At 66.5% G+C, this 64629-nt stretch overlaps 9 protein-coding genes across 13 annotated transcripts in view; 3 read left to right on the top strand and 6 right to left on the bottom strand.

The window, feature by feature from the left end:
* KCNH2 (potassium voltage-gated channel subfamily H member 2) overlaps positions 1–18453 on the top strand; it is a 27870-nt gene extending 9417 nt beyond the window's left edge. Inside the window, exons 6-16 of one of the 2 annotated variants that reach the window (XM_039390378.1) lie at positions 7237–7662; positions 8408–8562; positions 8710–8795; positions 11777–11976; positions 13131–13383; positions 14438–14631; positions 15004–15103; positions 15222–15467; positions 15842–16019; positions 16476–16638; positions 17025–18453. In XM_039390378.1, the coding sequence (XP_039246312.1) occupies positions 7237–7662; positions 8408–8562; positions 8710–8795; positions 11777–11976; positions 13131–13383; positions 14438–14631; positions 15004–15103; positions 15222–15467; positions 15842–16019; positions 16476–16638; positions 17025–17186 (2163 nt within the window). In that variant the 3' untranslated portion in view covers positions 17187–18453. Of the gene's footprint in view, positions 1–7236; positions 7663–8407; positions 8796–11776; positions 11977–13130; positions 13384–14437; positions 14632–15003; positions 15104–15221; positions 15468–15841; positions 16020–16475; positions 16639–17024 lie in introns of both variants that reach the window. The other variant, XM_039390379.1, reaches the window with a different exon arrangement.
* Positions 18454–18587: 134 nt separating this feature from the next.
* On the bottom strand, positions 18588–24023 carry AOC1 (amine oxidase copper containing 1). The gene is made up of 5 exons (XM_027728212.2): positions 23699–24023; positions 21288–22831; positions 20456–20744; positions 19665–19797; positions 18588–19382 (listed from the first exon to the last, which is right to left on the bottom strand). Exons 1-5 carry the CDS (start codon positions 23716–23718, stop codon positions 19104–19106), a joined length of 2265 nt encoding a protein of 754 aa, XP_027584013.2. The 5' UTR covers positions 23719–24023; the 3' UTR covers positions 18588–19103.
* Positions 24024–33450: 9427 nt separating this feature from the next.
* Positions 33451–34766, bottom strand: LOC120325073 (cuticle collagen 1-like). Its single transcript, XM_039390386.1, has 2 exons — positions 34309–34766; positions 33451–34266 (listed from the first exon to the last, which is right to left on the bottom strand). The coding sequence occupies exons 1-2, from the start codon at positions 34752–34754 to the stop codon at positions 33732–33734; spliced, it is 981 nt and encodes a 326-aa protein (XP_039246320.1). The 5' UTR covers positions 34755–34766; the 3' UTR covers positions 33451–33731.
* Positions 34767–35501: 735 nt separating this feature from the next.
* On the bottom strand, positions 35502–38128 carry LOC113991688 (zinc finger protein 316-like). Its single transcript, XM_039390377.1, has 5 exons — positions 37930–38128; positions 37170–37529; positions 36489–36584; positions 35832–36293; positions 35502–35599 (listed from the first exon to the last, which is right to left on the bottom strand). Exons 1-5 carry the CDS (start codon positions 38126–38128, stop codon positions 35502–35504), a joined length of 1215 nt encoding a protein of 404 aa, XP_039246311.1.
* Positions 38129–38844: 716 nt separating this feature from the next.
* Positions 38845–46402, bottom strand: LOC120322470 (zinc finger protein 135-like). 3 transcript variants are annotated; one of them, XM_039390382.1, is made up of 5 exons: positions 46332–46402; positions 45233–45413; positions 44243–44351; positions 43758–43871; positions 38845–42974 (listed from the first exon to the last, which is right to left on the bottom strand). In XM_039390382.1, the coding sequence occupies exons 2-5, from the start codon at positions 45254–45256 to the stop codon at positions 40000–40002; spliced, it is 3222 nt and encodes a 1073-aa protein (XP_039246316.1). In that variant the 5' UTR covers positions 45257–45413; positions 46332–46402; the 3' UTR covers positions 38845–39999. The 3 variants fall into 3 exon arrangements, with proteins under 3 accessions (XP_039246316.1, XP_039246315.1, XP_039246314.1); XM_039390381.1 differs by having other exon boundaries at positions 46327–46377; XM_039390380.1 differs by lacking the exon at positions 46332–46402 and having other exon boundaries at positions 44243–44516; positions 45233–45252.
* Positions 46403–48092: 1690 nt separating this feature from the next.
* RARRES2 (retinoic acid receptor responder 2) lies at positions 48093–51437 on the top strand. The gene is made up of 5 exons (XM_027728215.2): positions 48093–48455; positions 50014–50115; positions 50584–50688; positions 50770–50883; positions 51293–51437. Exons 1-4 carry the CDS (start codon positions 48282–48284, stop codon positions 50881–50883), a joined length of 495 nt encoding a protein of 164 aa, XP_027584016.1. The 5' UTR covers positions 48093–48281; the 3' UTR covers positions 51293–51437.
* Positions 51438–52270: 833 nt separating this feature from the next.
* LRRC61 (leucine rich repeat containing 61) lies at positions 52271–54339 on the bottom strand. Its single transcript, XM_027728214.2, is given in 3 exon segments — positions 52271–53223; positions 53226–53690; positions 53693–54339. Coding segments are annotated over 3 exon segments (858 nt in total). The 5' UTR covers positions 53837–54339; the 3' UTR covers positions 52271–52974.
* A 799-nt stretch (positions 54340–55138) lies between these two features.
* Positions 55139–58152, bottom strand: LOC113991687 (zinc finger protein 467-like). 2 transcript variants are annotated; one of them, XM_039390385.1, is made up of 5 exons: positions 58017–58152; positions 57843–57902; positions 57652–57732; positions 56290–57332; positions 55139–56196 (listed from the first exon to the last, which is right to left on the bottom strand). In XM_039390385.1, exons 1-5 carry the CDS (start codon positions 58048–58050, stop codon positions 55642–55644), a joined length of 1773 nt encoding a protein of 590 aa, XP_039246319.1. In that variant the 5' UTR covers positions 58051–58152; the 3' UTR covers positions 55139–55641. The 2 variants fall into 2 exon arrangements, with proteins under 2 accessions (XP_039246319.1, XP_039246317.1); XM_039390383.1 differs by having other exon boundaries at positions 55139–57332; positions 58017–58150.
* A 4430-nt stretch (positions 58153–62582) lies between these two features.
* Positions 62583–64272, top strand: LOC120325074 (SCO-spondin-like; the record flags this gene model as incomplete). The annotated part of the gene is made up of 6 exons (XM_039390387.1): positions 62583–62676; positions 62826–62984; positions 63072–63157; positions 63247–63363; positions 63724–63955; positions 64032–64272. Coding segments are annotated over exons 1-6 (929 nt in total), but the record flags the coding sequence as incomplete, so codon positions are not given.
* Positions 64273–64629: the final 357 nt, after the last annotated feature.

The following is a 64629-nucleotide window of genomic DNA, read 5'->3' as shown; positions in this document are numbered from 1 at the left end:
CACCGGCGGCGTGCGGACATGGGGACACCAGGAGCCGTGAATCAGCCGAGGCTGCCACGGCCAGCTCAGCACCGCCGTCCCCGTCCCCGCCGTCCCCGTCCCCACCGTCCCCGTCCCCGTCCCCACCGTCCCCGTCCCCACCGTCCCCGTCCCCGCGCCACCGCTGACGGGGCGCGCGGGTCACGCGCTGGGGGATCCCTTGGGACGCGCGGGGCTGCAGGTGACATCTGGCAGTGGGGCAGGGGCTGGCCCTGGGGCAGGCAGGGGGCACAGCGGTTCCGGGCTACCCCCGTGCCCCGCCTCGCCCGGGCCAACCCCCGTCGTGCCTCAGTTTCCCCGCGGGGCCGTTCCCGGTCGCTCCCGGTCCCTCCCCCGGGGAGTGGCGGCGGCTGGAGCCGGGGAGGGGAGATCGGGGGGGGCCCGGCGGGGGCGGGCGGCGGGGAGGGCTCGGGGGGTCCCGCCCCGCTCCATCTGCCGCGCGCGGGGCCGGGGGCGGCGGGGGGGGGGCGCGGGGACCCCCGAGCGCGGCCATGGCCCCGGCGCGGCGAGACAGCGGCGACCGCTCCGACGGGGAGCGGCGGGACCGGGTCCGCAGGGCCGTCCGGGTGTCCAGCCTGGTGGCACAGGAGGTACGGGGGGATCCCGGGAGAAGGGCACCCGCGGTTCGTCGCGTTGCGCGTGGGCGCGGGGTCCCAGGGGTGTCCCCATGCCAGGATTGCAGGGATGGAGCAGGGGAGGCACCGGGGGTCGCGGCGGGCGGCTCTGGGGGTGCCGGGGGTTCCTGGGGGGTCTCTCTTGAGGGGGAAATGGGCTCCTGCGATTTGTCCTGCAGTGCGTGGGCGTGGGGTGCCGGGATTGTCCCTGTGGTGTCCCCACACTGGGATATGGGACACAAAGAGAGGGGGCACCGGGGTTTGTGGCAGGGGTGTTTTGGAGAGTTTGGGGGTCTCCCCCCGGCGGGAAAAGGGACCTGCATGCCACTCGTCCTGCCACGCGTGGGTGCCGGGGCTCAGGGATGTCGTCGGGCTGGGAGGGGGGACACTGAGCAGGGGGTGGCACCAGGAGTTGCAGCAGACGTCTCTGGAAGGCTGCGAGGGCATCTGGGGAGCCCGGGGGCTCCAGGGGGTCCCCACTGCTTGAGGAAGGGGGTCCCGTGGCTTGTCCTGCTGTGAGTGGGTGTGGGGTCCCAGGGATGCCCCCACACTAAGGGGGGGGGGGGCATCAGGGGTTGTGGTGAGTGTCTCTGGGGGTCTGGCAGGGTTTGGGGCTCTCCCAATGCCCCCCGGGGTTGGGGGGGCATCACCCACCCTGGGCCCCCCATGACCAGGGCTGGGGGGCATCACCCACTCGGAGCCCCCGTGTCCACCCAGTGCCACGACTGGGCCCAGTGCTGTGTCCAGCTGTGCCATGGTGGCCGTGGCTGTGGCGTGGGGAGGGCTGATGGCACGTGGCTGTTGTGGTCCCCACTATGTGCCCAGGTGGTCCCTTACATACCCAGGTGGTCCATGCCATGTCCCAGGTGATCCTCACTGTCTCCCTAGGTGGTCCCCACCGTGTCCCAGGTGGTCTCTGCCATGTCCCAGGTGGTCCTCGCTGTGTCCCAGGTGGTCCCATGGCCGTCCCCTCGCCAGTGGCCCGTGGCCGTGGGGCGGGTGTGGGTCAGTGCCAGCGTCACGGGGTGGGGGTCGGTGCTGGGGCGGGTGCACCGCCCTCTGGGACGTCACCCCCTCTCCTGGGGACGTCACCCCGTCAGAGGGCTCGTCCCCCACCCTGCCACGGGTGCCACCAGCAGCGGTGCCGCTGTCGCCGCCTGCCCAGGGCGGCCGCGTGTCCCCCGCGCCCATGTCGGGGGGTCCCGAGGGCACCGCGACGCCCCAGCTCAGCGACGTGAGTACCCCCAGAGCCACCCCCGGGGGACAGCGGGGCGGGGGGTCACCACAGTTGGGATGTCCCCAGTGTCAGAGGGTCCCCACAGCATTAGGGTGTCTGCACTGTTGGGGTGTCCCCTACACTGGGGTGTCCTTGGCATTTGGGTGTCCCCTGCATTGGGGTGTCCTCACCAGGGCCAGGTGTCACTGCAGCCAGGTGTCACCTGACCAGTGGTCAGTGCCAGTGGTGACCACGTTGGGTGGCACCTGCGGGGTCACGAGGTGTCGTGGGGGTCGGTGTCTGTCTGGCCGTGGGTGTCCCCAGGGTCTCCCCTGGCCCCCCCAGGGTCGGTGATGCAGGTGGGTGTTGGTGTTCGGGTGTGTGGGGTCCAGAGGGTCTGGGAACCTGCTGGGGCGGCTGGGTGGGTGCAAGGGCCTGTGTCAGTGCTGCTGTGGGGCACCTGGGCAGGTGTGGGGCACCTGCCAGGGCGAGTGTTGGGTGCCCATGTGGGTGTCGGGGGTCTCTGAATATTGGGTACCTGCTGGTGCAGGAGTTGGGGGGCTGTGGCTGTCGGGGACCTGCAGGTGCTGCTGTGGGGCACCTGGGCAGGTGTGGGGCACCTGGGCAGGTGGGGCACCTGCCAGTGCAGGTGTAGGTGTGGATGTTGAGGGTCCATGGGGCAAGTGTCAGGTACCGGGGCAGGTGTTGGGGGTCTGGTTTGGGGTCACCTGGCACAGTGGGTGTTGGGGGGTCCAGGGGGTCCCCACTGCGTCAGGGCCGGGCGGTTCTGCCGTGGGGGTGCCGGGGGGTGCTGGGGGGTGCCGGGGGTTGTTGGTGCCCTCGGGAGTGCCCCAGGAGGTGACAGGGGTGTGTCGTGCCCCGGGGGGGTAAATCAGGGTGCCGGGGGGGGTATGGCTGCCCCAGGGGGTGTCGGTGCCCCCCGTCCCCGCGCGGGGTGTGGGGGGTATTTGGGGTGCCCCGTGGGCGCGGGTGTCTGGGTCGCGGCAGGTGCGGTGCCGAGTGTCCCGGGGGGCGGGGGGTGTCGGTGCCACCGCAGGTGTCGGGGACGCGTCACCGGGGCGGGACGTGTCACCGCGTGTCGCCGAACGTGTCACCGGCGCCGCCGCATCTGTGTCACCGTGAGTGACGGGTGTCGGGGCGGGGGGAGCGCCGGGGGGGGGGAGTCAGGATGTCTCCGCGGATCGGCCCCGTCGTGACCCACGCACTGAGGGGGGGGTCCCACTTGTGTGGAGGGGTCCCCAGCCCCTCATCACGCACCCCTGAGCCCTGCGTGGCACGGGGGGGGCTGTCCCCGTGGCTGGGGACACGGGGGAGCTGGGGGCTGTCCCCAGACTAGGGGGGCTGGGGGCTGTCCCCACCTTGGTGGGCTGGGGGCTCCCCGGCTGGGGCTCGTGGGACGCTCAAGGGGTCCCCGGCTGTGTGTGCAGGGGGGTTGGCTCGGGGAGGGGTTACCAGGACTGTGCCCCCCCGGCTGTGCCCCCCGGGGGTGGCATGGGCCTGCCCTGAGGGGGTTAACCAAGTGCTGGGGTCGGGGGTGTGTTTGGGGGGCTGTGACTGGGTCGGGGTCCTGGTCCTTCTGCCCCCCCATCCAGCTGCCTGCAGGGCCAGAGGGTCCCCAAATGGGGGTCCCGGGGGGGTGTCCAGGTGGGATGTGGGCACCACCCCCCCACCTCACCCGCGGGGGCCCCATGGTTCAGGGAAGGGGCCGGTGGTGCACAGTGGGGGGGTCCCAGCTGGTCCGGGGTCTCCCTTGGTGCACGGCAGGACCCCCCCCACACCTCGAGGGCTTCTGCAGGCCCCGGGCCCCCCACTGTCGCCCCCCCGCCCTCCCCTTTGCCGCGGGCCGGGATTTGTCCCACTTTGCCGTGGCAGCTGCGATAAATTTAGCGGCAGGAGCGGCTGGTGGCTGGAGCCGCCCCCCGGCCCCCCCTCCCCGCTGTCCCCCCTGTCCCCCCCCGGCCCCCCTGCCCCCACTCACACCGCAGCCACCCGGCACAGCCACGGCCAAAGGGGCCCGGCGGCTCCGGGGTCGGGGTGTCCCCCCCCCTCCCCTTCCCTGCTGCCCCCCGGCACCCCACCCACACTCACACCATAGTTGGGGGGGCCACGAGGAGCTCTGGAGTTGGGGTGTCCCCCCGGCCCCCCGCGACACCCTCCCCTGCTGTCCCCCCTTCCCTCCCTGTCCCCACTCACGTGGCAGCCAAAGGGGCCATCTGGGGCTCCGGGATTGGGGTTTCTTCTGCAGGACACTCCCAGGGACTCCCCCAGCCCCCCCAGGGCCCCCCCTGCCATCTGGAGCCCGAGGGGCTGTGGCCCACGGTACCTGTTACCCCCCGTGTCCCCAGGGTCCCCTGACCTCACGTGACCCCGTGACACCTGCCACCCCCCTGGGGGGACATATTTGGGACACGTGGTGGGTGTTGGTGCTCAGCACCTCAGGAAAGGATGTGGGAACTGGGGCCACCCCCCAGACAGGCCACGCGTGGCCTCGTCCCTGCGTCACACGGCGCGTGGGACACGGTGGCAGCGGGGATCCCCCGCCTGGGGGGAGCGGGTGACGCAGGAGCTGCTGCGTGTCCCCGAGCTGTCACCCTGTGTCCCAGTGCTGTCATCACGTGTCACCGCATGTCCCAGCACCCTCACTGTGTGTCCCGGTGCCATCACCGCGTGTCCCTGGCACTGTGTGTCACTGTGTGTCCCAGTGCCATCACTGCATGTCACCGCGTGTCCCGGTGCCATCACCGCGTGTCCCTGGCACCGTGTGTCACTGTGTGTCCCGGTGCCATCACTGCATGTCACCGCATGTCCCGGTGCCATCACCACGTGTCCCTGGCACTGTGTGTCACTGTGTGTCCCGGTGCCATCACTGCATGTCACCGCGTGTCCCGGTGCCATCACCGCGTGTCCCTGGCACTGTGTGTCACTGCACACCCCGGTGCCATCACCTTTTGCCCCACTGCTGTCACCACATGTCCCGTTGTCACGCGGCTGTCCCCGCAGTGGCACGGCTGTACCCACTGCCCCCTGAGGCCACCGAGGCTCCTGGGGATGGAAGTGACACCCCCAGGGACATCCCCTGGCCCTGTGACCCAGGGAAGGGTGGTGGCAGCAGGGGACACGTTTGGGCTGAGCTGGCAGGACAGGAAGCGTGTCCTGACCCGTGGGCACCACGCAGGTGGGACATTTTCCTGGCATGTTCCTGGTGTGTTCCCGGCGTGTTCATAGCATGTTCGTGCCCCATGGCACCTGCTCCCCACCACGGGGCTGATCGTATCCCCTCCATGCCAGGCAGAGGTGTGGGCCGTTCCTGGCGTGTTCCTGGCGTGTTCCTGGTGTGGGTGTGCCCCGTGACACTGCTCCCTGCAGGGCTGGCTGTGTGCCCCCACCCTGGCGCAGGTGTGGGATGTCCCTGGCGCGTTCCTGACGTGTTCCCGCGATGTTTGTGGCGTGTGTGTGCCCCGTCACACCCTGCTCGCTGCCACGGGGCTGGCCTTGTCCCCCTCCGTGCCATTGGGGTGCCGGGGGGGGTTGTGACATGTCCCACCTCGAGCCACATCGCCCGTGGGCACCCCCAGCCTCGCCGGTGTCGCCGCCGTGTCACCGCCGCACGCTGACCCCTCCGGCGTGTCACCGCGTGTCACCGCGTGTCACCGCGTGTCACCGTGTGCCAGGGGGCCGACGGGGGGGCTGACGGGGGGGCCAGGGGGGGCAGCCCTGGCCGTGGCCGTGGCGGCGGCAGCGGAGCAGCCTGGGAAAAATTTCCGCCCCAATAATTCCTGTCGGCTCCGGCGGAGCGTGGCCGACGCGCGCCACACTGGGGTCCCTGCCACACCGGGGCCCTGCCACACTGGGGTCCCTGCCACACCGGGGTCCCTGCCACACCGGGGCCCTGCCACGCTGGGGGGCCCTGCCATGCCGTGGGACCCCACTGCCACTGAGGGCCCCCCCTGCCCCTGAGGGTCCCCGCTGCTGCCGGGGGTCCCTGGGCACTGCGATGGGCACAGGGCCGGGGCACGGGGGTCCCCGGTGCCCACGGGCCGGCGGGAGCTGACTCCCACTGCCCCCCGCCCCGAGGATGCTGCCCGCGCTCCTGCAGCTGCTCCAGGAGTTCCCGGGCACCCCCCCCGCGCCCCCCCGGTCCGGGCCCCCCCCCGGCCCCAGCTCCATGCCCGGGGTCCCCCTCTGTGGCACCTGCCTGGGGCTGCGCCGCGATGGCACCGGGCACGGACAGGAGGAGAAGGTACCGGTACCGCACCCCGGGGTCTGGCGTTGGGGGTGGGTGGTGCTGCACGGGGGGCACTGTGCCCACCGTGACCCGGCCGTGGCCACGCGAGGCTCGGGCTGCGTCCCCGGCGCTGGTCTGGGGAGGTTTGGGGCTTGCATAAAGCTCTGGCCCTGCATGACTGGGGATCCCCAGGAGACCCCCCCAGCTCCCCAGAGGTGCCCCCGGGGCTGGGGGGCCGATGGGGTGCAGGGTGACGGTGCCCGTTCCCTTCCCTGCAGTGCCACAGTGGGTGGGAGCCCCGTGGTGGGCGTGGGCGGGGGGGGGCAGAAGTGGGGTGAGGGGACCCCAGTGGGGAGCAGGGGACTGTGACCGCTGTGGGGCACAGGGCAGGGGGGCTGTGGGTCACCCCCTGTCATCTCTGCCCTGAGCCGTGGGGCTGCACATGGTGACAGTCTCTGTGGTGGCAGGGAGGGGAGGGACCCCCCCAGGGACCCCCCAGAATGCCCAGGGACCCCTGGGGTCACACCCAAAGGCTGTGCCAGGTGTCCTGCACAGGGAATGGGAGGCACAGGGGGTCTGTGCCCTCCAGTGGAGATGATGAGGGTGGCTGGGGGGGGATTTATGCTCTCCTGATGGAGATGCTGGGGGGGGTCTGTGCCCCCCCCCAGATGGAGATGTTGGGCATGGGGCAGGTTGAGGGGCACGGGGGGGGGCACAGGGTGAGGGGCACAGGACAGCGTCGTGTCTGTGGGTGTTTGGGGTGGGAAGTGCCCCGAAAGTGCCCCGACGGTGTCTGTGGGGCAGAAGGGGTTTGTGGGGTGACTCGGTGTTGGGGGGCCTTTGTCCCAGCTGTGCCCTCCAGCCATTCCCCTTCACCCCACATCACCCCTGTCAGGGCCCCCGTGCACCCCTTGTGACTCACACGGGGGTCCCTCTGCACTGGGGTCCCTCTGCGCCCCAGAGTTACAAAACTGTTCATTTTAACACCACCGTGCCCAATGTTGACCCAGCGTGGCCAAGGCCACCCCTGACCCACGTCTCCGAGTGCCACCTGTGCCTGGGCCGGGGAGCCGAGCCCTGTGGGGTGCCGGGGTGCAGCACTGACCCCCCGTGCCCCCCAGGTGCTGTCGCTGGGCGCCGACGTGCTCCCCGAGTACAAGCTGCAGGCGCCGCGCATCCACCGCTGGACCATCCTGCACTACAGCCCCTTCAAGGCGGTGTGGGACTGGCTGATCCTGCTGCTCGTCATCTACACGGCCATCTTCACGCCCTACTCGGCCGCCTTCCTGCTCAGCGACTCCGAGGAGGCCCAGCGGCACCACTGCGGCTACTCCTGCAGCCCCCTCAACGTGGTCGACCTCATCGTGGACATCATGTTCATCATCGACATCCTCATCAACTTCCGCACCACCTACGTCAACTCCAACGAGGAGGTGGTCAGCCACCCCGCCAAGATCGCCATCCACTACTTCAAGGGCTGGTTCCTCATCGACATGGTGGCCGCCATCCCCTTCGACCTGCTCATCTTCGGCTCCGGCTCCGAGGAGGTGACGGACGTGGGGACGTGGTGGCTCTGGCTGGGCCGTGCCCCGGCTGGGTGGTGCTGTTTTGGTGCTGGGGGTTGCGTTTGGAGGTCCTACCTGTGCCCCCAGGCCGGGGATGGGTGCCAGGTCCTCTGAGGGGCTGGTGCTTGGGGGTCCCACGTGTGCCCCCAGCCCAGGACACCCACACGACCCCTGTCCTGCTCTGCAAACCACCTTTGCTCTGGGCTGGGACACTGGGGGCACCTGCGGTTCTTGTGGAGAGGGGGGACAGGGATCCTGCTCTGGGGCAGGGACCCAGGGCACCCTTTGGCCTTCCAGGGATCTCTGGGGGTTCTTTGCCACCACTGTCCCCTTTCCTCCCTCTCCAGACCACCTTTGCCCTGGGGGGCACCTGAGGCTCCCTCTGTTGGAGAGAGACTTATAGAATGGAGGTGCCTGGCTGGGGCAGAGACCCCCGGTCTTTTGGTGGTTCTGTGGGGTGTCTCTCCACTGTTGTCCCCCCGGATGACGACACTGATGGGGCTGCTGGTGCAGATGGGATGGGCCCCCCTTCTGGGTGCCCATGGAGTATCTCTGCCCCACTAACCCCCTTTCCCCCCACACCCCTGAGATGGCGACTCTGATCGGGCTGCTGATGTGGGGAGAGGGGATGGGGGGCCGGAGGTGCCTGGCTTAGGTCAGGGACCCCCCTCGCCCTTCCGGGTGCCCGTGGGGTCTCTCCCCCCGCCGACCCCCCGTGCCCCCCCAGACGACGACGCTGATCGGGCTGCTGAAGACGGCGCGGCTGCTGCGGCTGGTGCGGGTGGCGCGGAAGCTGGACCGGTACTCGGAGTACGGGGCGGCCGTGCTCTTCCTGCTCATGTGCACCTTCGCCCTCATCGCCCACTGGCTCGCCTGCATCTGGTACGCCATCGGCAACGTGGAGGGGCAGAGCACGGGCTGGCTGCACGCCCTGGGCCAGCAGATCGGCAAGCCCCTCAACAGCAGCGACCCCCGGCGAGGGCCCTCCATCAAGGACAAGTACGTCACCGCCCTCTACTTCACCTTCAGCAGCCTCACCAGCGTCGGCTTCGGCAACGTGTCCCCCAACACCAACTCCGAGAAGATCTTCTCCATCTGCGTCATGTTGATTGGATGTGAGTGACCGGGGGGGTGACAGCACCTCTGGGGGGTGTGAGAGCACACCTGTACATGTGTGTGTGCACACCTGTGTGTGTGTGAGAGCACACCTGTACATGTGTGTGTGTGCACACCTGTGTGTGTGTGTGTGAGAGCACCTCTGGGGGGGTGTGAGAGCACACCTGTACATGTGTGTGTGCACACCTGTGTGTGTGTGTGTGACAGCACCTCTGAGGGGTGTGAGAGCACACCTGTACATGTGTGTGTGTGTGAGAGCACACCTGTACATGTGTGTGTGCACACCTGTGTGTGTGTGTGTGAGAGCACACCTGTACATGTGTGTGTGTGTGTGAGAGCACACCTGTACATGTGTGTGTGTGTGAGAGCACACCTGTACATGTGTGTGTGTGTGTGAGAGCACACCTGTACATGTGTGTGTGTGTGAGAGCACACCTGTACATGTGTGTGTGCACACCTGTGTGTGTGTGAGAGCACACCTGTACATGTGTGTGTGCACACCTGTGTGTGTGTGTGTGAGAGCACCTCTGGGGGGGTGTGAGAGCACACCTGCACGTGTGTATGTGTGCACCTCTGGGTGAGTGTGAGAGCACCTCTGGGTGTGTGTGTGTGAGAGAGCACACCTGTACATGTGTGTGTGCACACCTGTGTGTGTGTGTGTGTGTGAGAGCACACCTGTACATGTGTGTGTGCACACCTGTGTGTGTGAGAGCATCTCTGTGTGGGTGTCCAAACACAGCTGTACGTGTGTATGTGTGTGTGAGAGAGCACACCTGTATGTGTGTATGTACACACCTGTGTGTGTGTGTGTGTGTGAGAGCACACCTGTATGTGTGTATGTGCACACCTGTGTGTATGTGTGTGTGAGAGAGCACACCTGTATGTGTGTATGTACACACCTGTGTGTATGTGTGTGTGAGAGAGCACACCTGTATGTGTGTATGTGCACACCTGTGTGTGTGTGAGAGCACACCTGTGTGTGTGTGCATACCTGTACACGTGTGCACACCTGTGTGTGTGTGTGTGTGTGTGTGAGAGAGCACACCTGTGTGTGTGTGCATACCTGTACACGTGTGCACACCTGTGTGTGTGTGTGTGTGTGTGTGTGAGAGCACACCTGTGTGTGTGTGCATACCTGTACACGTGTGCACACCTGTGTGTGTGTGTGTGTGTGAGAGCACACCTGTGTGTGTGTGCATACCTGTACACGTGTGCACACCTGTGTGCGTGTGACACCTTCCCCGATGCTCCATCCGAGGGGACCGGGGCACCTCGGCCCGTCCACAGGTGACACACGTGGGTAGGATGTGGCTCTGCTGGGGCAGGAGGCTCCACAGAGGGATCTGGACAGGTGGGATCCCTGGGCTGGGGGCACCTGCATGAGGATCAGGCAGGCCAAGTGCCAGGTCCTGCTCTGGGGTCACACCAGCCCCATGGAACACTCCAGATGTGGGGCAGAGTGGCTGGAAAGGTGGAAAAACCCTGGAGGTGCTGGTGACAGAGGCTGGACATGAGCCCAGGTGGGCAAGAGTGGGCACCTGGCTTGTGTCACCATGGTGTGACCAGGACAGTGACCATCTCCTGTGCTGGGCACCACCTGGAATCCTGGGGGCAGCTCTGGGCCCCTCACAACAGGACACTGAGGGGCTGGAGCGTGTGCAGGGAAGGGAAGGGAGCTGGGAAGGGGCTGGAGCAGCAGGAGCGGCTGAGGGAGCTGGGGGGGCTCAGCCTGGAGAAAAGGAGGCTCAGGGAGGACCTTCTGGCTCTGCAACCCCTGACAGGAGGGGGGAGCCGGGGGGGTCGGGCTCTGCTGCCAGGGAACAAGGGACAGGAGGAGAGGGAACGGCCTCAGGCTGTGCCAGGGGAGGGTCAGGTTGGATATTGGGGAAATTTCTTCCCTGAAACAGCTGCCCAGCCCTGGCACAGCTGCCCAGGGCAGGGGTGGAGTCCCATCCCTGGAGGGATTTCAAAGCCCTGTGGATGTGGCACTTGGGGACATGGTCAGTGCTGGTGGGTGGGTGGGCTCGGGGGTCTGAGAAGTCCTTTGGTGACGGGGACCCCGGTGACTCTGAGCAACCCCCACGACAATGGGGACCCCCGTGGTGATGAGGAGTCCCATGACAATGTGGACCCCAGTGACAGTGGGCACCCTGGTGATGATGGGGACCCTCACAGTGATGGGGACCCTCACAATGATGGGGATCCCGTGATGGTGGGGAGCCCTGTGGTGATGGGGACCACTGTGACGATGGGCACCCCCCTGTGCTGATGGGCACTCCTGTGACAAAGGGGACTCTGTGATGGTGGCACCCCCCATGATGATGGGGATCCCCAATGGCAATGGGCACCCCGTGCTGATAGAGACCCCTATGACATTGGGCACCCCCCATGATGATGAGCATCCTGTGGTGACAATGGGGATCCCGTGGTGACAATGGGGATCCCGTGGTGACAATGGGGATCCTGTGGTGACAATGGGGATCCTGTGGTGACAATGGGGATCCTGTGGTGATGGGAGCCCTGGGTGACAATGGGGATCCCGTGGTGACAATGGGGATCCCGTGGTGATGGGAGCCCTGGGTGACAATGGGGATCCCGTGGTGACAATGGGGATCCCGTGGTGATGGGAGCCCTGGGTGACAATGGGGATCCCGTGGTGACAATGGGGATCCCGTGGTGATGGGAGCCCTGGGTGACAATGGGCCTCCCCATGACAATGGGCACCCCTGCGATGATGAAGACCCCCATGCCAACAGGTACCCCGAGCCTCAGCCCTGGCAGCAGTGAGGGGGGGGCGGTTTGGAGGCGTTTGGGGGTGCAGAGCCCCCCCAACCTGCCCCTTCCCCAGCACTGATGTAATCCAGGGTCTTTGGGAACGTGTCTGCATCATCCAGCGCCCGGGGACACGGGGACCCCGGGGGTGGCAGTGGAGGGTGGGGGGCGTTGGGGCACGGCCCCCCCTGACGTGCCCCCTCCCCAGCGCTGATGTACGCCAGCATCTTCGGGAACGTGTCGGCCATCATCCAGCGGCTGTACTCGGGCACGGCGCGGTACCACACGCAGATGCTGCGCGTCCGCGAGTTCATCCGCTTCCACCAGATCCCCAACCCGCTGCGCCAGCGCCTCGAGGAGTATTTCCAGCACGCCTGGTCCTACACCAACGGCATCGACATGAACGCGGTGAGACCCCCGGGACCCCAAAACCCGCCACGGACCCCTGGAACCCACCGCAGCCCCCCCAAACCCCCACGGCCCTCCAGGACCCCCAAAACCCGCCACGGACCCCTGGAACCCACCACAGCCCCCCCAAACCCCCACGGCCCTCCAGGACCCCCAAAACCTACCACGGACCCCCATAACCCACCTCAGCCCCCCCAAACCCCCACGGCCCTCCAGGACCCCCAAAACCTGCCACGGACCCTGGAACCCACCTCAGCCCCCCAACCCCCCACGGCCCTCCAGGACCCCCAAAACCTGCCACGGACCCCCATAACCCACCTCAGCCCCCCAAACCCCCACGGTCCTCCAGGACCCCCAAAACCTGCCCTGGACTCCCGTAACCTATTGCACCCCCTCCAAGCCCCCATGGCTCCCCAGGACCCCCAGATCCCACCGTGGACCCCCATAACCCACTGCATCCCCCCCAAACTCCCATGGCCTCCCAACCCCCCCACTCCTCGACAAGTATTTCCAGCACTTCTGGTCCTACACCAGCAGCTTCAATGTGAACGTGGTGAGACCCCCGGGACCCCTTGGGACCCCCAAAAGGACCCCTAAACCCCCCCATGGTGCCCTGGCCCCCCACTCCTCAAGGAGTATTTCCAGCACACCTGGTCCTGCACTAACGACATTGACATGAATGCAGTGAGACCCCTCAAAACCCACAGGCCCCCAAAACCTCCATGGGACCCCTAAAACCCCCCATGGCCCTCAGACCCCCACTCCTCAGGGAGTGCTTCCAGCAGTCCTGGTCCTGCAGCCATGGCATCAACATGAACATGGTGAGACCCCTGGGACCCCCCAAACCCAGCAGGGCCCCCCAGCACCCCCCGCAGTCCCCTGGCCCCTCGCTCCTCGAGCTCTCCAGCACGCCCGGCCCTACAGCAGTGGTCCTGTCATGAATGCAGTGAACCCCCCCCGGACACCCCTGCAGACCCCCAAAACTTCCTGGGGACCCCTAAAATCCCCCATGACCCTCAGCCCCCCATTGCTCGGGAAGTGCTTCCAGCAGTCCTGGTCCTGGACCAACAGCATCCCCATGAACGTGGTGACCTCCTCTCCAAACCCTCTGTGCCCCTGACCCCTGTGCCCCCCCGACCCCTGTGCCCCCCCAGGTGCTGAAGGGGTTCCCCGAGTGCCTGCAGGCCGACATCTGCCTGCACCTGAACCGCAGCCTGCTGCAGAACTGTGCCCCGTTCCGGGGGGCCACCAAGGGCTGCCTGCGGGCGCTGGCCATGAAGTTCAAGACCACTCACGCGCCCCCCGGGGACACGCTGGTGCACGCGGGGGACGTGCTCACCGCGCTCTACTTCATCTCCCGCGGCTCCATCGAGATCCTGCGCGGGGACGTCGTCGTCGCCATCCTGGGTGAGACCCCGACGCGGCCCGGGGGTCCCGCGGTGTCCCCTGGGTGTCCCCGGGGCAGCCACTGTGTTCAGGGGCCCCCAGTGCTGGGTGCCCCCAGGGTGAGCCCCCACCTCCCGGGCACCTCACAGTGCCCCGTGGGGGACCCTCTGTGGCCTGGGGTCCCCCAGTGCCCCATGAGGCATTTGCCCAATCCTGGAGAACCCCCAGTGCCCCTCGGGGAACCCCCTTGCGTTGTGGGGTCCCACAGTGCCCCGTGGGTGACACCCCCGCCTCCCAAGGACTCCCCCAGTACCCCGTGGGATGGCCCCCTGCCTCCCCAAATGCTTCCTAGGGTCCCCCCAGCCCTTAGTGCCCCTTGTGTGACACCCCACCTCCTGGGGACCCCCCACTGCCCCCCATAGCCCCCCGGTCCTGTGCACAGCCCGAGTGTCCCCATGGTGACACCTAGGCTGCCAGGGACCCCCTGTGCTGGAGGCACCCCAGGGTGACCTCCCGCCTCTGGGGACCCCCCAGTACCTCTGAGATAACCCCTCACCTCCTGGGGTCCCCCCAGCCCGGGGTACAGCCCCAGTGACCCCCCAGTGCTGGACACAACCCCGGTGCCCCCCGGGTGACCCACAGTGCTGGGGGCAACCCATGTTGACCCTGCTCGTCCTGGTGAACCCCCATTGTCCTGGGGTGACCCTCCACCTCCCAGGGTGTCCCCCCTCTCGGGGACCCCCCAGTGCCCCTCCTGCCCCCCCAGGTAAGACCAACAGCCGGGGCAGTGCCGGGACCTGCTGAACCCCCGAGCCCCTGGGATCCCCCCCAGCACCCACTAGGTGCTCCTCCAGTGACCACCCCTTCTCGGGGACCCCAGAGTCACCCCTGCCCTTCTCGGGACCCCCCAGAGACCCCCCCCTTTCCCGGGGTGCCCCGCCAGGCCCAAACCCCTTTGGGGAGCTGCTGCACCCGCGTGTGTGGCTGGGACAGCCCGAGCACCCCCTGAGCCCCCGGGACCCCCCAGCCCCGCGGACCCCCCCAGTCACTTCCCGGGCCCTCCCCCCGCCCCCAGGTAAGAACGACACCTTCGGGGAGCCGCTGCACCTCCACGCGCGCCCGGGGAAGTCCCGGGCGGACGTGCGGGCACTCACCTACTGCGACCTGCACAAGATCCTGCGCGAGGACCTGCTCGAGGTGCTCGACATGTACCCCGAGTTCTCCGACCGCTTCTGGGGCACCCTCGAGATCACCTTCAACCTGCGCGACGTGAGGGGGGCCCGGGGGGGCGGGGGGGGCAGGTGGGGGGGTCCTGAGCAAGTCATGGGGTCCTGAGCCGGCTGGAGTGTCCAAGTAAACTGGGGGTTCCTGAGAAAGTTGGGGGGTCCTGAACAAAGAAGGGGGCTCCAAGGAAGCTGGTGGGGGTCCTGAGCAAACCAGGAGGTCCTGAGCAAGTGTGGGGGGGGGGTCCTGAGCAAGTTAGAGGGGGCTGAGCAATCTGGGGGATCTCGGGTGATCTGGGGGTCCTGAGCAAGCCTGAGGACTCTGAGCAACCCCTGGGGGGTCCTGAGCAAACTGGGGGGCTCCTGACAAAGCGGGGGGGTCCCGCAGCCCCCCGACGGTGCCCCCTTGTCCCCGCAGACCAACATGATCCCCGGCTCCCCGGGCAGTGACGAGCTGGACGGCGGCTTCTCCCGGCTCCGGCGCCGCAAACTGTCCTTCCGCCGGCGCCCCGACAAAGGTGGGGGGTCGGGGGGGCCGGGCGGGCGCCGGGACCCCAGGGGTGACCCCAGGGGTGACCCCAGGGGTGACCCCAGGGTCACCGGGCCCCCGGCCCTGACCCCACCTGTCCCCCGCAGACGCCCCCAGTCCCGAGAAGCCCCGGGCGCTGCGGGAGGGCAATGGGGGGGGTCAGGCCCCCGGCGCCCCCCGAGGCCCGGCCGATTGGGACCCCCCCAGCCCCTCCAGCTGCGGCTCCAGCGATGAGGAGGAGCCCCCCGCGCCCCCCCCGGGGGCCACCGCGCTGTCCCCTTTCCGCAGTGCCCCCCCGGCCCCCCCCGAGCCCGAGGAGCGCGAGGGCAGCGACATGTGCAACCCCCTCTCAGGTGGGTCGGGGGGCTCGGGGTGGGGCGGAGGGTCCCCCGTTCCTTCCCTCCCTGCTCGGGGTCCTGCAGGCTCCACACAGACCCCGGCACCCCCGGGGGTGGGGGTCCCGCATTCCTCCCCTCCTCACTGGGGGTTCTGCAGACACTCCCCAAAATCCCAAACCCGCCCTCCCCCAGCACCTGCCCCTGCACCCCCTCAGAAGGGCATGGGGGGGCCCATGGGGGGGAGGGGGGCAATCCTCCCCTCCCTCTTTAAGGCTCTACAGCCCCTCCCAAAAGCCCCCACACCCTCTCCCCACCTCCCCATCCTTCTCCCAGTCCCCCTTAAGCGTCCCACCCCATTCACCCCAAACCACCCCCCCCACCTTTTCCAGGCGCCTTCTCGGGGGTCTCCAACATCTTCAGTTTTTGGGGTGACACCCGGGCCCGCCAGTACCAGGAGCTCCCCCGTTGTTCCCACGGGGCCCCCCCAAATCCCAGCCCGTCTCTGACCCGCCGCCAGCGCTCCGACCTGGAATCCCGCTTGGATCTGCTCCAAAAACAGCTCAACAGGTAATTTTGGGGGTTCAGGTGTGACCTGAGGGGGGTTTTAGGGCAGTGAGACCCCAAGGGAGCCCCCCGACCATCCCCAAAGGGGTCTGGGGAACCCCGAGTGCAAGGGGAGGAATGAGGGACCCCCACCCCTACCCGAGCCCTCTGACACACCTTGAGGGGGTACAGGGGTGCAGGGGGAGGTGCTGCGGGTCCGGGGGGCTGGGGGAGGGATGGGGTTGGGGGGGCTGGAGTTTTGGGGGGTCTGTAGAGCCCTGAGTGAGGAGGGGGGGAATGGGGGATCCCCACCCCGTCCTGAGGTGCCTAAACCACCTGGTGGGACGGAGGGTGCCCCCCCCAGGGGTGCAGGGGCAGGTGCTGGGCAGGTCTGGGGATTCTGGGGGGCTGGGGGAGGGCTGGGGTTGGGGGTCCCACGTCTCGTCCCGGCCTGGCCACGCTCCCCCATGGCCATTCCAGGCTGGAATCCAGGCTGAGCACGGACATCTCGTCCATCGTGCACCTGCTGCAGCGCCAGGTGTTGGTGCCCCCCGCCTACAGCACCGTGACCTCCCCCCACCAGCCCCCCCCGGGGCCGCTGCAGCCCCCCCTGCCCATCACCCCCCTCCGGCCGCTCGCTCAGGTGAGGGACCCCGGGTTGGGGGGCACCTGCTTTGGGGGGATCCCACTGTCCCAGTCTCTGTGGGTTGGGGTCACCCCTGAGCCCCCACAGATTTGGGGTGTACCCCTTCCTGTGCCCCACCACTCCGATCCCCACTGCTGTGGGTGGGCCCTGTGCTGGGTTGGGGGGACGCCCTAAATCCCTGGTGCTGAGTGGGGAACACCCCAAGTCCCCAGACTTGGGACAAACCCCCTCCTGTGCCCATCACCGTGTTTCCAGCCCTTCTGTGGGTTGGGGTCACCCACCGGGGGGCCCGGTGCTGGGGGGGGGATATCCGGAGTTCCTGGTGCCGGGTGTGGGTCCCCCGATCGAACCCCCCCTACTCTCCCCCTCCCCGGTGCCGGCAGGTCCCGCCCCCCCCGCGTGCCCCGGACCCCCCCGACGTGGTGCTGCTGCTGGAGCCGCCCCCCCCTCGGCGCCGTTCGCTGCCCGGGGCGCTGCCCCCCCCCGCGGGGACCCCCCCGGGGACCCCCCCGCTCCAGAGACACTGCTCCGACCCCGGCAGCTAATGGGAGCGCCGGGGCACGGCGGGACCCCGGAGCCACGGGACCCCCGACCCCGGAAAGTGGCACCCCCGGAGCCCTCGGACCCCAGGACCTGGGACCCCTGGAATCCTCGGGCCCCGGCACGTGAGACCCCCAAAGCCCAGGACGTGGGACCCCCGGAGCCACGGGACCCCCAGATTCCGGAATGTGGGACCCCCAGCCCCGGCACCCCTGGACACCATGGCCTGGGACCCCTGGAGTCACAGGATCCCTGCCCCTGGAACGTGGGACCCCCGGAGCCCCGGAGCCCTGGGACCCCCGACCCTGGAACATTGGGACCTCCACAGTCCTCAGACCCCCACACCCTGGGACCTGGGACCCCTGGAAGTCCCGGCCCCCGGCGTGTGGGATCCATGGAGCCGCAGGACCCCTGAGCCCAGCATGTGGGACCCCCAACGCCCAGGACGTGGGACCTCCAGAGCCCTGGGACCCCCGACCCTGGAACGTGGGACCCCCACACCCTGGGACGTGGAACTCCCCTGTCCCGGGAGCTGGGACCCCCGGAGCCGTGGAGCCGTGGGACTTCTGGAGCCAAGGGACCCCCGGAGCCCCCACCCCTGGGCCCTGACCTGCCGGGGGGCTCCGGCCACTGCCCCCCACGGACACTGCCCCAGTGCCGGCGGGGGGGTTCGCACCCCGGGGACCCCCCGCTCTCCGGCCCCCCCGGGGTCCCCCTGCCCCGGACTGCCGGACTCTGCTGCTCTTCCTGCTCCTCCTTCCAGACCCCCCGGGCCGGGGGGTGGGGGGTGTGCACAGCTGTGTCCCCGTGTCCTGTCCCCAGGACCTCACGTGTGTGTCGGGGGGTCCCGCCGTGCCGGGACACGTGTGTCGCCCCCCCATCCGTGTGTCTGTGTGTCCCTGCCATGTGCCCCCCCGTGCCCCCCTGCCGGGCCCCCCGCACATGTGTGTGAGCACCGGCAGGCTCGGGGGGGTCCGTGTGTGTCCCCCCGCGTGTCCCCCCCGCGTGTCCCCGTCCGTGTCCCGGCTGGGGGGGTGGGGGCACGCGTGTGCCCTCCCCGCCTGGCTGCGTGTCCCCTTGGAGCCCCCTGGGACCCCCCGAGCCCCCCGGGCGCTCCCCCCGCACAGCCGGGTGTCACATCGTGGGCACCCCACGCACAGGGAGGGGGACACGGGGCGGGGGGGCTGCCACCCCATAGCGTGTGCCGTGTTTGTCCCGTGTCACCCCTGCATGTCACCCCCGCCGTAGGTGTCCCCAATAAATGGACAGAGACCCCCGGGCTCTGTGTGTCACCGGGGGAGGGGACAGAACCGCGGGGGGGACACAATGACCTCGAGTGTCACTGCTCAAACACGGTGACAGCCAGGGACGGGGCGGGGCGTCCCGGTGGTGGCAGAGACAGGACAGAGGAGGTGACATCGCCTTTACTGGGCACCGTGTGACACATCCCAGTGGCACTGGTGTCCCACATGGCGATGGAGGGGGTGGCATCACCTTTACTGAGCCCAACAGGTGCAGTATGGCACCGTGAGGCACCGGGTGACATGTCCCGTGCCACGGTGTCCCAGAGGCACTGGTGTCCCAGGGGCACTGGTGTCCCACACGGTGTCCCAGAGGCACTGGTGTCCCAGAGGCACTGGTGTCCCACACGGTGCCAGCGTGGGGGTCAGATGAGGTGACATCACCGTTACCGAGCCCGGCACGGCGCGCGTGGCACCAAGTGACACGTGTGTGACACGTTACCGTGGCACCGTGGCACCATGTGATGGTCTGGCACACGGCACCGTGTGCCATGGAGTGACACGTCCCACGTCCCACACCCTGGTGTCCCCGGTGTCCCCGTGGTGCCGGTGCCGGGCTCGGAGGGGGTGGTGGCCCGTGGCCCGTCCCAGGGCTGGCGTCAGGGTGTCCCCGTGCCCGGGTCACACCGGGCGGTAGGTGCCGTTGTAGGTGAAGGGCTCGGGGTGGACGCAGGCGCCGGGGCTGGGGGGGGTCCAGCGCTGGATGTGCAGGCGGGAGCAGGTCGGGGGGTCCAGCGGGCGCACGATGACGGGGGCACGCGAGGCCACCGACGGGTCCTCGTCGAAGAAGTTGAAGGGGCGCAGGAAGAAGCCGACGGCGTTGCCGGGGGTGGCCGTGTTGGGGACGTCCTCGGAGTGGGGCACGTGCAGGAAGCCCACAGTCACCCAGGCCACCAGGTCCTGGGGGGACACCGCGGAGTCAGCGGGGCCCGTGGCACCGTGGACCCCCCACGGGAGCTGGGGACACCAGTGGGAAATGGGGAGACCCCCCCCCAGAGATGGGGAGCCCCCGAGACCTGGGAATCCCCTCGGGAGCTGGGGATACGCTGGAGCTGGGGAACCCCATGGGAGTGGGGGAGACCCTGGAGCTGGGAAGCCCCCTGGAACTGGGAGCCCCCAAAGCTGGGCCCCCCCAGGAGATGGGACCCCCCCGTGCCCCCAGCGCTGTGTCCCCGGTGTCACCTGGTCCTCGATGGTCTCGTTGTCACGGATGAAGCTCTCGAAGGTGACCGGGGGGTCCCAGGGGTTGTTCTGGCTGTAGATGCTGCTGCTGCTCGGCTCGTTCTCGTGGCGCCGCGTCACGGCCAGGTGGTACCTGCACAGGTGAGGGGGTGGAGTCGGCCTGGGCGTGGCACCCACCCGTGCTGGGGGGGTCCCAGCCGGGGGGTCCCTCTCCCACCCCTGCCTGGGCCCCCCTGCTGTGCCACCCCCTGCCCAGTCACATTATGGGGACATGGGGTTGGCAAGGGGGCTGGGGGGTTCCCCGGCTTTGAGTGCTCCCCAGCTTCAAGGGTCCACCCAGCCCTGGGGGACACCCCACTTCCAGGGGGGTTCCCCGACTCCCGAGGGGCTCTCAAGCTTGGGGGTGTCACTGGACACGTCCCCACTGCAGCAGGCTGGGGTCCCCCTCAGCCAGGGCACTCACGGCTGGGACCACAGAGCCCACGGGCGAGGCCACCGCCTGCTCTGGGGGCCACGGCAGGAACGGGGGGGCTCCGGGGGTCGGGTGCCACCAGGGGAAGGTGCCACCAGGGGACTGTGGCAGTGAGGCAAGGTGCCATCGAGGTCTGGTGCTACCAGGGGTAGGCACCACTAAGGGAAGGTGTCACCAAGGGGGAAGTGCCACCAGAGGAAGGTGTGACCGGGGAAAGGCACCGTGCCCACAGCACGGGGTGACGCCGGTGACTCGGCACAGAGCCGGGTGCCAGAGCCCACGGGGCAGCCACGTCCCCCCACGGGCCCCCCGCGCCCACCTGGCCCAGGTGACGCCGCGCTCCTCGCGCCAGCCGCGGGGCAGGACGGGCCCGGCGTGGGAGCTGAGCTGCAGGCGGTAGGTGCGGCGGTGGCCCCAGCGGTTGCGCCGGCGCGGGTTGGTGAAGAGCAGGTACCGCGGCGGGGCCCGGCCCAGCGGCAGCGCGGCCTCGCGCTCCCGGCGCCGCGGCTCCCGGTGCAGCCACGGCTGCACCACGCGGGCCCCCGCGCTCCAGGGGTTCGAGATGTTCTCGAAGCGAATGTCCATCGTCTCGAAGCTGTTCCCGGTGCCTGTGGGGACGGGGGTCGGTGGGGGGGACACGGCGGAACAGACCCCCCGGGCGGGGACGGGACCCCGCGGAGGTGTCACCGCACAGGGGTGGGACCCTACGGACGTGCTGCATGGAGGGGTGGGACGCTGTGGGGATGACACCAAGGATGTGGACTGGGACCCCCTGGAGATGCCACCACCACGGAGGGGGGGACACAGTGGAGATGCCACCAGGGAGGACTGGAAAACCAGGGAGATGCCACCATCATGGGGGGCTGGGACCCTCCAGAGATGCCACCAGCATGGAGGGTTGGGGCCCCAGGAGATGCCACCACCATGGAAGACTGAGACTCTGCAGAGATGTTCCCATTGGAGGGGTGGGACCCCATGGAGATGTCACCATTGAGGGTGGTCATCACCAGAGGGTCCAGGTGATGTCCAGGTGGCACCACCCCCCTCAGAGACAAGGCCTCCTGGTCCCTGGAACGCCCCTTGGGTCCAGCTCCCCCTCCCAGTGCCCTCCCCACGGCCGGGGCGTGTCGAGAGCTGTCGGGGCCCTTCACCTGCGACATCCAGGTCCACCTTGTAGTGCACGAGGTGCGTGTGGAGGTTGCCCAGGACGTGGCTGTGCACGCGGCTGCCGTAGCGCCGGCCCTGGGGCGTGTAGAAGGTGGCGTGGATGTAGCCGGTGGCGTGGACCTTGGCCTCCAGGACGCCGTTGGGGTAGAGCAGGAAGTCCCAGATGTAGTCGTAGTTGTAGACGGTGGAGGTGGTCCTGAGCACCAGCGCCCGCCCCTCCAGCCCCGCGTAGAAGTGGAAGCCGCCCTGGAAGTCGTTGTCGAAGTGGCGGCGCAGGGGGACCCCCGTGGGCAGCTCGAAGACGCAGAGGGCGTTCCTGAAGCGCACGGGGCCGTCGGCGTCCAGGAGGTGGTGGGCGTCCAGGAAGGTGGCGGTCTCGGGGCAGTCCACGCCGCGCGCCAGCTCGAAGCCGGAGGCGCCCATGGCCCAGCCGGCGTCCATGTACTTGGTCTGCATGGCCGCCGGCGAGTGGCCGCCGTAGAAGGCGATGGCCTCCTGCACGCTCAGCTCGTAGGCCACGCGCTCGCCGCCGAAGCGCACGTCGAAGAGCTGGAGGCCGGCGGAGGAGCGCAGGCGGAAGGCCAGGCTCCAGCCGCCGTACTCCAGCCGGTTGCCGCGCAGGCGGTAGCGCCGGCCCTGCGGCTCGCACACCTTGGCGCCGTGCACCTCGGTGGGCGTCCCGGTGAAGAAGCGCCCGCGGGGCTCGTAGCCGGAGAAGAGGTGGCGGGCGGGGGGCTCGGGCAGGCGGGCCAGGGCCAGCGCCCCCCGCGCGTGGAGCTCGGCCAGCTCCCGCACGGAGCCGAAGTAGCGCCCGTCGTACCAGAGCTGCCGCACGGCCCAGCGCCGCGGGTCGGGGTCCTGGTGGTCCAGCAGCACCTCCAGCCCCGCGGGGTGCAGGAAGTAGCCCTCGACGAAGCGCTGGATCACCAGCCAGGTGCGGCGCTCGCCGGGGCCGAGCCCGCGCGGCGCCACGTCGGAGAAGGTGAGGCAGCGCGCGGAGCAGTTCCGGAAGCCGAAGCCGGTGGCCTCGCGCAGCAGCGGCTCCAGCGGCTCCAGGGCGGCCGCGAGCGCCTCGTGCAGCAGCTCGTACTCCAGCTGGGTCATGGGCCGCGCCCAGAAGGGCACGGCGCGGCCCCTCCCGGGCCCCAGCGCGCGGTAGGAGCCGGGCCGCGGCAGGGGCCCCACGGCCAGCTCGGTGACGTTGGGCTCCGCCTGCGCCCCGAAGAACACGACGGCCCGAGCCTCACGCCGCGGGCGCGGCCCCCCGTGCGCCAGGAAGCGCAGGGCAGCGCGCTTGGGGGGCGGCAGCAGCTCCACCAGGAACAGCGAGTTCTTGGCCAGGGGGCCCCCCCGGCTCGGGGCCAGGCCCAGCTCCGGCCGCTCCATCAGGAAGGCCCGCACGGCCCGGAGCTCCGCCGGGGACAGGTCGGAGAAGATGGACGCGGGGTCCAGGGGGGCCGCCGAGGGGCCGGGGGGGGCCGCGCTGACCAGCAGGGCCAGCGCCCAGGGGACGCCCAGAAACCACATCCTGGGGGACACGGGACAGGGGGGTCAGCACTGGGGGGGGGACACACGGCCAAGCCTTCCCGCTCTGGTGCCACCGCCGGCAGTGCCGGCACCCCCCCAAAACTGGGGGAACCACGGGCTGACCCCCCAGCAAAACCAGAGACACCACGGGATGACCCCCAGGAAACCAGGGAGACCATTGGGTGACCCCCAGGAAAACCGGGGACACCACAGACGACCCCGGTGGAACCCAGGGGGTGTTCCCAGGGAAACTGGGGGGCATCGTGGGCTGACCCCCGGGAAATCGGGAGGAGCGTGGGCTGAGCCCGGTGACAGTGGGGATGACCCCTGGGGATGACCCCTGGGGATGACCCCTGGGGACACCACAGGGCGACCCCAGACCAACTGGGGACACCAGGAGATGGCCGCCGGGAAAACCGAGGGCACCGGGGGGGATTCCCCGGAAACGTGTCCCCCCCTCCCCTCCGGAGCCCCCAGGCCCGGGGACGGGGGCCGTGCACCCCCAGGGTGGCTGCTGAACCCCGACCCAGCACTGAACCCCCCCGGGGTGGGCAAGGGGAGACCCCCCCGTGCCCCCAAGGGGTGCCCGCAGGGACCACCCCCGGCCCCCCCGCGCCCCCCTCACCTGCCCGGGCTCTGCCGACCCGTCGGCGCAGCGGGGCCGTCTCTGCCCCGGCCCGGGGGCACTGACCCCCCTCCCGCCCCCCGGGGGCATTGACCCCCCTCCCGCCCCCCCCGGGGGTCACCGCCCCCCGTTCCCGCCCCCTCCCGCCCCCCTCCCACGGGCCCGCCCCGATTCAAGGCCACCAGCGGGACCCCCCCGTGTGTCCCCCCCCCGGGGGGCTGCCCCCCCCCCCGCCCCCCCTACCTGCGCTCCCTCGGCCGCATCGCGCCCCCCGAAGGGTCGGGGAGGGCCCCCCGGCCCCCGCGGGTTAATGATCACCCGGGGGGGTCACGAGTGCTCCGGGACCGCCCGGTCGTTGCCCCCCCGCGCCGGGGGGGGCTCCGAGGGATCAAATTCCAGGGATGAGGCGAGATAAGAGCCGGGAATGTCCCACGGGAGACCGCGGGCTCCCAAATCTGCCGGGGGGGGCTCGAGGGGGGGGTGGGGCCCCCCCAAAAAAATCCAAATAGAAAAGGGTTTTTGACCCCCCCCATCCCCGCGGCTCATCCCGTCTCCATGGCAACGCCTCCCTGACCCTCCCATTCCCATGGAAACGGGGCCCCGACCCCCAAAATCCACGTGGAAAGGGGGGTTGGACCCCCCCACCCTCACGGCTGCATCCCGTTCCCATGGCAACGCATCACTGGCCACGCCCCTCCACTGGCCACGCCCCCTCCACTGGCCACGCCCCCGCTCCTCCCGCCCAAACCCGGGATAAATGGATTTAAAAGCAAAAAAAAAAGAGGGATAATTGGTCTTTAAAGGGCAAAAAAAATGAGAGAAGTTGTTTGAACAAATCCCAAAATTCGGAAATAGCGAATTTAGGACCCGAGAAATGGGATGAGGGGTTTTAAAAGCCAAAAACCCCCGGGAAAAGTTCTTTTAAAAGCCCCTAAAAGGGGATACGGGGTTTTGAAGCCCCCAGAAATTGAACGAGAGGTTTTAAAAGCCAAAAAAACCCAGGATAAGTCATTTTAAAGGCCAAAACATTGGGATAAATGGTTTTAAAAGGCCCCGAAATTGCGATGAGTCGTTTTAAACCCCAACAAAAAAACCCCCAGGATTAGTAATTTTAAAAGCCAAGAAATGGCCTAAACTGTTTTTAAAGCCCCCCCAAAATGCAGAAGGGGCTTTAAAAGCCCCCCAAATGGTATCAGTGGTTGTGAAGGCCCAAAGCCCCCAGATAAAGCATTTTAAAAGCCAGAACTCTGGGACGGGGGCTTTGAAAGGACCCCCAAAATAAGATGAGTGGGTTTAAGAGCCAAAAAAAAAATTGGAAAAGCTCTTTTAAAAGCAAAAAAACCCCCGGGATAAGTGGTTTTTAAAGCCCCCAAATTGGGATGAGGGGATTTAAAGGCCTGGGAGAGGAGGATAAGTGGGAAATGCCCCCAGAATGGGGTGATTGGTTCTGAGAGCCCCCAAAAATGGGAAAAGTGGGTTTAAAAGACGAAAAAACAAGGGATAAGAAATTTCACAAGTCCCCCAAAATGGGAGGAGTGGTTTTCAAAGAAAAAAAAAAAAGAATAACTTGTTCTAAAAGCAACAAAAAAAATCACAGGGTAAGTTATTTTAAAAGTCAGAAAAATGGGATAAGAGGTTTTAAAAGCCCCCAAATTGGGATGAGTGGTTTTAAAAGAAAAAAAATAATAATAACTTGTTCTAAAAGCAAAAAAAAAATCACAGGATGAGTTATTTTAGAAGTTCCCAAAGTGGGATGAGTGGTTTTAAGAGCTACAAAGAACAGGATAAGTGGATTTAAGTGCCAGAACCCATAAAGTAAAATAAATAAATAAATAAATAAATAGATAGATAGATAGATAAATAAACAAAACAAAATAAAATAAATTAATAAAATAGTAAAATAGTAAAATAAAACAAAATAAAATAAAATAAAATAAAATAAAACAAAACAAAATAAAATAAAATAAAATAAAATAAAATAAAATAAAATAAAATAAAATAAAATAACATAAAATAAAATAAAATAAAATAAAATAAAATTAGATAAAATAAAATAAAATAAAATAATAAAATGGGATGAATGGGGTTTTGAAGATGCAAGAGAATATTAAAAGCAATTTCAAGAGTCCCTAAAAAAGCAGGATAAATGGCTTTAAAAGAAAAAAAACAACCAAAAACCCAAGCAAAAACAAACAAACAAACAAACTTCCCCCAGCAGGAAAAGTCATTTTTAAAGGCAAAAGCAAAACAGGGATAAATGTGTTTAAAGCCCCCAAAGAACTGGGTCAGTGGTTTTAAAGGCAACAAGAATTCAAAGGGGACAAGTGGATTTAAAGCCCCCCCAAAACGGGATGAGCAGTTTTTAAAGCCCCTCAGAAGAGAACAAGTGGTTTTCAAAGCCACAGAAATGGGATGAGCAGTTTGAAAAGAACCAAAAAAAACCAACAAACAAAACCAAGAGAAGTGGTTTTAAAGGAAAAAAAGGGGGTAAGTGGGTTTTAAAGCCCCAAAAATGTGACGAGGAGCTTTAAAAGAATAAAATCCCCGAGCATATGTCATTTTAAAAACCAAAAAAGGGGATAAACTGTTCTAAAAGCCCCCCAAAAATGGATTAATTGGTTTAAAAGCAAAAAAAAGCAAAGGAAAAAAAAAAAACAAACCCAAAACACACCAAAAAAGCACAACAAAGAAACAAACCACAAAAAAAAAACCAAAACAAAACAAAAAAACCCACAAGGAGAAATCATTTTTAAAGCAAAAAAAAAAAAAAAAAGGATAATGTTTTTAAAAAGCAAAAAAAAAAAATCAACCAGGAGTAAAAAAAAAAAAAAAAAAAAAAAGAAAAGGATATATCTTTAAAAAGCCAAAAATAGAGATGAGTGGTTTTAAAGCAAAAGCATTGGATGAATAATTTATAAAGGAAAAAACCCCAGGGGGTAAATGGTTCTGAAAGCCCTGAAAATGGGATAAGTGGGTTTAAAAGGAAAAAAACCCAAACACTCAGAGCAAGGAATTTTAAAGGCCCCAAAAACTGGGACGTGGTTTTAGGAGCCAAAAAAATAAATAAATAAAATTTAAAAAGGGGGGTGATAACTTGTTTTAAAGGTCAAAAATCCCGGGAAAGTCATTCTGAAAGCAAATAAAAATAAAAGCCAAAACCAGGGGGAGAAGTGGTTTGAAAAGAAAATAAAAAAATATAAACCCAAACCAAACAAACAAAAAAAAACCCCACAAAAACCTTCCAAACCCAACCAAACAAAAAGCAAAACAAACAACCAAAGCAGGAAAAAAACCCACAAAAACCCACAAACAAATAAAACAACTCAACTCCCCCCCAAATCCCACCAGGACATCATTTAAAGGCCACAAAATTGGGATCAGGGGGTTTAAAGCCCCTGGAAAATGGGATGAGCAGCTTGGAAAGCCCCAACACGGGACAAGGGGGTCAAGAGAAAAAAAAGGGGGGGGTTATGTGGCTTTAAAGGTTCCAAAAACTGGGTTAAGGGGGTTTTAAAGCCACAGAAAAATGGGAAAAGTGGGGATAAAAACAAACAAAAAAAAACCCCCAGGGATAAATCATTGGAAAAGCCAGAAAATGGGATAAGTGGTTTTAGGAGCCCCAAAATGGGATTAGTGAGGTTTAAAGTTAGAAAAGAAAGTGGGACAAGGGGGGTTTGTAATCTGAAAGTATCCCCGGAATAAACTGATTTAAAATTTAAAAATAAAAATGAGATAAGTGGTTTTAAAAGCAAAAAGAAGCCCAGGACATTTTAAAAGTCCCAAAAATTGGGATACAAGCCAAAAAAAAAATCCACAACCCCCCCAACAAACAAAACCAAACAAAAACAACCAAAAAAACCCCACACAGAGAAAAACCCCCCAAAAATCAACCCGCTGGGACGAGGGGGTTCAATGCCCTTCCAAAGGGGGGTGAGGGGCTCCACAGGGCCCCAAAACTGGGAAAAGGGGGTTGAGGAGGGAAAACACATAAAAAAATTGGAGAAGTGGTTTGGAAAGCTCCAAAAACGGAATAAGGGGTTTTAAAAGCCTAAAAAAACCCTCCCAGGATGAGCCCCTTTGGACACAAACCCCCCTTTCCCTCCCCAGAAAAAAAGGATAATGGGCTTAAAAAGCAAAAAAAAAAACCACTCCAGGATAAGTAATTTTAAAAACCTTAAAACTGGGGATAAGTGGGTTTAAAAGCCAAAAAAAACCCCGGGATATATAATTTTAAAAGCCCTAAAGGAATGGTTCAGGTGAATGTAAAAGCCCCCAAAAATGGGATAAGTGCTATTAAAAGAAAAAAAAAAAACCAACAAAACAGGATAAGTCGTTTTTAACACCCCTCCCCCCAGAAAAAAGATAAGTGGTTTTAAAAGACTCAAAAGAATGGGATAAGTGGGTTAAAAAGCAAAAAAAAAAACCCAAACCCTAAACTAAGTCATTTTAAAAGACCCAAAAAATGGGATAAGTGGGTTAAAAAGCAAAAAAAAAACCCCAAACCCTAAACTAAGTCATTTTAAAAGACCCAAAAAATGGGATAAGTGGGTTAAAAAGCAAAAAAAAACCCCCAAACCCTAAACTAAGTCATTTTAAAAGACCCAAAAAATGGGATAAGTGGGTTAAAAAGCCCCAAAAAAGGGTCGAGTGGATTTGAAAGCCCCCAAAAATGGGATGGGCAGTTTTAAAGACTAAAAAAAAAGACCAGGACAGGTGGTTTTAAAAGCAAAAAAAACCCAAAGCAAGCAGGATCAGTAATTTTACCAGGCCAGAAATGGGGTAAAGGGTTTGAAGAGCCCCCACATGGGATAAGTGGGTCTGAAAGTTCCAAAACATGGGACAAGGTGGTTTTAAAATTATAAAAAAAACCCACCCTGGGATAAATCTTTTTAAAGGCAAAAAAACCCCAGTGGGATGAGTGGTTTTAAAAGCCAAAAAAAAACCCCACCAAGATGTCACTTTAAAAGCCAAAAAACTGGGATAAGTGGTTTTAATGCCCTTCAGAAACGGCAGGAGCAGTTTTAAACCCCCCCCAGATGGGTTAAGTGCCTTTAAAACCACAAAAAATTGGACGAGTGGTTTTAAGAGTCCCCAAAAATAGGGATTAGTTGGTTTAAAATCAAAAAAAAAAATAAAATAAAACCAGGAAAAGTCATTTTTAAACCCCTGAAAAAAAGGGAAAAGCGGTTTTAAAAGCTCCAGAAGAACAGGATAAGAGGCTCTTAAAAAGCAAAAAAAAAAAATACAAACCCACCCCAGGGTAAGTAATTTTAAAAGCCAAAAAATAAACGGTAATAAGTGGTTTAAAAATGCCCTCAAAACTGGTTAAAAGCCAAAAAAAAACCAAACAGGAAAAGTCACTTTAAAAGTCACAACAGAATGGGCCAAGTGGTTTTAAAACACGGGGTAAAGTGGATTAGAAAGCCCCCCAAAAATGGGATAGGAGCTTTTAAGAGCCCCCAAAAATGGGATGAGCAGTTTTAAAGACCAAAACTAAAGAGCAGGACGGGGGGTTAAAGGTAAAACAACTGCCCAGGGAGGAGCCATTAAACCAACCCCAAGGGAGGGTTTGGGAGCCCCAGGGCGGGCCGGGGGTGTTTAACAGCCCCAAACGCTGCTCCGGGGGTTCCAGGGCACTGCGGGAGCCGCGTCCCGGTTTCCAGCAGGGAAAAGCCCCGGCTCCTTCGGGGGGGTGGGGGGGACACAGGGAACCTTCCAGCGGGTTCTCCCCTGGGCAGGGGCACCTTCCCACCCTGGTCAGCCCGGGGGGCTCTACCCCCGTGTTCCCAGTTATCCCCTCTGGGTTTATCCCAGTTATCCCCTCTGGGTTTATCCCAGTTATCCCCTCTGGGTTTATCCCGGTTATTCCCTCTGGGTTTATCCCAGTTATTCCCTCTGGGTTTATCCCGGTTATTCCCTCTGGGTTTATCCCAGTTATTCCCTCTGGGTTTATCCCAGTTATTCCCTCTGGGTTTATCCCAGTTATCCCCTCTGGGTTTATCCTGGTTATCCCCTCTGGGTTTATCCCAGTTATTCCCTCTGGGTTTATCCCAGTTATTCCCTCTGGGTTTATCCCAGTTATCCCCTCTGGGTTTATCCCAGTTATTCCCTCTGGGTTTATCCCGGTTATTCCCTCTGGGTTTATCCCAGTTATCCCCTCTGGGTTTATCCTGGTTATTCCCCCTGGTTTTACCCCTGTGTTCCCAGTTATTCCCTCTGGTTTTATCCTGGTTATTCCCTCTGGTTTCCCTCCGTGTTCCCGGTTATCCCCTCTGGGGATAACCCAGTTATCCCCTCTGGGTTTATTCCAGTTATTCCCTCTGGGTTTATCCCGGTTATTCCCCCTGGTTTTACCCCTGTGTTCCCAGTTATTCCCTCTGGTTTTATCCTGGTTATTCCCTCTGGGTTTATCCCAGTTATTCCCTCTGGGTTTATCCCAGTTATTCCCTCTGGTTTTATCCTGGTTATTCCCTCTGGTTTTATCCCGGTTATTCCCTCTGGTTTCCCCCGTGTTCCCGGTCATTCCCTCTGGTTTTATCCCGGTTATTCCCTCTGGTTTTATCCCGGTTATTCCCTCTGTTTCCCCCGTGTTCCCGGTCATTCCCTCTGGTTTTATCCCGGTTATTCCCTCTGTTTCCCCCGTGTTCCTGGTCATTCCCTCTCTGCCCCCACCCCAGGCCATCCCCACCACGCCGGCTCCGTGCAGGGATGAAGGACCGGCCGTTCCTCCCCCCGGGGATGGCCAGGGCCAGCTGGAGACCTTTTCCTCTGGGACTGGCTCCGCTCCCCTTCCCTCAGGAATTCCCATAACCTGTCGGGGGGGCTCCCTCCGTGCCCAGGATCCCTCAGTGAACAGGGATGTTGCTTCTCCCTGGTAATTCTGGCTGTTGAGAGGCCCCTCCAGCTCCGGTGCCACCTCCTGCTCCGGTGCCAACCCAAACTCTGGGCCTCCGGGCCGTCCACGGCCACTGCCAAGACTCATGGATGACGGGGGTTACTCTGGATCACGGGGGTTCCTCTGGATCACGGGTGTTCCTCGGGATGACGGGGGTTCCGCTGGATCAAGGGGTTCCTCTGGATCACGGGGGTTCCTCTGGATCACGGGGGTTCCTCTCCGAGCTCTCGTTGGCCGTGGAGACCCTCCATGTGAACACCCTCCCTGTGAACACCCTCCCCGTGAACACCCCCCCTGTGAACACCCTCCCTGTGAACACCCTCCCCGTGAACACCCCCCCTGAAAACCCCCCCTGTGAAACCCTCCCCGTGAACACCCTCCCCGGAACCACCCCCCCTGTGAACACCCCCCCTGGGAACACCCTCCCTGGGAACACCCCCCCTGTGAACACCCTCCCCGGGAACACCCTCCCTGGGAACACCCTCCCTGGGAACACCCTCCCTGGGAACACCCTCCCTGGGAACACCCTCCCCAGCAGGGACAGCAGGAGCAGCTGGATTCGGCTCCAGCCACCTCCCTCACGAGCCCCCGGATCTCTTTTCCAGCTGGAACGTTGTGGGTTTGGGATCCTCCCACCCCTGACTCCGAAGGCTGAGCTGGAGTGTCAGAGCTCCGGGAAGGACCATTGTCCCTGTCTGGGGTGGCCCAAGGACAGTGTGGAAAATCTCCTGCTGGAATTGCACAGAACTTGCTGAGGGTCCATTGGGAAGGAGGGGGGAGACAACCAGGCTGGAACCGGGAATGTGCACGCTCCAAAATCCCACAGGGTCCCAAAATCCTCGTGTTTCCTTCTTGTCAGCCGGTGGGGATGTCTCCGTTATCCTGTTATCTGCTGGGATCTCACCACACCCATCCTGCCAGTTCATTCCTAAAAGCTGGATCTCCTCTGCAGGTCCCTTCACTCTGTTCCATGGAAAACCCCGCTTTTGGTGGGATTTGGGTTGTTTTCTCCAATTTCTCAAAGCCTTCAGCTCTGCTGACTCGGTGATGTCACCGATGTCCCACAGGGATTCCGGAGCCTGCCCCTGTTCCAGCCCAGTCTGGGCCGACCCCCGGGGCAGAGATGGGCCCTTCCCAGCCCTGGGGTGGTTCCAGGGTCAGGGGATCCGACCCGGGGCTCAGCAGGCCTGGAATTCCAGCATCCCGGGACACCGGCTGGCTTGGGAATTGTATTTCCCTTGGGAAAGCTGCTGGGGGGGCAGAGGCACCGTGTGACCCCCGAGGATGTGGAAAAACGGGAGGAAATGTCCTTTATGGACCTCAGTCCCATCACTTGCAGCAGCCTGAGGCCCTCCGGGTCCAAAGGCTCTGCAGATCCCGGGATGAGCCACATCCACCCCCCGTCCCTCCAGAGCTCAGCTCCAGGCATGGAAAACTAAGCGGGTTTGGTCCCAAAAATCCGCATCCTCAAGGGTGTTGGAGGAGGGTGAGGGACACCTCAGCACCCCAACCCCCCTCCCTGCTCCCAGCTCTGCTCTGATTTCAGGAGTTTAATTGGGAAAACGTCTCCCAGCCTCGTGACTTCACCTGAAAGGCAAAAACCGAAGAGGGAAGGTCGGGATTGTTCCTGGTTATTTGAGTCCTGGAGCACAAAGGACTCGTGGCCCAGCACCTCCCTCGCCGTGTCCCGTCCCCCTGACCCGGATTCCGGAGGATCCTCCACGTGTGCTCCCGGCACGTGGAACTGGGACATCCCAAAAAAGCCCCCGGGGCCGCGGCGTTGTCACAGCCGGGGGTGGCAGGGAGGTGACAGGGTGACATTCCCGGCGCTGGGCTGGGAGTGCTGGGAACAGCCTCGGGTGGCACAAGGGGGTGGGCTGTACGTGGGATCTTGGGAATATTTTGGGAATATTCCTCCTGAAAAGGGTTGTCCAGCCCTGGGAGGCTCAACAGCCGTGGGGATGTGGCACTTGGGGACATGGGGCAGTGGTGGCACTTGGGGCCACGGTCAGTGGTGGCACTTGGGGCCATGGTCAGTGGTGGCACTTGGGGACATGGGGCAGTGGTGGCACTTGGGGGCACAGTCAGTGGTGGCACTTGGGCCACGGTCAGTGGTGGCACTTGGGCCACGGTCAGTGGTGGCACTTGGGCCACGGTCAGTGGTGGCCTCGGGGCCAGGCAGACTCGGGGCAGTGTCCTGCGCTTTTCCCACCTCAGCAGTTCCCCGATTCCGTGGTGTCCCAGTTTCCCCAGTGCATTCCCGTCCTCCTTCCCGGCTCCGTGGGCAGATGGAGGGGGGGGGTCTGTCCCCGTTCCCGTGGGAATGTCACCATCTGTCCTCTGCTCGGTGACATCCAGCTGGGGGACACTCCCAGTGCTCCCAGTGCAGAGCAGCCTCCGGCTTACTGGGAGTGGAGGGAAATTCCCATACTGGGAATCACTGCGGGGCTGCTCCGTGTGAACTGGGCTGTACTGGGAGTGGCTCTGGGGCTGCCCTGTAGGGACTGGGCCGTACTGGGGCTGGTCTGTGGGAACTGGGCCGTACTGGGCTGTACTGGGGCTGGTCTGTGTGAACTGGGCTGTACTGGGCTGTACTGGGGCTGGTCTGTGGGAACTGGGCCGTACTGGGGTTGGTCTGTGTGAACTGGGCCGTACTGGGGCTGCCCCATATGTACTGGGCTGTACTGGGGGTGGTCTATGTAAACTGGGCCATACTGGGCCGTACTGGGGCTGGTCTGTGGGAACTGGGCTGTACTGGGGGTGGTCTGTGTAAACTGGCCATACTGGGCCGTACTGGGGCTGCCCCATATGTACTGGGCCGTACTGGGGGTGGCTGTGGGGCTGCAGGTGCCCCCCCCAGTCCGTGGGTGCCCCCAAACCACCCCCTGAGCCTCATTTGCATTTTTTACTCGTTTCTCCATTAACCCCCCAATTTTGGGGGTTTGTTTCTTTGGGGGGGCACTGGGGGCACACGTGGTGGCTCCCACTGTCACAGCACCCCCAGGACTGGGAGGTTCTGTCCCAGTAGGTGCTGGTGGGTCCAGAGGGAGCGGGAGGGACACGAGGAGAAGAATTAGAATAAGTAGAAGAACAGCTGGAATAACCTAAATAGAATTTAATAAAATAGAAAAATAGAAAAGAATAAATAAACGACAATAATCAGAATAAACAGACATAAAGAGACTCCTGGCTTTAAACACAGACCTGGGGCAGGGCACTGGTGGGACTGGGAGGACTAGGAAGTGCCCTGGAGGGACATTCCGAGGTCTGGAGGCACTTCAGTGCCCAAAGGGAACATGGAGACACACCCTAGAGGGATTTTCCGAGGTCTTGAAGAAGTGGGAAGCACCCTGGAGAGACATTTCAGAGTCTGAAGGTACTTCAAGGCCTGAAGGGAACATGGAGACACATCCCAGAGGGATTTTCTGAAGTCTGAAGATATATCAAGGTCCAGATACATCTTGATGTATCTTGATCCATCCCTCTGGGATGTGTCTCCGTGTGCAAAGAGACGCAGAGACACATCCCAGAGGGGTTCCTGAGGCCCAAAGGGACACAGAGACACATCCCAGAGGGGTTCCTGAGGCCCAAAGGGACACAGAGACACATCCCAGAGGGGTTCCTGAGGTCCAAAGGGACACAGAGACACATCCCAGAGGGGTTCCTGAGGCCCAAAGGGACACAGAGACACATCCCAGAGGGGTTCCTGAGGCCCAAAGGGACACAGAGACACATCCCAGAGGGGTTCCTGAGGCCCAAAGGGACACAGAGACACATCCCAGAGGGACTCCTGAGGCCCAAAGGGACACGGAGACACATCCCAGAGGGACTCCTGAGGCCCAAAGGGACACACAGACACATCCCAGAGGGGTTCCTGAGGCCCAAAGGGACACAGAGACACATCCCAGAGGGACTCCTGAGGCCCAAAGGGACACGGAGACACATCCCAGAGGGACTCCTGAGGCCCAAAGGGACACGGAGAAGCCCCTCAGGCGGTTTCAGGGGTCCCCAGGTGCTCACAGTTCCGGGGTGTCCGGGATGGGCCGTGGCACTGGTACCACCTTCATGGGAGCACTGGGACAATCCCATCCTGTGGCTACTGCTGGTCACCCCCTGGGCCACCCCCGGCCCCGAGGGGGTTCCCATCCCTGAGGGGGGTCCCATCCCCAAGGGTGCCCCTGTCCCTGAAGGTGTCCCCATCCCCGAGGGGGTCCCAATCCCTGAGGGTATCCTTGTCTCTGAGGAGGTCCCCGTTCCCCAGGGGGTCCCTGACCCCACAGGCATCACCATCCCCAAGGGGGTCCTTGTCCCCCTGGCGATCCCTGTCCCCACGGGTGACCTGGTCTCCAGGGGAATCCCTGTCCCTGGGGGTGTCCCCGTCCCCCTGGGGGTCCCTGTTCCCATCCCTGGGGGTGTCCCTCTCCCCCTGGGGGTCCCTGTTCCCATCCCTGGGGGTGTCCCTCTCCCCCTGGGGGTCCCTGTTCCCATCCCTGTGGGGCTCCCTCTCCCCCTGGGGGTCCCTGTTCCCATCCCTGGGGGGGTCCTTCTCCCCCTGGGGGTCCCTGTTCCCATCCCTGGGGGTGTCCCCATCCCCCTGGGGGTCCCTGTTCCCATCCCCATGGGGTTCCCTCTCCCCAAAGGGGTCCCTGTTCCCATCCTTGTGGGGGTCCTTCTCCCCCTGGGGGTCCCTGTTCTCCTCCCTGGGGGGGTCCCCGTTCTCCTCCCTGGGAGGGTCCCTCTCCCCAGAGGGGTCCCTGTTCCCATCCCTGGTGGGGTCCCTGTTCCCATCCCTGTGGGGCTCCCTCTCCTCGCAGGGGTCCCTGTTCTCCTCCCTGGGGGAGTCCCTCTTCCCATCCCCGTGAGAGTCCCTCTTCCCATCCCCGTGGGGGTCCATGTTCCCATTCCTGGAGGGGTCCCTGTTCCCATCCCCACGAGGGTCTCCATTCCCATCCCCATGGGGGTCCCTCTCCCCTTGGGGGTCCCTATTCCCATCCTCGAGGTGGTCCCTGTTCCCATCCCCGCGGGGGTCCCTCTCCCCTTGGGGGTCCCTATTCCCATCCCTGGGGTGGTCCCTGTTCCCATCCTTGTGGGGGTCCCTGCTCCCCTGTGCCCGGGGGTCCCTGCAGCGGCGGCGCAGCCGGCGGTGTGTGCTCAGGTTGGCCTGCGAGGCGAAGGCGCGGCCGCAGCGGGCGCAGGGGAAGGGCCGGTGCCCGGCGTGTGCCCGGCGGTGCAGCCGGAGGTGCCCGCGGCTGCGGAAGGCGCGGCCGCACTCGGGGCAGGGGTGGGCGCGCTCGGGGGGCGGGTGGGCCCGCACGTGCAGCTCCAGGCTCTCCCGCCAGGCGAAGCCGCGCCCGCAGCGCCCGCACACGAAGGGACGGTCCTCGCACGGCCCCGCCGCGCCCGCGGGGCGCTGGGGGCACTGGGGGTGCTGGGGGCACTGGGGACACTGGTGGCACTGGGGGCACTGGGGGCACTGGGGACACTGGTGGCACTGGGGGTGCTGGGGGCACTGGGGGTGCTGGTGGCACTGGGGGCACTGGGGGCACTGGTGGCAGCCGGGCCGCCCCCGGTGCGAGCCGCGGTGCCGCAGCAGGTCCCCGCGCAGGCAGAAGGCGCGGCCGCACTCGGGGCAGCCGTGCCGGGCCCGGTTCCCCCCGCGCAGCCTCTTGTGCGTGAGGAGGTTGCGGCGGTGCCGGAAGGCTTTGCCGCAGGTCCCGCACACGAACGGCGGGCCCGGGGCGGGGGGCTCGGCCCGGGCACCCCCCGGCTCGGCCCCGCAGCTCAGCCCCAGCCCGTCACACGGGGGCGGCCCCGGCTCCTCCCGAGGGGGGTCCCCGGCACAGCCCCCCGGGGCGGTGTCGCTCCAGCCGGAGCGGGGGGCTCCAAACCCCAATTCCCAGCGTCCCCCGTCATCATCCTCACTGGCGGAACCGTCCTGGGCAACTGTTGGGAAAAGGGTGTCACCACAGGGGGTCCCAGACCCACCGTCGGCCCCCCACCCACCCCCGTGACACGCGGGGGGCTGGGAGGGACTCCCACCCAGTCCAGGGAGTGTCAGACAGGGGCTCTGGCCCCGGCCAGCCCCTCAGGGCCCAGTGACAGCCCAGGGCGTCCCCAAGGATGTCCCCAGTCACTCACCGGTGCTGGAGGCGTCAGAAGTTCTGCTGTCCCCCCCAGCACAGGGGACCTCCCCGGGCGACTCCTCCTTCATGTCAGTGAACTTGGACACGGAGCCTGTGCAGGAAAGAGACCCCTCAGTGCCCCCCAAAATGCCCGGTGAGTGTCACTGGGGGACTGTCACCGCCACCAGGCTGGGGGCTGCCCTGGGGGCTGTGGGGGCTGCCCTGGGGACTGTGGGGGCTGTGGGGGCTGTGGGGCCGGGGCACAGCAGATGGGGGGCTGTGGGGCAGCAGGGCCGGGGGGTCTGGTGCCTTTATTCCTCACACCCGCAGATGCACTCGCGGCCCTGTTCCCATCGGGAGATGGCAGGTCGGGCTCTGCCAGGGGGCATGGGCTGGAGACCCCTGGCTCAGCCCCCAGATCCCTGACCAAGCCCCCAGGCCCCAGCTGAGCCTCTGAACCCCCGGCTGAGCCCCTGGGCCCCCCGCTCAGCCTCCAGACCCCCAGCCAAGCCCTGGACTCCTGCTGAGCCCCCGGACCCCTGGCTGAGGCTGTGGACCCTCACCTCAGCCTCTGCCCCCCGGCCGAGCCTCTGGACCCCCGGTTCAGCCTCCGGCCATGCCCCCAGCCCTGTGACACCCCCATCTCCATGCCCCCGGCCTGGTGACACCCCCAGCCCGGTGCCCCCCGGCCCCTCACCCAGACTGGCCACCAGGTCGTAGTTGTCAGCCATGACCTCTCGGTACAGCGCCCGCTGCCAGGGCAGGAGCTCTGCCCACTCCTCGGGGGAGAAGTAAATGGCCACCTCTTCGAACGACACGTCGGGGGGCACCCCCTGGGGGGACAGCGGGGGGCTCAGGGGAGCCGGCAGCACCGACCCCTCGCTGGGCACCCCTCGCAGGTCACCCCAGGACTGCAGCACCTCCCGGGTCCCAAAGGGTCCCGTCCTGGGGCTGCTCCGGCCCCCACAGTCAGCACAGGGGGCCCGGGGGGACTGCCAGGGCTGTGGGGGGCCCCGGGAGGAGCGGGGACCCCCGGGGCTCCCTGGGGCTGTGGGGACTCATGAGAAGAGCAGGGACCTCCAAGGCTGGGGGGCTTCCCGGGGCGAGAGCAGTGGGGTCCCCTGGGGCCGTGGGGACCCCCCGGAGGAGCAGGGACCTCAGGGGACCCTAGAGCTGAGTGGGGACCTCTGGGGCTCTGGAGTTCCCTGGGGCTGTGGGGACTCCCGGGAGGAGCTGTGGGGACCCCCTGGGCCGTGGGGACCCCCGGGTGCCGCCCCCCGGTCTCTGGGAGCCCGCCCTCCCCCCTCCCGTTACCGGCGCCCGGAGGCGCCGGGACCGCCCCCCCCCGCGGGGACCCCCGGAGCCCCCCCAACCCCGGGACCGGCCCCTCCGCCGGGACAGCGGGACCCCCGGGACCCCCCGAGCCCTCCCGGCGCTCCCCGGGCCCCCCCGCTCACCCTCTGCATCTCCGGGCGGGGCCCGATGGCGGCGGCGGAAGGGGCCGGGCTGGGGGGCGGCCCCGGGAGCGGGGGGGGCCCCGGGAGCGGCTGTGGGGTACCGCGGACCCACCCCCGCACCCACGGGCCGGGGGTCCCCGCGTGGTTTGGGGGGCTCTGCCCGGGCGATGGCGGCCGCGATCGCCCACCCCGGCAGCATCGGCCACCCCCCAAGCAGGGCTGCTCGGGGACACCCCCCCTGCTCTCCAAGACCACCTTCCACCCCCCCAAATCCCGAGAAACCAGCCCGGCTACTCCGGGCGTCTGGGAGCCCCCGCACCGGAGGGTCCCACACTGGAGGGTCTCATGCCAGAGGAGGGTCCCACACCGGAGGGTCCCACACTGGAGGGTCTCATGCCAGAGGAGGGTCCCACACCGGAGGGTCCCACAGCAGGGCAGGAACAGCCAAAGCCACCCCGGGTCCTGCCCCTGCAGCCCGTGTGCCCGATCCTCCCAGAACCCACCCGGGGGGGCTCCAAGTGCCCCCAGCCGGGACAGGGGGGGTCTGTGTCCCAGCGTATCCCCTCAGTGAGAGCCCTCGGTGTGAGACCCCCGGTCCGTCCCCAGGAGCACAGGGGGGTTCAGTGCCACCCCAGCGGATGTGACGGTGACCCCGGGGTGGGCGGCCCTGACCCCGGGGTGGGCTGGGTGGCCGCGCTGGTCCTGAGCTCCCACCTGGTGTCCAGGGAGGTTTGGTGGCCACAGGGCGCGCTGGAGGGTCCCGGCACTGTCACTGTCCCGGTGGCCCCTTGGTCACGGTGACGGTCCGGGGGCTGCAGCTGGCACAGCCTTTGCCGGGACTCAGGCTGGGATTGAGGCTCCAGGGAGACCCCCGTGTCCCCCCATTCCCGGACAGAGCACCCAGAGCTGCTGGAGCCATCAGAAGCTTTTATTTTAAATAACCTCAAAAAATAGAATTGCAGAGAGCAGAGCTGGGGGAAGAAGAGGGCTGGGGCGGGACCCCCTGCCCGGCTGGGGCTCCAGCGGTGGCTGCCCCGCGTCGGTCCCCTCAGAAGATCCTATTCCCTTTGGGATGAAGCGATGGCAGATCCCGGTGCCCATGGCCAAAGCTCTGCCCGAGGCTGCAGCCCCCTGGCCACTGGCTCTGTCACACCAGGGGGGACACAGAGATGCCAAGCAAAGCCCAACAAGCATCCCATGCCCCCCACGCCCCTGGAAGCCCCCCCAGCCCCCACCAATATCAAGTCCCAAAGCACAGTTATCCAGAGCAAGCAGAAGCACAAGCTGCCCCCCCCGCCCCCCCCGGACCAGAGGCATCTCCGGGTCCCTTCTGGAAGCAGAGCTGACCCTTTCCAGGCCATTTTCCTGGCTGTTTTCCCAGTGCTCTCCCAGCTCCTCTGTGTGGAGCCGGACTGGGGATCCCAGGTCATCCAACAGGAGAAAGGGCCTCAAGACTCCTGCAGTGGCAGGGCTTGGCTCTTCCATCCCAACCATGTCCTTGTGGAATGCCATCCAGTCTGGAACAGCCTGGAAGGTTCTGGAAGCAGCTGGAGCCCTCTCGCCCCATGGCTGCCTCCAGTGGATGCAACTTTTAAGCCACTGGATCCAGCTCTTCCCAGTCTGTGTGGCCGGAGCCAACATGGCAGATCCAGGTCCAGTGGCACCCCCTCCAGTCCTTTGGTGTCTTCCCGAGCCAGAAATGGGCCATGTCCCAGTCTGGCTCTGGTTTGCCCCATCCAATCCCCCCGAGGCTCCTCCAAGTCCCAGTGTCACGTCCAGCCAGAGGGATCACCCTGGCTCCGACCCCTCGGCTCCGAGCCCTCGGCTCCGTCCTCGTCAGGGTCCGGCGTGGGAGCTGAGGGCCGGCCCTTGCCCGTGGGGGTCCTGGTGGGGGTCCCAGTGCAGGGGGGTCCCAGACAGCCAGGGCAGGTCCCAGTGCAGGTCCTGCTGTGGGTCACAGGCGGCCTGGACAGGTCCCAGCGAGGGTCCCAGTGCGGGGGCAGGGGTGGGGGTCCTGGCAAGGGCCCCAGCGTGCATCCTGGTGCACGTCCCCGTGAGGGTCCCGGGGGGTTACAGACAGCCGGGACACGGGGCCGGTTTTTCCTCGATGTGCTCCTGCTCCGGCGCTCCCGGCGTTCCCGGCATTCCTGGCACGCGCTTCTCCTCGAAGGCCCGCGCGCAGCCCCCGGCCTTGGCCCAGAGCTGCCCCCGGGGGGGCTCGGGGGGGCGGGGGGCCAGGCAGGCGGCACAGCAGCACGGGGGGGGCAGCCCCGGCGCCCTGGGGCCCGGACCCTCCCCCGGGCACTTGCACGGGGGCACCGGGGGGGCTCCGGGGCCCGGGGGGTGCTCGTCCTGCATGAGCTGCAGGAGGATGTCGGCGGCGCCCGAGGGGCTGTCGGGCCGGGCCGGGGGGGCCCCGCGGGAGCAGGGGGGCAGCAGCAGGGCCGGGGGCTCAGGGCCCTTGCCCAGCGGGTCCCCGGCGGAGCAGGCGGGCGCGAGGCCGGCGCCGTGGGTGCGGCGGTGCCGCAGCAGATGGGCCTTCTGGCTGAAGCCCTTGCCGCAGTCGGCGCAGCGGAACGGGCGCTCCCCCGTGTGCGTGCGCAGGTGCACGGCCAGGTTCACCTTCTGCCGGAACCGCTTCCCGCACTCGGCACACGCGTGCGGCCGCTCGGCGCAGCCGTGGGGGCACTCGGGGCACGGCTGGGGCTGCTCGGCGCAGGGCGGCGGCTGCTCGCAGGGGTGGGCGCGCTCGGCGCAGGCGTGGGGGCACTCGCCGCAGGCGCGGGGCTGCTCCACGCAGGCGTGAGGGTGCTCGGCGCAGCCGTGGGGCTGCTTGGTGCAGGCGTGGGGCCGCTCGGCGCAGGCGTGGGGACACCCGGCACAGGGGTGCAGCTGCTCGGCACAGCCGTGGGGCCGCTCGCAGGCGTGGGGCTGCTCGGCACAGGTGTGGGGCTGCTCGGCACAGGTGTGGGGCCGCTCGCAGACGTGGGGCCGCTCGCAGGCGTGGGGCCGCTCACCGCAGGGCCGGGGCTGCTCGAGGCAGGGGTGCAGCCGCTTGGCGCAGGGGCACTTGGCACAGGCGTGCAGCTGCTCGGCACAGGCGCGGTGCTGCTCCGTGCAGGGGTGGTGGTGCTCGGCGCAGGGCCGGCGCTGCTCGGGGCAGGAGTGGGGCCGCCCGCGCGGGTTCGCCGGCGGCCCCCCGTGCTCGCCGCAGGCCTCCCCGCAGGGCCCGCAGGGGAAGGGGGCCCCGGCGGGGTCGGCGGTGCCGGGGGCCGTGCCGGGGGGCCCCGCGTGCACCCGCTGGTGCACCCGCAGGGACAGTTTGCTCTTGAAGCGCTTGGGGCACTCGAGGCAGGTGAAGGGCTGGCGGCCCAGGTGGGTCTTCTGGTGGGCCAGCAGGTTGGGCTTCTGCGCGAAGCGCTTCCCGCACTGGGCGCAGGCGAAGGGCCGCTCGCCCGTGTGCACCCGGTAGTGCGTCACCAGGTTGCCCTTCTGGTTGAAGCGGCGGCCGCAGACGCCGCAGGTGAAGGGCCGCTCACCTGTGTGGATGCGCTGGTGTGTGGCCAGGTTGGTTTTGAGGCTGAAGCGCTTCCCGCAGGTGTCGCAGCGGAAGGGGCCGCGCCCGCCGGCGCCGTGCCCGTGCCGCAGCAGCCGCTCGCACTGCGCCAGGCTGCGCCCGCACTCGGGGCACGGCCAGGGCCGGGCCTCGCCCGCCCGTGCCGGGGGGGACCCGGGGGGCAGCTCCGCGCCGGGACCGGGCTCGGGGGGGGCCCCGGGGCACGGCTTGTGCCCCGCGTGGCTCTTCTGGTGGGCGACGAGGGCGAGCCAGAGCCCGAAGCTGTTCCCGCACTGGTTGCAGATGAAGGGCTTCTCTGGGGGGGCCGTGGCGTCCCCCAGCCCCGGCTGTGCCCCCGGGGGCCCCAGGAGGGGGGGGCCGGGGGAGAAGTTTGGGGGCGCCTCGGGGGGCCGCAGCAGGGGCACCTTGGGGCAGAAGCCATCGCCGCAGTGGGCGCAGGGGAAGGGGGGCTCGCCCGGGGGCGGGGGGGGGAAGCCCTTCTCTTCGCAGGGGAACAGCTCGGCGCCCTCGGGGGGCTTCGGGGCGGGCGGGAGCGGGGCGAAGGGGGGGTCCTGCGGGGCGGGCGCGGGGGGCAGCAGGGCGGGCGCGGCCCCGAAGGGCGCGGCGGGGACCGGGCCGCGCGCGAGGCAGCGGCGCTGGCGGGGGACGTGCGTCTTCTGGTGGGCCTTGAGGGACACCTTGTCCTTGAAGCACTTGTGGCACTGGGCGCAGGGGAAGGGGCGCAGGTCGGTGTGGGTGCTCTGGTGCGTGACCAGGTTGGTTTTCTGGGTGAAGCGCTTCCCGCACTGGGCGCAGGCGAAGGGCCGCTCACCTGTGTGCACCCGGTAGTGCGTCACCAGGTTGGTTTTCTGGTTGAAGCTGCGGCCGCACAGGAAGCAGGAGAAGGGCCGCTCGCCCGTGTGGATGCGCCGGTGCGTGATCAGGTTGGGCTTCTGCCGGAAGCTCTTCCCGCACTCGGGGCACACGAAGGGCGTGTCCTCGGCGCAGCCCCGCGCCGGCCGCGCCCGCGCCTTGCCCTCGTCGGGGTGGGCGCCGTGGATGCGCTGGTGGGCCAGCAGGTTGGCCTTCTGCGAGAAGCTCTTGCCGCACTGGGCGCAGGGGAAGGGCCGCTCGCCCGTGTGCACCCGCCGGTGCGTGAGCAGGTTGGGCCGCTGGCTGAAGCTCTTCCCGCAGTCCCCGCACCGGAACGGCTTCTCCCCGGTGTGGATCCGCTCGTGCGTCACCAGGCTCTGCTTCTGCCGGAAGCCCTTCCCGCACTGCCCGCAGCGGAAGGGGCCGGGGACGCCCCCCTGGGCCCCCCAGCAGCCGGCGCGGGGGGCCGGGGGGTCCCGGGGGGGCTCGGGGCCACGCTGCCCGCCGGGGAACCAGCGGCCGGAGCTGCTGCCGGCGGCCGGGAACAGCTCCAGGGAGCCGGCGCCGATCCCGGGCTTCTCCTCGGGCTCCACCTTGCTCACCCGCCCGGGCTCCACTGCACCGGAGACAGCCCGCAGTCAGCCCGGCCCTCGGCAATTCCAGGCTGTCCCGCGTGGGAAGGCCCTGGATCCAGCCCCCCCCGCTCCATGTGCGACCCCCAACATGGAATCACCGTGGTCTGTGGCCCCCCAAACAGCCTCCAAACCCCCCTCGAAGCTCCCAGTTTGTGACACCTCGAAGTGCCCCCAAAAACCCACTGCACTCCCCAGTCTGTGACACCCCCCAACCTCCTGCACCCCTCACCTGCAGTGGTGCTGGGCCGGTGCCAGCAAAAAACTGCCAGTACCTGGCCCAGACTGGTCAGAACTGACCCGAAATTACCATAAACTGGCCACAACCTGGTTCGGGATTGCCCATAATGGGAGCAAACTGCCCCAGGATGACAAAAACTGGCCCAAAACTGCCCAAACCAGCCCAGAATGGCCAAAACTGGTTGAGAATGGACATAAACTGGTCCAAACCGGCAAAAACTGGTCCACAAAACTGGCCCAAACTGGCCTAGAATGGCCATAAATTGGTCATAAATGGCTGCAAACGGGCCCAGAATGGCCACCAAATGGCTCCAAAATGGCTGAAAACTGGCCCAAAATGGACATAAACCAGCCCCACGCCGGCTCCAAACTGACCCAGAATAGTCCCAAACTGCCTTACACTGGCTCAGAACGGCCCCCCACTGGCCCCAAAGCGTCTCTGAAGGTCCCAAGTGTCCTCACACGGCCCCAGCCCATCCCTTCCCCCCAATCCCAGCGCTCCCCCATTCCCGAGGATCCAGACTCACCGGCGCAGGGGCTGCCCAGGGCCTTGGAGTCCTCCGGGCCCGTCCGCGCGGCTCCGAACGGCTCCTCCGGCGCCTTCATCCCAAACAAACCCACCGGCTTGAAGAACCGGTACCCTGGGGGGACACGGCCGTCACTGGGGGAGCCAGTCGGGGACCAGGGGACACAGCTGTCACCCAGAGAGCCGGGGTCAGGGGTGGGGCTGCCACTGGGAGAACTGGGAAGGCGGGATTGAGCCGCTCCTGGGAGAACTGGGCTCTGGGAATGGGGGACGGAGCCGCTCCTGGAGAACCAGGTTCCAGGTGAGGTGGGATGGAGCCATTCCTGGGCTCTGGTTTCTTCCCGCAGCCTCTCCCACTCCCGGGAATCCCCCGGAACACTTTCATCGTCCCAGTTCAAAGCTCCCACAAAAATGCACCGAGCTCTGAGCGGAGAATTCCCCACCCCCCATCCCACAGGGTCCTCTGCCCGTGCCCCCACCACCCACCTGTGCAGGGATCCGACGGGATCTCGGCGCCGACAGCATCCAGCTGGGATCCGGCCCGCGGCGCCGGGCTCAGCCGGGAATACGGGAGCAGATCCAGGGCGTGGGCGGGCTGGGGAGGGGGCAGCAGCTCAGCGGCATTTGGGGGCCATTTGGGGCCCCTTTGTGTCAGTTTGGGACACTTCCCTGGGCAGGGATCATCCCCTTGTTCCTGCATCCCAAATCCCAGGTCCAGGCCCCTCGCTCCAGGATGGAGCCCACGGCACTGGAGCACGTCCTGCCCGGGTAACAGGGATGTCACCCCACTCTCCCATGTCCCCTCGGGGGGTCCCAGCTCCGGGTGGGCTCATTCCCACAGGAAATCCCAGCACTGGGACCCACTGGAATCTCCCTCAGTGTAGGGAAGCTGCAGCCCCTCCGTGCCTGTGACCCCATCAGAGCAAGCAGGGCTTGGCAGAGCCCCCAGAGCTGAGGGATGAGCCCCCACAGATCCCTGTTCCCCAAACCAGATCCCTGCCCCCCCAAACCAGATCCCTGCTCCCCCAGCAGATTCCTGTTCCCCCATCCCGACCCCTGCCCCTAAACCTGGTTCCTGTCCCTCCAAACCAGATCCCTGCCCCCTGAGCTGGGGGCTGACCCCCCCCCTCCCTGAGCCCCCCCCAGGATCCGCACTGAGGGAGGAACCTTCCCTGAGGAGCCGATCCTGCTTTTCCAGGGACACCGAACGCCCCAAGCCCCGACCCCCCCCGTGTCCCCCAGGATTCCTCTCATGTTCCCAAGCCCAGAGCCTGGTGGAGGGCAGAGCCGGAGGGGGCCCCGCGCTCCGGGACTTCCCAAAGCGCCGATTTCCCGGAAAAATTCTCGGGGGGTTCCAGGGATTGAAAAAAAAAAAGCACGGGAGGAGTCCCGGGCCCGGGAATCCCCCACAACGTCCCCCCCAAAAGTCCCGGGGTGGCGGAGCCGCGGGGGATCCCGCCGGGAATCCCCCCGTACCTGGGGCGCTCCCCCCGCGGACATCGCTCCCCCGGGGCCCCTTCCCGGCCCCTTCCCGCTTCCTTCCCGGCCTCTTCCTCAGCCTCTTCCCGGGCTCTTTCGCAGCCCCTTCCCGGCCTCTTCCCGTCCTTTTCCTGGTCTCCTTCCGCCACCGACTCGCTCAAATGGCCGCAGCGGGGTCCTGGGAGAGCGGGAGAGCGGGAACGTGAGTGGGGATGGGAACAGGATGGGAGCGGGAGCCGGGCCCGAGGAGCTCGGCAGCCCCGGAGCGGACTCGGCCTCCCCCCGCCCCTCCTCCTCCTCCTCCTCCTCCCCCCGGAATTTGGGGCGCGGAAGGGCCGAGCGGGGCCGGATCCGACTGCGAACCGAGAGAGCTCGGGAGAGCTGGGAGTTGTAGTTCGGGATGGGATGGGACGGATGGGATGGGAGACAGCGGGAGCGGCAGCCGGGAATGGCCCTGGGGCCGGGAATGGCCCCGGCGCAGGGAACGACCCCAGCACGGCAACGGCTTATCCAGCCGGGAACAGCCCCCGAGTCAGGAATTGCCCCGGGAGCCGGGAACAGCCCCGGTACAGCATCTCCTGGACAACCGGGAATAGCCCCGGAGCTGGGAATGGCCCCGAGGCAGCCTCGTCCTGCCAGGAATGGCCCCGGGAGCCGGGAATGGCCCCGGCACAGCCTCGTCTGGGCAGTCAGGAATAGCCCTGGGAGGCAGGAATAGCCCCGGGACAGCCTGGCCTTGTCCAGCCGGGAATAGCCCCCGGGAATATGGAACAGCCGGGACTATGGAATCACTCGTTAACCGAGAACAGCCCCTGGAGCCGGGAGCAGATCCAGCCCCCGATCCCGGGCTCGGGGGGTCCCGGTTCTCCCCGGTGCCGGTCGGGGGGTTCGGGATGGCCCCCCCAGCACCAGCGCTCCCGGATCCCCCCCAGCAGCTCCTGCGGGAGCCTCGAACCCGCCGCTGCCCCGCGTGTCCCCCCCGAGGCCCCCAAAAACACCCCCTGACACACCGAACCCCCCCGACCCCCCCAAGCCCCCCGTTCGTGTCCCCGGGGTCACGTGACACCCCCCCGAGCCCCCTCCCAGGGAACCTCACGGGCGGCCGCTGTCCCGCGACGCGATGACGTCACGCGCCCGTTGACGTCAACGCGTCCGTGATGTCATCTAGAAAAGACACGCCCACCGCGTGGCCGCGCCCGGCCGGGGGCGGGGCCTGAGGCAGCGCCCCCTGTCGGCATCACCGGGCTGCGACGGGATGGGAGGGGCCGGAGAGACCCCGCCCCCCGGTGCCCCCAGTGCCCCCCAGTGTCACTCCCAGTCCCCCCAGTGCCCCCAGTGTCACCCCCAGTGTCACTCCCAGTCCCCCCAGTGCCCCCAGTGCCCCCAGTGTCACCCCCAGTGTCACCTCCAGTGCCCCCCCGTGTCACCCACAGTGCCCCACAGTGACACCCCCAGTGCCCCCAGTGCCCCCCAGTGATCCCCCAGTGTCACCCCCAGTGCTCCTCCAGTGCCCCACAGTGACCCCCCAGTGTCACCCCCAGTGCCCCCCAGTGCCCCACAGTGTCACCCCCAGTGCCCCCAGTGCCCCCCAGTGTCACCCCCAGTGACCCCAGTGACCCCAGTGTCACTCCCAGTGCTCCTCCAGTGCCCCCCAGTGTCATCCCCCAGTGCCCCCAGTGCCCCCCAGTGTCATCCCCAGTGCCCCCAGTGCCCCCAGTGTCACCCCCACTGCCCCTCCAGTGGCCCCCCAGTAATTCCAGTGTTCCCCCAGTGCCCACCTGGTGCCCCCACTGTCCCCCATTGTCCCCCAGTGACTCCTCTGTGCCTCCCTGTGTCCCCCCGGTGTCTCCCCACGACTCCTCAGCCCCCCCAGCGCCCCCCGCTCCCCCCGGTGCCCACCCTGTGTCCCCCCGTGTCCCCCCCGTCCCTTCCCCTCCCCCCTTCAGCCTCTCCACGTCCTCCCAATGTTCCCCGGTCCCCTCCGTGTCCCCCCCCTCGACACCCCCCGTCTCTCCCGGTGCCCCCCCATCTCCTGGCGTTCATCATCCCCCCGCTCCTGCTCCCGGAGGGGACATCCAGGACAAGGACGCTTGGGCCGGGGGCAGGAGCCATTCCCGGGGGGCTGGAGCCCATTCCCGGAGGCAGGAGGTTGTTCCAGGGACAGGATACCATTCCCGGGGACAGCAGGCAGCTCCCGGGGAGCCCATTCCTGCGGCAGGAACACATTCCCGGGCCATTGTGCCATTCCCAGGGGGCAGGAGCACATTCCTGGGGTTCGGGGGCTATTCCCAGGAGCACGATCCCGTTCCCAGGGGGAGGAGCTCATTCCCAGGGACATGACACCATTCCCCGTGGCCGGGAGTCTGTTCCTGGGGGCAGGATGTCATTCCCGGCAGGATGTGATGACATTCCCGGGGGGCAGAGAGTTGTTCCCAGAGGCAGGAGCCCATTCCCAGTGGGCTGGTGCCCGTTCCTGGTGTTCAGGAGCCCGTTCCTGGGGGCAGGAGACATTCCCAGGGGCACAGCGTCATTCCCAGTGGGACATGAATCCATTCCCGGGGGGCAGGAGCCTGTTCCCAGGGGGTGGAGCCCATTTCCCGGGGCAGGAGTTTGTTCCCGGGGGCAGGATGCCATTCCCAGCGGGACATGAAGCTATTTCTGGGGCCCAGGAGGTTGTTCCCGGGGGCGGGATGTCATTCCCAGTGGGACATGAAGCCATTCCAGAGGGCTGGAGTTGGTTCCCGGGATGTCATTCCCAGCATGACGCCATTCCCGGGGCTGCAGGAGTTTGTTCCTGGGGAGCAGGAGCCGTTCCCGAGGGCAGGAGCCCATTCCCGAGGGCAGGAGCCCATTCCCGAGGGCAGGCCGGGATTCCCGCGGGCCCCGCCGCCATTCCCGGGGTCTCTCCCCCCATCCCATTCCAGCCCCTCCTCCCGGTCACTCGCGGGGCCGTCCCGGGGGCGGATTTGGGGGCAGATCCCAGGAAATCGGCTCATGCCAGCCCGACGCCAGCGGCCGGCGGCTCGGTGAGGCCATTCCCGGCGGGATGAGGCTCCCGGTGTCCCTGTGGCTGCCGCTGGCCCTGGCGGTGGCCGCGGTGGCCGCGGGGCAGTCCCCGCTCCAGCGGCGCGTGGTCCGGGACGTGCTGGAATATTTCCACGGGCGCAGCAACGTGCATTTCCTCTTCAGGGAGAGGGAGCTGGACGGGCTCGTCGAGAGGGTGAGCGGCGGGACCGCGGCGGGACCGGGAGCGGGGCCGGGGTGGCCACGGGAACGGGGAGGGGGCCGGGGAGGGGGGTCGAGTGTCCCAGAGGGAGGGGAGAGGGGGACGGAGTGTCCAGGAGGGAGTAGGCGGCTGGGGGGGTCATGGAACGGGGCAGCAGGGATTGAAATTAGGATCTGGGGCTCAGGGTGGCCACAGGAACAGGGAGAGGGTTGGGGACACAGTTGGGATGTCCTGGAAGGAATGGGGAGAGGGCTGGGAACACAGCTGGGATGTCCTGGAAGGAACGGGGAGAGGGTTGGGGACACAGTTGGGATGTCCTGGAAGGAACGGGGAGAGGGTTGGGGACACAGTTGGGATGTCCTGGAAGGAACAGGGAGAGGGTTGGGGACACAGCTGGGATGTCCTGGAAGGAATGGGGAGAGGGTTGGGGACACAGCTGGGATGTCCTGGAAGGAATGGGGAGAGGGTTGGGGGCACAGTTGGGATGTCCTGGAAGGAACAGGGAGAGGGTTGGGGACACAGTTGGGATGTCCTGGAAGGAACAGGGAGAGGGTTGGGGACACAGTTGGGATGTCCTGGAAGGAACAGGGAGAGGGTTGGGGAGGCAGTTGGGATGTCCTGGAAGGAATGGGGAGAGGGCTGGGAACACAGCTGGGATGTCCTGGAAGGAATGGGGAGAGGGTTGGGGACACAGTTGGGATGTCCTGAAGGAATGGGGAGAGGGTTGGGGCATCCCAGAGGGAATGGGGAGGTATTTGGGGTGTCTCAGATGGAACAGTCGGTGGAGAGGATCATCGAGCAGGTGAGTAACAGCATTCAGGATCTGGGATCCAGGGTTTGGGATGGCCACAGGAACAGGGAGGGTGGTGGAGAGGATCACTGAGGGGGTGAGCAATGGGATTTGGGATTGGGATCTGGGATTAAGGATCCAGGATGGCCGTGGGAATGGGGAGGGTGTTGGGGTGTCCCAGAGGGAATGGGGAACGGGTTGGAGTGTCCCCAAGGGAGTGGGAGGTGGATGGGGATGAGCACCAGGATTTCAGGGTTCAGGACTGGGATCCAGGATGGCCATGGGAATGACAAGGGGGTCAGGGCAGTGGGGTGGGGTGTCCCAGAGGGAACAGGTGGGCAGTGGGTGCCAGGGTGTCCTGGAGTGCCCGGGATCAGCCCTGCTGGCTGGGCCTGGCTGAGCTCGGTTACTCATTAACGGATCCGGGTCCATCCCGCTGCCCCTGGAGCACCACTCACGTCCAGGAAGAGCCAGGAGCTCTGGGCACCCCCCCTTTGGGCCACTCACCCACCCTGGAGCCACCCTGGGGTCATTCCCGGGGCTGGATTTCCCTGGGAGTCTGCAGGATTCAGGGGCCCTTTGGAGTTTGGGGTCCCTCCCAGGGGTTGGGATCTGTGGGGCTCAGGGTCCCTCCTGGCATTTGGGGTCCCTCTGGGGGCTTTGGGTTGCTCCCAGGGTTTGGGATTCCTCCGGGGGCTGGATTTCCTGGGAGGCTGTGGGGTCTGGGGTCCCTGGCACGCCCTCCCAGCCGCGTTCCCGCAGGAGGATCCCTCGGGGACGTTCGTGCAGCTCCGGCTGGGCCTGGCGCAGACGTCGTGCCGCAAGCGGGGCCCGCAGCGCCAGTGCCGCGTGGTGGAGAACCGGGTGAGGGGGCACGGCCTGGGCGTCCCCTCGTCCCTGAGGCACATCCCAGGGCGCTCCCATCCCTCGGTGCACGTCCCACACCCTGGGGTGTCCCCCCCTCCCTTGGGCCACATCCCGCGAGTGTCCCCATCTCCCCTGGGTCACAGCCCAGGTGTCCCCCCACCTCCCTTAGGGCACATTCCAAGGTGTCCCCCTGCCTCGGGCAACATTCCCCCTCCCCCGGGACACATCCTGGGGTGTCCCCATTCCTCGAGCCACGTGCTGGAGTGTCCCCCCCCCTTAGGGCACATCCCAGGGTGTCCCTTCCCTTGGGCCCCATCCTGGGTGTGACACAGTCCCTGGACGTCCCCCGGGCCCCCCGTTCCCCCCACCGCGCTGCTGCGGGTGCCAGGGTGGGACGGAGGGGACAACGGTGGGTGCCAGGGGCTGGGACACCCCCGGGGGGGTGACATCCCGCCGTGTCCCCAGCGGAAGCCGACCTGCCTGGCCTGCTACAAGTTCGACACCGGCGACGTCCCCAAGGTGCTGGACAAGTACCACAACTGCGGCCCCGCCCATCACCTGGCGGCCAAGGTGAGGTGCCCCCTGTCCCCCCAGTGGCCCCCTGTGGCCCCCCGTGCCCCCAGCCGGTGCCAGCCCGTGCTGTGCCCGCAGGAGATCCGGCAGCGGGATGAGGCCGAGTGCCGGGCGGTGGAGGAGGCCGGGAAGGGAGGGGACGCGCTGTACCTGCCCGGAATGTTCGCCTTCTCCCGGGGGCTGCCGGCATAGGTGGGTATGGGGACAGCCCCGGGGACACCCCCAGGGACACCCTGGGACAGGGACATACCCGGGAACCCGCTGGGATGGTGACATGGGAAGACACCTGGAGAACACCCTGGGATGGGGACACGGGGACACCACGGGACAGGAACGTGACTGGGAGAACCCCCAGGATGGGAACACATCTGAGAACCCCCGGCATGGGGACGTCGGGACACCCCCTGGGACAGGGGCATGGGCGGGAGAAGTCCCTGGGACGGGGGCAGGGGACACACCTGGAGAAATCCCCTGAGGTGGGGACATGGGGACAGGGATGGAGAACCCCCCAGGATGGGGACATGGCCGAAGAACCTCCTGGAATGGGGACACAGGGACATGGGGGTCCCGTCACAGCCCCCCCCCCGTGTCCCCTCTCCAGGCACCACAGCACCGCCGGACGCTGCCATGGGGGTCCCGGACCCCCCGCTTGTCACCCCCCAGCACCGCGTGACCGAGGAGGGGCCCGGGCGTGTCCCCCCCTCCCGCCTGTCCCCGCTCCCCAGTAAACCCAGTGCTGGCTCCGCTGTCCCGGCTCTTATTCCCAACGGGAACTGGGAGGGAATTGGGCTCCGTGTCCCCACCCCCTGTGCCACCCCCCGCCCGTTGTCCCCAGGGATGGGGGCACTCAGAGGGCCCGGGCTGAGCAGTGGGTACAAGGCAGTGCCCCCGAGGCCGCAGGACACAGGGACACCAGAGGCTGGGACGTGTTTACTGCAGCGGCACCGTGTCCCCTGTCCCGGGGATGTCCCCCCAGCATCCCCCGGTCCCCACGATGTCCCGCAGCCAAGGCCAGGCTCCCTGCAGCTCCTCTGTGGCCCCCGGTGGTCCTGTGCCAGGCTGGGGTGGCTCTGGGGGTCTCCCAGCCCCGGTTTTGGGACCCCATGGCTCAGAAGCTGACGGTGCCGGGCTGTGGTGGCTCTAGGTGGTCTCCCAGTCCCAGTGTTGGCTGTAGTGGCTCTCAGTGGTCTCCTGGTCCCGGTGTGGTCCATGGTGGTTCTGGATGCGCCCCCAGCTCTGTTTGGGACCCCCCAGCTCAGAACCCCGAGGTGCCAGGCTGTGGTGCTCTGGGTGGTTTCCTGGTGTGGGCTGTGGTGGCTTTGGGGGTTCCCCAGTCCAAAGCTAAAGGCTCTGGGGTCTCCTGACCCGGAGTGGTCTGTGGTGACTCTGGGTGGTCTCGTGGCCCCCGTATTGGCTATGGTAGCTCTGGGTGCCCCCCCATCCCCATTTGGAGCCCCTCAGCCCCATTTTGGGACCTCCCCAGCCCCGTTTCAGGCCCCCTCAGCTCAGAACTCAAGGGCTCTGGGCTGTGCTGTCTCCGGGTGTCCCCCAGCCCCGTTTGGAGCCCCCTAACCCCATTTAAAGTCCCCCAGCCCCGTTTGGAGCCCCCTAACCCCATTTAAAGTCCCCCAGCCCCGTTTGGAGCTCCCAGCCCCATTTTGGGAGTCCCTCGGCTCAAAACTCAAAGGCTCTGGGCTGTGGTGGCTCTGGGTGGTCTCATGGGCTCAGTGCTGGTTGTGGCATCTCTGGGTGCCCACCAGCCCCATTTGGAGCTCCTCTGGCCCCTTTTGGACCCCCCAGCCCCATTTGGACCCCGCAGCCCCTTTTTGTGCCCCCTGGGCCCCCATTTTGGGAGCCCTCAGCCCTGTCTCAGGCCCCCCCAGCTCAGAACTTGAGAGCTCCTGGCTGTGGCACCTGGGATGGTCTGAGTCCCGGTGCTGGCTGTGTTGTCTCTGGGTGCCCCCTGGCCCCATCTGGTGCCCTCCCAGCCCCATTTTGGGACCCCCCCAGCCCCATTTGGAAGCCCCCAACCCTATATGGAGTCCCCCAGCTCAGAACTCGAGGGCTCCTGGCTGTGGTGTCTCTGGTGGTCTCCCAGTCCCGGTGTTGGCTGTGGTGTCTCTGGTGGTCTCCCAGTCCTGGTGTTGGCTGTGGTGTCTCTGGTGGTCTCCCAGTCCCGGTGTTGGCTGTGGTGTCTCTGGGTGCCCCCCGGCCCCATTTGGAGCCCCCCCGGCCCCATTTGGAGCCCCCCCGGCCCCGCTGTGCCCCCGGCCCCCCTGCAGCTCAGAAGCCGTAGTTGCCGGCGTGCCGGCGGCCGAGCGCTCGCTGTGCCTGGGCGATGGAGTCGTCGGCGCGCCGGCCGAGCTCGCGGCACTCCCGCAGGGCCTCCCCGAGCTGCCGCGTGGCCTCCTCCAGCACGGCGCTGCGGCGCGGCGCCCGCGGCTCCCAGAACCCGGCCCGCACCCAGGGCTGCGGGGCGCCACGGGGGGGCTCGGCCGGCCCCTCGGCCGCGGCCCCGCGGTCCAGCGCGGCGGGTCGCAGCTCTGCAGGCAGCGCAGCTGGCGCAGGCTGCGCAGCCGGTTGCCGGCCAGGTTGAGCTGGCGCAGGCTGCGGCAGCCCCGCAGCGGCTCCACGCTGGCCACGCGGTTGCCCGCCAGGTTGAGCACGGCCAGGGCGCGCAGCGCGGCCAGCGGGGCCAGCGCCGCGATGGCGTTCCCGGACAGGTCCAGCCACTCCAGGTTGGAGCAGTCGGCCAGGCAGCCCAGGTGGGCGATGCCGCGGCCCCGCAGCCGCAGCAGCAGGATGGACTCGAGGGAGAACTCGCCCGTGCAGGCCTTCAGCAGGGCCGGGGTCACGCACACCCCCGAGCCTTCCTCCTCCTCCTCCTCCTCCTCCTCCTCCTCCTCCTGCTCCTCCTCCTCCTCCGACGGCTCTGACAACTCCGGGGCCGGCGCCGGCACCTCCTCCCCGCGCCCCTCCATCCCCGCGGGGGGGTCCTGGGAGGGGGAAAGGGGTTGGGGGTGGCACTGGGGAACTGCCCGGGGGGCTGGGGGTGTCCTGGGGCATGGGGACATAGGGGGGTGTGGGTGGGGCACAGAGACACACGCGGGGCACATCTGGGGGTGTCCTGGGGGCACAGGGACATGTGTGGGGCACATCTGGAGGATGCTGGGGACACAAGGACACGTGTGGGGCACATCTGGGGGATCCTGGGGGCACAGGGACACGTGTGCCGTATATGGGAGATCCTGAGGGCACAGGGACATGTGTGGGGCACATCTGGGGGATCCTGGGGACATACGTGGGGCACATCTGGGGGACTCTGGGACATGGGGGGGACGTATGGAACGCAGGGAGGCACGTGGGGCACATCTGGGGGTGTCACCTCCTCCTCCCCAAGCCCCTCCATCCCCGCAGGGTGGTCTGAGGGGGGAGAGGGGTTGCGGGTGGGACTGGGGAACCTCTCAGGGGCGACACGGTGGCTGTGGGGTGGCCTGGGGTGTGGGGACACATGTGGGGCTCATCCCGGTGGGACCCGGGTGCACACGGGCACGTGTGGGGCACATCTTGGGGGGCGGACCTGGAGCGCAGGGACAGGTCCAGAGCCCATGCGGAGGCCCCGGACCCCGGCCTGCCCCCACCCTGGTGCCCCCGAACCGCCTGGAACCCTTCAGACCCCCTCTCTTCCCTTCCCCAGTGCCCCCAGACCCCCCCAGCCTCCCTGTGCTCCCCCCATCAGTGCCCCCGTTACGTCCCCCAAAGCCCACCCCTTACCCCGGACCCCCCCAGACCCTTCCTATTTCCTCCCCTGGTGCCCCCCGGCCCTCCCGGTGCCCCCATTATCCCCCTCGGAACCCCCCAGACCCCCCATCTCTCTCCGCTCCCCCCCGGTGCCCCCAAACCCCCCGCGCCCCCCCCACTCACCGCACGGCGGCTCCCGGCGGCCCCCGAGGCCCCGCCCCCCGTCGCCATGGAGACCAATCCCCGCCCACCGCCCAGGCCACACCCCATTGGACGGGTACCCTCCGCTGGCCCCGCCCCTCCACTGCCCCCGCCCACACTCGCGGGTGCCTCCTCCCCCTCTATCCCCCCCCGACCCCAGACCCCCCCCGGCCCCGGAATGTTCCGTAAAAACGGGTTTATTGACATTTCGGTTCACTGCCGCTGTCCCCGCGGCACAGCCACGGCAGGGACACCGCCCCTTCCCTGGGGGGTCCCCCCGTGCCCCCCCTCCGGCCCTCAGCCGGGGTTCGGCCATCCCGGAGCCACCGGAGCCGCGACGCTCCCGTGCCAGGCCGGAATCCTGTGCGGGTCCCTCCCGATGGGACCCCCGCTCATCCCGGCACACCCCGGGGCTCAGGATGCGGCACTGGCAAACACCAGGCACAGCCTGGCACATCGCAGTGCCCAGGACTCACCGCCGGCAGCGGCCGGAGCCACCGGCACGTCCTGGCACATCCCGGTGCTGGGGTGCGGGGCTGGAAGCCGCCGAAGTCCTTGGCACCTCCTGACACATCCCAGTGGAGAGTGCCAAGGATGCAGCACTGGCAGCCACGGGGAACCAGGCACATCCCAGTGCTCAGGTTGCACCACTGGCAGCTACCAGGTCCCTGGCACATCCCAGTGCCAGGACTCAGCACTGGCAGCCCTCAGAGCCCCTGCCATCTCCCAGCACACCCTGGTACTCAGGTGCGCTGCTGGGAGCCACAGAAGCTCCTGGCACATCCTGGCACATCCCAGTGCCCAGGATTCAGCACTTGGCATCTGCTGGAGACTCTGGCACCTCCCGGTACCGAGGACACATCACTGGCAGCCGTAAGGACCCCTGGCACATCCCAGTGCTCGGGATGCGCTACTGGCAGCCACTGGAACCCCTGGCACCTCCCAGCACATCCCAGCGCTCAGGATGTGGCACCGGCAGCCACCAGGCCCCCTGGCACGTCCTGGCACTCAGGGGCAGAGAGTGGGGGGCTCTGGCCAGCCCAGCTGGGGCCCGGCGATGCCAGTGCCAGTCCCTGTGCCCATCCCAGTGCTGGCAGCGGTGCCAGTCCCCGTGCCAGCGGTGCCCGTCCCGGCGCCGGCGCGGCTGTGGGTGCGCTCGTGGCGCTCCAGGTGAGTCTTGCGGGTGAAGCCGCGGCCGCAGCGGGCGCAGTGGTGGGGCCGCAGCCCCATGTGCACGGCCTCGTGCCGGCCCAGGTTGGCCTTGGAGCTGAAGCGGCGCCCGCAGCGGGCACAGGCGTGGGGGCGGGTGCCCGTGTGCACCAGCAGGTGCCGCGCCAGGTGCGCCTTGCGCCCGAAACCGCGCCCGCACTGCGGGCAGGAGAAGGGGCGCTGGGCGGGGGGCGCCTGCAGGGCGGGCTGGGGGTCCTGGGCGAAGGGACGCTGGGCGGGGGGCACCTGGGACACGTGGTGGGTGAAGGGGTGCTCAGTGCCGGGCACCTGCGACAGGCACTGGGGGTCCTGGACAGCGGGCACCTGTGGGGGCTGCAGGAGGTGCTGGGGGTCTCGGGCACTGGGCGCCTGTGGTGGGTACTGGGGGTCCTGGGTGCAGCCACGGCCACACTTGGCACCGGGCAGCTGTGGTGGGTGCTCGGGGTCCCGGGCACTGGGTGCCTGCAGTGGGTGCTGGGGGTCCTGGGCGCAGCCGTGGCCGCACTCGGCACAGCCCAGGGGTCGGTTCTCCAGGTGCTGCCACAGGTGTGGCGCCGGGCTCTGCTTCCAGCTGAGGCTCGTCCCGCACTGGGGGCAAGGGAGGGGCTTCTCCTCGGCAGGGCCGTCCCCGTCCCCGTCCTCATCCCGCTGCCCATCCAGGTGTCCGTTGCCGGCCCCCGGCCCCGTGTGCAGCCGCGGGTGCGACGCCGGGCTCTGCTTCCAGGTGAGGCTCGTCTCACAGCCCGGGCAGGGCGGCGGCTTCTCCTCGGGGGGCACCTCCCCGTGCCCGTGCCCGTCGCGGCGGCCCTGGGCGGGCTCCCCGTGCAGGCGCAGGTGGCGCAGGAGGTGCTGGCGGTGGGCGAAGCGGCGGGCGCAGCGCGGGCAGGGGTGCGGCCGCTCCCCGGTGTGGGTGCGCAGGTGCCGGTCCAGGTGGGTTTTCTTGCGGAAGCGGCGGGCGCAGCGCGGGCAGGGGTAGGGCCGCTCCCCGGTGTGCGTGCGCAGGTGGGAGCGCAGGTGGATGCGCTGGCGGAAGCGGCGCCCGCAGTGGGGGCAGGGGAAGGGGCGCTCGCCCGTGTGCACCCGCAGGTGCCGCGTCAGGTGCGCCTTCTTCCCGAAGGCCTTCCCGCACTGGGGGCAGGAGAAGGGCCGCGGGGCGGGCTGGGGGCGGCGCTCGTGCCCCACGGGGACGGGGCTCATCCCGGGGCGCGTCCCGATCCCGGGGCCGATCTCGATCCTGGCGCCGAAGCCGATCCCGATCCCGGAGCCGTCCGGGCGCTGCCCCAGCCCCCAGGTTGGCAGCACCCCGTACCCCAGCTCCTCCGGGCACGGCTCCTCCGCTTTGCAGGCGCCGGCGATTCCCGGCGTCCCGGCGGGATCAGAGGGGATGGCGCCGGGAAGGGGCTGTGGAGCCAGTGGGGCCTCGGCTCCGGCTGCCCAGGCCTCGTCCTCCTCCTCCTCCTCCACCTTCACCTTCCGCACCAGCCAGTGCCCTGCGGGGACACGGTGGGGAGACGTGCCAGGGATGGGATGTCCCGGCACGGCCACCAGCACTGGGACACGGCGACTGTCACCCCAAGGACTTAGAGCTGCCACTGGCCCACGGACACAGTGACTGTCACCCAAGGACCTGGAGCTGCCACCAGCCCTGGGACACAGTGACCATCAAGGCCAGTGGCACCAGGGACACAGTGACCGCCACCCAAGGACCCAGCACTGCCCCCAGCCCCAGGACAGGGTGACAGTGACCGTGTGGCCCCAGTGCTCCCAGGGGACCCCCAGCAGTGCCGGTGTCACAGCCGTGTTCCTCACCTGAGCCGTGGAGCTCCGGGTCCTCCAGACTGTCCCCATCGCCTTCAGGGGTCACCTCCACCTTGGGGACCACCAGCCACACTGGGGGGACAAGGGGCACAGCCAGGTCTCCCCCCTGCTCCAGGGTGGCCCCAAGTACCCCGGGACCACCCTGGTGCCCACCTGACACCCCCCGGGACCCCCATGCCCACCTGAGCTGGCACATCCTGGTGCCTCCATCTCCTCCAGCTCCATCTTGGCCACGGCGGGACCTGCGGGGGGTGGGGGTAGCACCGGGTGAGACCCCTAGACCCGAACTGGGGATCCCCCTGAACCCCCCTCAGGGGGTTGGGATCCCCCGGACGCCCAGGACCCCCAGCACGTACCCAGGGCACAGTGGGGGTCGACGCTGTCCTGCATGGTGGGTCCAGGGGGTTCGAGGAGGGTTTGTGGGGGTCCGGGGGGTCCCGTGGGGTGCGGGGGTCCGGCGCTCAGCGGGGCTGGGGGTGGGCAAGAGCCGCGGGCTCGCTTGGGGGACCAGGGCTCCCGGGGGGGCCCCAGCCAAGGGATGGCGATCCGGGGGCGTGCAGGGGGTCCCCGCCAGCCCTGACCCCTCCCAGCGAAGAGGGGAAGTCTCGGGCCCCCCTGCCCCGGGGACACGCCCCGGGGGTCCCCCACCGGGGGGGTTTCCCCGTCCTAGTTCCCCCCAGCAGCTCACAGCCCCCCCGCCCCTTCTCCGACCCGCGCGGCCCCCCCGGAACCCCACCCAAGCCACCCCCGCCCCTTCAGTCCCCCCGCCACTGTCCCCCAGCCTCCTCAGTCCCCCTCTGTCCCACCAAAGCCTTTTCGTCCCCCACTGTCACCCCCACGCCCTTCCCGTCCCCGCCCCCCAATCCTGCACCATCCCCCCGGTCCCCCCCGGTCCCCCCCGCCCTTCCTGCACCGACCCCCCGCCGGCTCCGGTCGCGGCCCTGATCCCGACCTCAGTCCCAGTCCCGATCCCGGTCCCGGTCCCGATCCCAGTCCCCCCGTACCCTCGGGGCACCCCCGGCCCCACCGGCTCCGCCGCCGCCGCCACCGGCCCCGCCCCCCGCGGTGGCCGCCGGTCCCCCCGCCCCGGGACCGCCCCCCGGGGCCGCCCCCCGTGTCCTCCCCCCGGTCCCCCCGCCCCGGGACCGCCCCCCGGGACCGCCCCCCGTGTCCTCCCGCCCCCCGGGACCGCCCCCCGTGTCCGGACCCCCGGGTCCCGTGTGTCCACCTCCGTGTCCCCCACTGTCCCCTCCCGTGTCCCCCGGTGTCCCCCCGGTGTCCCCCCGTGCCCCCCCGGTGCCCCCCACCCCGTGCCGTACCGGGTGTGCTCCCCCCGGAGGGGACACGGACACGCGGGGGGCAGGATGGGGGGCGTGGAAGACATGGACAGGGACATGGGGACACGGGGGGACACGGGGAGGGACATGGGGGCACGGGGGGACACGGGACAGGGACACGGGGGGGAAACGGGACATGGGCAATGGGACACGGGCAGGACACGGGGGGGAACGGGACAGGGACATGGGGACCCTGGGAGGACAGGACAGGACATTGGGGACCACGGGAGGTACACGGGGGAGGGGACACTGGGGGACACGGGGAGGGACATGGGGACACGGGGGGACACGGGACAGGGACACGGGGGGGACACGGGACAGGGACATGGGGACAAGGGGGGGACATGGACAGGGACATGGGGACACAGGGGGACACGGGACAGGGACATGGGGACACGGGGGGACACGGGACAGGGACATGGGGATATGGGGACAAGGGACAGGGATATGAGGACACGAGGGACGTGAGGACACGGGGATAAGGGACAGGGACATGGGGACACGGGGGGTGACACGGAGGGGACAAGGGCAAGGGCACGAGACAGACACGGAGGGAATGGAGGAGACGTGGGACGGGGACCTGTGGACTTGGGGGACACTGGGGAGGACATAGGGGGACACAGGAAAGGGAGTGAAAATATGGGGGGACCCCGTGCAGGGACATGGAGGGAAACAGGGGGACACAGGGGGACACAGGGGGACAGAGGACAGGGCTGTGAGGGGACACAGGACAGGGAGATGGGGACACGAGGGACGTGGGGCACATGAGGGGACATCGGGGGATACGGGGCAGGGACACAAGGACACAGGGGTACAGGGGGAGACACGGGAGTGCGAGAGGGGACGTGGGGGGACACAGAACAGGGAGTGGAGATATGGGGGTACACGGTGCAGGGCCATGGAGGGACATAGGGGCACATGGGGGGACATGGAGGGGACGTGAGACAGAGACATGAGGGGACACAGGAGGACGTGGGGGGAAACAGGGACACAGGACAGGGACGTTGGAAGGCACAGGACAGGGACATGGGAACAAAAGGGCTGAGTGTGACCAGGACCCGCAGTCCCGCCACATCCGTGTCCCCCCCCCCCGTGCCGGATCCTGGGTGTCCCATGCCATGACCTTCTCCCAGGAAACAGGGAGATGCCACCCTGATGTCACCGTGTTCCCCCCCAGCCGCCAGCTGGGCCCAATCAGTGTCTCCTCAGCTGGTGGCACTTTTGGGGACTTTCCATAAATCCCAGAGCCTCTCGGCAGTGCCGGAGCTGGGGCCGGTGAGTGACATCGGGGGGGGGACACTGGGAGCGTTCCTGTGGCTGGGGGGTCCCACCACAGGGGTGGCCCTGGAATTGTGACAGTGGAGTCACCTGGATCCCACTTTTCCAGGAAAAAATGGGATCTGGCACGGCTGGAGTGACCTGTCCGGGCGTGGCCAGGGGGGTTGTGGCTGTCACCGTGCTGTGGGTGACGGTGGTGGGGGCAGCCACGGGGTGAGGAACTGGGAATGGGAGTGGGAGGTGGGAAGGGAACTGGGAATGGGAGGTGGGAACTGGGTCTGAGTGACAGGAACTGGGAATGTGGGTTGGGAGCTGGGAATGGGGGGTGGGAGCTGGGAATGGGGGATGGGATGGGTGCTGTGGGATGGGATGGATCCCAGGATGGGAGCTGGGAGCCAGGATGTATGTCGGGAGTTGGGATGGGTGCTGGGAGCAGGGATGGGATCTGGATGGATCCCGGGATGGGTGCTTAGATGCAGGCTGGGAGCTGGGGGGGTGCCAGGAGTGGGGATAGGTGTGGTGAGTGCCAGATGGGTGCCGGGATGGGTCTGGGTCCCAGCTGGGTCCCGGCTGGATCCCGGCTGGATTCCGGGGGTGCCCGGCAGGCGCTGGTGCGAGCGGACGGTGCAGGTGACGGAGCAGGAGGAGGTGACGCCCCGGCGCGAGGCCGCCGTGCCCTGTCCCAGTTTGTACCAGTACAGCCTGGCCGGGTGGCGGCTGGACCGGGACCGCACGCGCCAGGGACGCGGGGACCCCCCGGGGGACACCAAAACCGACCCACCCGGGGACACCAAAACCGACCCCCCGGGGGACACCAAAACTGACCCCCTCAAGGACACCAAAACTGACCCACCCGGGGACACCAAAACCGACCCCCTGGGGGACACCAAAACTGACCCCCCGGGGGACACCAAAACCGACCCCCTCAAGGACACCAAAACCGACCCCCCGGGGGACACCAAAACTGACCCACTCGGGGACACCGGCACCGACCCCCCCCTCTGCTACATCTACCGGTGAGTCCGGAGAGACGGGGCACGGGGTGACCCCGGGTGGCACTGAGGTGGCACCGGGTGACACAGGGGTCCCCCCGCAGCCCCCCGGAGACACGGCCGGTGGTCCGGAGCCACACGGAGCGCAGCTGCTGTCCCGGCTGGAGCGGCCCCCGCTGCACCGAGGGTATGGGGACGTGGGGGTGGCACCCAGGGATGTCCCCAGGGTGCCATTGCCACTGCCCCATTCCCACTGGGTGCTGGGATGGGTGCCGGGAGCTGGGATGGGCACTGGGATGGGTGACAGGAGCTGGGATGGGCACTGGGATGGGTGACAGGAGCTGGGATGGGCACTGGGATGGGTGCCATTCCCATTGTACCATTCCCACCAGGTGCTGGTATGGGTGCTGGGAGCGGTGGTAGGTGCCAGGATGGCAGCTCAGATGGGTAATGGAAGCAGGAACGGGATCCAGGATGGGATCTAAGATGTGTTCTGGGAGCCGGGACTGGGTGCTGGGATGGGTGCTGGGATTGGATCCAGGACAGGTGCTGGGGATCCAGGACAGGTACTGGGATGGGTACCATCCCACCCATGTCACCCCGTGCCACCCAATGCCACCCCATCCCGCAGGCCCGGGCTCCCTGGGCCGCTGTTTCGGCACGTGGCAGTGCCAGGATGGCCCCGGTGGCCACAACGGCAGCGCCATGAGCCGCTCCGAGTGCTGCCGGCAGCCCTGGGGACACAGCTGGCACCGCGGGGACACCGGGGACACCGGGGACACCGGGGACTCGGGGCCCTGCCTGCCCTGCACCCGCCTGCCCCTGGGTGGGGACGGGGGGTCCCCGCGCCACCGCAGCCCCCCGGCCACGTGCCAGGCCTGGGCCGGGACGCGGTTCCGCACCTTCGACGGGCGGCACTTCAGCTTCGCCGGGACCTGCCGGTACCGCCTGGCCACGGCCACCGACGGCACCTGGGACGTCACCATCGGCCTCGGCCACCCCCGGGTATGGGGGGTGTCAGAGGGGTCACGGGGGGTCATCCCCCGGGGGTTGGGATGGGGCTGGGAGAGGGAACGGGGGCTGGGAGAGGGAATGGGGGCTGGGAGCTGGGGTGGGTTTTGGGACGGGGGCTGGGAGGTGGGATGGGTGCTGAGATGGGTCCTGTCCCTGTCCTTATGGGCTGTGACACACCTGTGTGTCCTGTTCCCATCCCTGATGACTGTGACACACCTGTGTGTGCCATCCCCCGGCCCCTGGCACACCTGTGTGTCCCGGTGCCATCCCTGGTGACACGGTGCTGCCCCAGGTGCTGCACATGACCTTCGGGACAGACACGGTGGTGGCCTGGGGACGGAACGTGTCGGCGAACGGGCTGGCGGTGCTGGAGGGACACCCCTACCTGCACAGAGGTGCGTCCTCGAGGCCACCAACCCGCGGGAGGGTGGGGATGAGCCCCCGGTGACGCTGGGTGGCACCAGGACACCGTGATGGATCAGCGGTGGTGGCAAAGCTGCCACCAGGTTCCCTGTCCCCATCCCGGCCCCATCCCGCCCCGCAGGGCTCGGTGTCACCTGGCCGGGGGACTGGGTGGCCGTGGCCAGCAGCCTGGGCGTGCGGGTGGCCTGGGACGGGCACCTGGCGGTGACGGTGACGGTGGAGCCTGAGCTGCGGGGGGGCACCGGGGGGCTCTGCGGCACCTACACCGACGACCCTGCAGGTAAGTGCCACCTGCCCGGTGCCACCCCCGCTCCACCTGGGGACTGGGGGGACACCCCCTGTCCCTCCACCCTCCCTGTCCCCCCAGACGACTTCGTGAGCCCCGATGGGGACGTCGCTCCCTTTGCCGCCGCCTTTGGCAACGCCTGGAAGGTGCCGGCAGCTGGCACAGAGGTACCTGGGCAGTGCCACACACCTGGGGGGCGGGGTGACCCCCCCGTGCCCATTTGGGGGTTCCCGGCGCTGAGGGACCCCCGGCTCAGCCCCCATGCAGGGACGTGCCGGAGGGTGGCTCCAGGTGTGGCCCAGGCGAGGTGGCACCTGCGGTGGCCACGTGCGGGCAGCTGCTGGCCCAGCCCTTCCAGCAGTGCCACGGCGAGGTCAGCAGCACCCGGGGGCATCGGGGGGCCGGGGGGGGGGTCCCGAGGGGTTCAGGGGGTTACCGGGAAGGTCCTGGGAGTGTCCGGGGGGGGCTGATGGATCCTGGGGGAATCCTGTTCTGTCCTGGGGGATACTGGAAGGTCCCGGGGGGTCTGAGGGTCCAGGGGGTTCTGGGGGGTCCAGGGGGCTCCAGGGGGGCTCCAAGGGGTCCAGAAGGGTCCCGGGGGGTCCGGGAGGGTTTCCGAGTGTCCTGGAGAATTCTGGAGGGGTCTAGGGGATTCTGGGGGGTCCTGGAAGGGTCTGGGGGGCGTGGGAGTCCCAGGGGTTTACATGGGGTCCTCCCCTCTGCCCCCCTCCAGGTGGACCCCAGCGGGTTCTATGCGGCGTGTCTGGCGCTGCTGTGCGGGGACGGGGACCCTGGACCCCCGTCACCCCCCGACCCCCTGTCACCCCCCGACCCCCTGTCACCCCCCGACCCCCTTTCGCCCCCCGTCCCCCCGCCCCCCGCCGCCTGCGACACCTTCTCCGCGTACTCCCGGGAGTGCTCCCGCCGCCAGGTCCATGTCCCCTGGCGCCGTCCCGGCTTCTGCGGTAGGAACTGCGGGGGGGCCCCTCCCCGACCCCTCTCCGCGGTGCCACCGGTGCCACCGCGGTGTCCCGTCCCCAGAGCGCCGCTGCGGCGCCGGGCAGCGCTTCTCCGACTGCGTGTCCCTGTGCCCGGTCACCTGTGTCACCGCGGGCAGCGCCGAGGAGGGGACGTGCCAGCGCCACTGCCACGGCGGCTGCGAGTGCGGCCCGGGGCTGGCCCGGGACGGGGACGGCTGTGTCCCCCCCGCCGCCTGCCCCTGCCACCACCGGCGACAGCGCTACGGGCCCGGCCAGAGCATCCGCCAGCGCTGCAACCGCTGGTGGGTGACACCACGAGGACAGCGGTGGCACCGGGGTGGCACCCATCGGAGGGGGACCCGGCTGATGGGCAGCGCCAGGGTCCCCTGTGGCGTGTCCCCTCCCTAGCCCGGGGTCCCCTGCCGTGTCTCTGCGGTGACCCCACTACCCCAGAGTCCCCCGCAGCATGTCCCCTGTGGCGTGTCCCCTCCCTAGCCCGGGGTCCCCTCGATGTATCCCTCTTCGCTCCGCTGTGGCACGTGTCCTCCCAGTCTGATGTCCCCTGTGGTGTCCCCTGGGATGTGTCCCTCTTCAGTGTCCCCTGTGGTGTGTGTGCCCCACCCTGGGGTCCCCTGCAGCACGTCCCCCTCCATCCCGGT

This window comes from Pipra filicauda, unplaced genomic scaffold (assembly GCF_003945595.2).
Source record: "Pipra filicauda isolate LSUMZ 115617 unplaced genomic scaffold, ASM394559v2 scaffold819_size74158_pilon, whole genome shotgun sequence".
In the NCBI taxonomy this organism is placed as follows: domain Eukaryota; kingdom Metazoa; phylum Chordata; class Aves; order Passeriformes; family Pipridae; genus Pipra; species Pipra filicauda.
Note: the sequence above shows the minus strand (reverse complement) of the source record. Positions and strands in the feature narration are given on the sequence as shown.

Excerpts from the sequence above, each read along its gene's own strand:
- AOC1 (XM_027728212.2), bottom strand. The coding sequence starts at position 23,718 with ATGCGGCCGAGGGAGCGCAG. Across the intron at positions 22,832-23,698 it reads ATGCGGCCGAGGGAGCGCAG|GATGTGGTTTCTGGGCGTCC; the intron begins GTAGGGGGGGCG and ends CGTGTCCCCCAG. Across the intron at positions 20,745-21,287 it reads GGTGGACCTGGATGTCGCAG|GCACCGGGAACAGCTTCGAG; the intron begins GTGAAGGGCCCC and ends CCGTCCCCACAG.
- LOC120325073 (XM_039390386.1), bottom strand. The coding sequence starts at position 34,754 with ATGGGAACAGGGACCCCCAGGGGGACGGGGACACCCCCAGGGACAGGG. Across the intron at positions 34,267-34,308 it reads CGTGTCCCTTTGGGCCTCAG|GAGTCCCTCTGGGATGTGTC; the intron begins GAGTCCCTCTGG and ends TTTGGGCCTCAG.
- LOC113991688 (XM_039390377.1), bottom strand. The coding sequence starts at position 38,128 with ATGCTGCCGGGGTGGGCGATCGCGGCCGCCATCGCCCGGGCAGAGCCC. Across the intron at positions 37,530-37,929 it reads CCCGCCCGGAGATGCAGAGG|TCCCCACAGCCCCAGGGAGC; the intron begins GTGAGCGGGGGG and ends TCTTCTCATGAG. Across the intron at positions 36,585-37,169 it reads CGACCTGGTGGCCAGTCTGG|GCTCCGTGTCCAAGTTCACT; the intron begins GTGAGGGGCCGG and ends TTTCCTGCACAG.
- LOC120322470 (XM_039390380.1), bottom strand. The coding sequence starts at position 44,456 with ATGCAGGAACAAGGGGATGATCCCTGCCCAGGGAAGTGTCCCAAACTG. Across the intron at positions 43,872-44,242 it reads CCCGTCGGATCCCTGCACAG|GGTACCGGTTCTTCAAGCCG; the intron begins GTGGGTGGTGGG and ends GTGTCCCCCCAG. Across the intron at positions 42,975-43,757 it reads CCTGGGCAGCCCCTGCGCCG|TGGAGCCCGGGCGGGTGAGC; the intron begins GTGAGTCTGGAT and ends TCTCCGGTGCAG.
- RARRES2 (XM_027728215.2), top strand. The coding sequence starts at position 48,282 with ATGAGGCTCCCGGTGTCCCTGTGGCTGCCGCTGGCCCTGGCGGTGGCC. Across the intron at positions 50,116-50,583 it reads GCCGCGTGGTGGAGAACCGG|CGGAAGCCGACCTGCCTGGC; the intron begins GTGAGGGGGCAC and ends CCGTGTCCCCAG. Across the intron at positions 50,689-50,769 it reads CCCATCACCTGGCGGCCAAG|GAGATCCGGCAGCGGGATGA; the intron begins GTGAGGTGCCCC and ends CTGTGCCCGCAG.
- LOC113991687 (XM_039390383.1), bottom strand. The coding sequence starts at position 58,050 with ATGCAGGACAGCGTCGACCCCCACTGTGCCCTGG. Across the intron at positions 57,733-57,842 it reads ACCAGGATGTGCCAGCTCAG|TGTGGCTGGTGGTCCCCAAG; the intron begins GTGGGCATGGGG and ends TTGTCCCCCCAG. Across the intron at positions 57,333-57,651 it reads CCCGGAGCTCCACGGCTCAG|GGCACTGGCTGGTGCGGAAG; the intron begins GTGAGGAACACG and ends GTGTCCCCGCAG.